The sequence below is a fragment of the Gallinula chloropus genome (genome assembly GCF_964237585.1).
Source record: "Gallinula chloropus genome assembly, chromosome: 1".
Lineage (NCBI taxonomy): Eukaryota > Metazoa > Chordata > Aves > Gruiformes > Rallidae > Gallinula > Gallinula chloropus.
Genome location: NC_140085.1, coordinates 189,189,441 through 189,258,294, shown reverse-complemented (window position 1 = coordinate 189,258,294; position 68,854 = coordinate 189,189,441). Strand labels below are relative to the sequence as shown.

The 68,854-nt window shown below is 56.1% G+C and overlaps 4 protein-coding genes across 4 annotated transcripts; all 4 read left to right on the top strand.

Annotated features, from left to right (window-relative positions):
• Positions 1-17,509: 17,509 nt before the first annotated feature.
• LOC311200974 (proteasomal ATPase-associated factor 1-like) lies at positions 17,510-30,742 on the top strand (the record flags this gene model as incomplete). Its single annotated transcript, XM_084275274.1, has 12 exons — positions 17,510-17,556; positions 17,647-17,687; positions 18,866-18,969; positions 19,848-19,937; positions 20,970-21,068; positions 22,306-22,456; positions 24,168-24,362; positions 25,948-26,039; positions 27,526-27,641; positions 28,281-28,363; positions 29,197-29,279; positions 30,296-30,742. The coding sequence occupies 12 exons, from the start codon at positions 17,510-17,512 to the stop codon at positions 30,371-30,373; spliced, it is 1,179 nt and encodes a 392-aa protein (XP_084131400.1). The 3' UTR covers positions 30,374-30,742.
• Positions 30,743-31,378: 636 nt separating this feature from the next.
• LOC311198580 (dnaJ homolog subfamily B member 13-like) lies at positions 31,379-35,642 on the top strand (the record flags this gene model as incomplete). The annotated part of the gene is made up of 8 exons (XM_084272558.1): positions 31,379-31,446; positions 31,734-31,837; positions 32,121-32,282; positions 32,787-32,944; positions 34,172-34,285; positions 34,469-34,582; positions 34,680-34,756; positions 35,489-35,642. 8 exons carry the CDS (start codon positions 31,379-31,381, stop codon positions 35,640-35,642), a joined length of 951 nt encoding a protein of 316 aa, XP_084128684.1.
• A 7,427-nt stretch (positions 35,643-43,069) lies between these two features.
• LOC311200985 (proteasomal ATPase-associated factor 1-like) lies at positions 43,070-56,268 on the top strand (the record flags this gene model as incomplete). The annotated part of the gene is made up of 12 exons (XM_084275284.1): positions 43,070-43,116; positions 43,208-43,248; positions 44,425-44,528; positions 45,407-45,496; positions 46,529-46,627; positions 47,866-48,016; positions 49,728-49,922; positions 51,504-51,595; positions 53,072-53,187; positions 53,828-53,910; positions 54,744-54,826; positions 55,833-56,268. 12 exons carry the CDS (start codon positions 43,070-43,072, stop codon positions 55,908-55,910), a joined length of 1,179 nt encoding a protein of 392 aa, XP_084131410.1. The 3' UTR covers positions 55,911-56,268.
• Positions 56,269-56,902: 634 nt separating this feature from the next.
• Positions 56,903-61,223, top strand: LOC311201243 (dnaJ homolog subfamily B member 13-like; the record flags this gene model as incomplete). The annotated part of the gene is made up of 8 exons (XM_084275594.1): positions 56,903-56,970; positions 57,258-57,361; positions 57,645-57,806; positions 58,311-58,468; positions 59,696-59,809; positions 59,993-60,106; positions 60,204-60,280; positions 61,013-61,223. The coding sequence occupies 8 exons, from the start codon at positions 56,903-56,905 to the stop codon at positions 61,164-61,166; spliced, it is 951 nt and encodes a 316-aa protein (XP_084131720.1). The 3' UTR covers positions 61,167-61,223.
• Between the last annotated feature and the right edge of the window lie 7,631 nt (positions 61,224-68,854).

Here is a 68,854-nt window from a genome sequence, read left to right as displayed (position 1 = left end):
ACCCCTGCGAGCACAAGCTGGCCTCAGGCACCGCTGGCACCCCCAGAAGTGGGGTGGAGGTGGCTGGTATCCCAGTGGGTGTGCTGGTGCCTGGGGATGTGGGTGGGCTCGGACCGGGGCCAGCAGCACCCACAGGGGACCCTCACCCAGGCCCCCGAATGCTGAGCAGCGTCTCAGGGGCTGCAGTGGAGATAGGCCCTGAAGCCCTGAGGCTCGACCCAGAGGCCCTGAAGCAAGGCTGACCTCTAGATGAGTCTCACACCCCAGCACCGTGTTCCCTCCACAGCGGTCGGGATGCCGCTGTCTCTCTCTTCACATCTCTCTCAGATGGGCTTTCACCAAGGCCCGCTACTCCTTCCCCGAGCCCTGGCCCGGTGCCATGGAGGAGCTGGAAGCTCTCAAGCCATCGCCAGCCCTCCAGACCCATCAAGATCCTGAGGGACTGGGGACAGAGCCAGGGCCAGCCCTTCACCAAGACTTCCCACTGGATCTGCCACTGGAGACTGACCAAGAGCAGGGCCATGGACAGGTCTGGGACAGGCCATGAGCAGCACGGACATGGAGCCTTCTCCTAGCAGACACCCAGCCATGGACATGGACAAGGAGTAGCTGGTCCTCGAGGTCATCCACACTCTGTGCAGCGTGGAGCGAGAGTGCTACAAGGAGCTACAGGCGTCTCTGGTCCTGTGGCAAGGGGCTACAAGGGGAGCCTGCAGTGTGATCCCACTTGGGGATCCCTCCCTCCAACCAATAGGAAGAAGGTGCTTGGCCAGATGAGTCTGCTGAAGCCCAGGCTGTGTCCCCGGTGTCTTGGAGAGGAGCAGCCAAGGCTGGACAAGGCTGCAGGGGAGGACTCAGTGAAGCAGGAAAACACATGTGATCCCCTGTGTGCCCAGCACCGCCATAAACAATACCTGCTGAACAGCCACCAAGGCTGGGGAGTTTTGATTCCTGCTTTTCAAGGCATCACCCTCAACTCGGAGTCCTGTGCCTGTTGTGATTTTTGGCTGGCAGCCCCTGTACCCAGCTCCCAAGGAGATGCCCTCAAAGTTTCTGCCCCCGGGGAGATGCCGTGGGCAGCCTGTCCTTTCCAGCCCCCCCAAATGCCTTTTTCTTTTCTTTTTCATAGCTTTGTTCCATGGAGGCAGCATCAGAGCAGCCTCTCACTCCTGAAGAGCACCTTCCCCACCCCCACGCGGCTTCTCACGAGAGAAATTCTGCCTTCCTCATTCCCCCCTCCCACCCCAATCCTCTCCTGTGGAACATGAGGTTATCACGCTGGAAGGACGGGATGCCATGCGGAGGGACCTGGAGAAGTGGGCCCAGGGGAACCTCATGAAGTTCCACAAGGACAAGTGCAGGGTCCTGCCTTTGGGTCAGGGAAATCCTCACTGTCAATCCAGGCTGGGAGAGGACGTGGTAGAGAGCTGGTGAGAGGTGTCCCTGCCCATGGCAGGGGGTGGGACTCAATGATCTTTGAGGTCCCTCCCAGCCCTGAGCAGTCTGTGACCATTGCTGGAAAAGCTTTGGGACAGCACAGGGAAGGACACAGAGTAGAAATCCGTGGTAGGGCTGTTGCAGAGCCGAGCCTCAGCTTGGGTACCCCAAGCGCTCCCAGTTTGGGCTATTTTGGACCAGAAACACCCATCTGTGCCCAGAAGCATCCCCTCCCCCTGGTGGCACAGACAGAAACGAGCCCTTTGGCCACCAACAGATTTAATTCCCCAGTGCTGCTGCCAGAAAATCGGGGTCAGGGGGGTGTGGCTGCCCCCCACACCTGGGCCACTGGGGGTGGGCTGGGTGACAGCACCAGCACCAAAGGTCCCCAGTGATTTCAGTTCCCAGGTGGTGAAACAGGGTGGGCTTGGTGTGAGCCAGGTGCTGCTCCACGGGGCTGGGTGTCACGCTGCCGGCGTGCCATGCACTCGCCGAAAGCACGGACCTGGGGCTGGCAATGGCGCCAGTCCTGCCGCGCCGCCATGCAGTCCTGCAGCTCCCGGTGCTGCGCGGCGCAGCCCGTGCGTGAGATCATGGCGTCCACTGGGTCCTCCTCCTCAGCCTTCTCCAACAATGGAGGGTTCCTGGCCTTCGCTGAGCCAGGCTGGAGCAAGGAAGCAGGGTTTGGGGTGCTACCTTCCCCTTCTTTGTGGGCACCAACCCGCCCTGCCCCTGTGGGTGTCCTCATGCAACCCCAGGAGGAGCTCAGCACCCCTCACACCCCATGCAGCCTACCGCCCACTCATGGGGGCCCAGAACCTTCCCAAACCCACGGGTGCCTATCTCTCCTACTCCCACCCATGGGTGCTCAGCGCCTCCCCCATGAATCCCATCCCTTAGTATTGGCTTTAGAAAACAGAGAAAAACAGAGAGAAAGAGAAACAACGGAAGAGGTGCTGCTCTGCTTGGAAAATCTGGGAGTGTGGTACACGGAAAGGGGCTTCTAGAAGAAAAGGGGGGATGAAATACCAGAATCTTGATGGGTCTGGAGGGCTCACGATGGGTTGAGAGCTTCCAGCTCCGCCATCGCACCAGCCAGGGCTCCAGGAAAGAGTAGAGAGACACAGATCTGGTGTCCAAGAGGGAGCCCAGGGAGCTCACGGAGGTTGATGATTGGCATCTCGATAATGATATCGAGTGTTGTTCTGGTTTGGATTTATCATCCAAAGAACTTGTGCAGGTGGGACTGAGACGTTCAAGTAAGCACCAAGTGAGTGTGGAGTGCTGCTGTGTCTGTCTGTAACCGCATCCTGCTCTGTGGGTCAGCAGGAGAACTCCTGCCTGTCATGCAGGAGTTTGATTCCCAACGGAGTGGCTGCTCTGCTGGCACTGATTGGTTGGTCTTGATTTTGGAGCTGAGTATTGAAAATTGATTTAGATTTGATGAACTGTTGGTGTGAGTGAAATGAGTCAACTCTGGTGGGAGTGGTGAGCAACTGAGTGGCAGCAAATCTGGGAGAGAGAGAAATACTGACCACTAGAAACTCCAGGTTTGTTGTTTTGGGTTTGTATATTTGATGTAAGCAATGGGGAACTGAGAATGGGTTAGAGAGATGGGAGTTGGGTTATAAACAAGAACAGGGATCAAGAGAAACTCTAACAATAGCGGGGCGGGGTGGGGGGGGTGGGGGAACAAAAGGAGTGAAATCTCCAAGAAAAAACCAGAAATGCCATAGAAGGGGTGAAGGGATGAACTGGCTCTGTCACCGGTCCTCAAAAGCTTGATGGGTCTGGAAGGCTCACAGTCAGTTGAGAGCTTCCAGCTCCACCAGGGCTGGACTCGGGGAAGGAATCCAGGCAGACGGATCCTCTGTCCAAGCATGAGCCCAGGTTGTTCAGTGAGGCATGCGGGGACAGGCCCTTCATGCTCAATGTCTCCTCGTTCTCCTGGCTGAGGAGGAGAGAGAAGAGACCCAGTTGCAGCCTGGGCCCTCCTCTGGGACCCCCGGGCAGCAGCCCCTGCTCGGGCAGCAAGCAGGGCTGCCCACTCTGGGCAAAGACAGGGCACAGGCAGAGAGTCTGGGACAGGAGCTGGGCATCTCCCCAGCACTCACCACATGCCCTGGGGTGACAGAGGCTTCTCTGCACCTCCGGTTGCTTGGGAAGAACCTGTCGAGGGACGAGACAGGAGTAAGAGGCTGGCAGCCCCCAGCACAGCCCGGTGGCAGGGCTGCATTGGGGTGTCAGCCCTGACACAGGTGCTCGGTGCCGGGGCCACTCACTGCTTGGCTGCTCCTGATGCACTCTGGCCTTGCTCTTCCCAAACATCATCTTCCACCACTTCTGCAAAAAACCCCAGAACATGGGTGAGTGTGGAGCAGCTCCCAGCACTATGCTACAGACCTCCATGCTCCCCCCACACCACTCCATATGAAGACATGGTGTGGCCCGGTGTTCTGCAGAGTAACAGTCACCTACCTTGGGTCTGCTGCGGGAAGGCTCCACATCCATGGGGCTCTGCGCCCTGTCTCTGAGCAGTCCAGGTGACTGCTCTTGGTCCGTCTCCAATGGCCGCTCTAGAGGGAGAACTTGGTCAAGGGCTGGCCCTGGCTCTGTCACTGGACCCTCAACAGTTTCAAGGTTCTGGAGGGCTGGGGATCGTCTCGGAGCTTCCAGCTCCGCCATCGTACCAGCACTGGACTCGGGGAAGGAGTTGGGAGATGAGGATGTACTGCTCAAATCCCAGTGCAGAGAGCCCGGGGAGGGCAGCTGAACACATGGGGACGGGCTGTTCAGGGTCATTGTGTCCTTGTTCTCCCTGCAGAGGAGGAGTAAAAAGAGACCCAGTTTCAGCTTAGACCCTCTGGTGGGACCCCTGGGCAGCAGCCCCTCCTTGGCCGGCAGGCAGAGATACCCGCACCGGCCAGGGCACAGGTGGAAAGTATGGGGCAGGATCTGGGCATCTCCCCAGCACTCACCACATGTCCTGGGCTGATGCAGGCTCCTCTGCACCTCCAGTTGCTTGGGAAGAACCTGATGAGGGAGGACACATGAGTAAGAGGCTGGCACCCCCCAGCACAGCCACTTGTCAGGGCTGCCGTGGGGTGTCAGCTCTTTGAAGGGGGCTCGGTGCCGGGGCCACTCACTGCTCGGCTTCTTTGAATAGACTCTCGCCTGGCGCTTCCCATACATCATCTTCCACCACTTCTGCAAGACCCCCAGAATGTGGGTGAGTGTGGAGCAGCTCCCAGCACTATGCTACAGACCTCCATGGTCCACAGCACTCCATGTCATGACATGGTGCAGGGCGGTGTGGTGCTGAGTAACGGTCACCTACCTTGAGTCTGCTGGGGGAAGGCTCCACATCCCTGGGCCACCGTGCCCTGCCCCTGACCTGTCCAGGGAACTGCTCTTGGTCGGTGTCCATCAGCAGCTCCAGAGGGGGGCAAAGGTCAAGGACTGGCCCTGGCTCTCTCACCGGCTCCTCAACGGTTTCCGGGATCTGGGGGGCTGGGGATCGGCTCAGAGCTTCCAGCTCCGCCATCGCACCAGCGCTGGACACGGGGAAAGACAAGAGATGCGGATGTGCTGCTCGAGACAGAGCCCAGGGAGCCCAGCCGAGCACACAGGGACAGGCTGTACAGGCTCATTGTCTCCTCGTTCTCCCGGGTTAGGAGGAGAGAGAAGAGACCTGGTTTCAGCTCGGCCATTCTGGTGGGACCCCCGGGCGGCAGCCCCTCCTTCGCCGGCAGGCAGGTGGGGATACCCGAAACAGGCAGGGCACAGGGCACCGGCAGAGAGTCTGAGGCAGGAGCTGGGAGTCTCCCCAGCACTCACCACGTGTCCTGGGGTGACAGAGGCTTGTTTGCATCTCCAGTTGATTGGGAAGAACCTGATGAGGAATGAGACATCAGTCAGAGGCTGGCAGCCACCAGCACAGACGTGTGCCTGCGCTGCAGTGGGGTATCACCCCTTTACAGGGTGCTCGGTGCCGGGGCCACTCACTGCTTGGCCGCTCCTCATGGACTCTGGCCTTGCTCTTCCCAAATATCTTCGTCCACCACTTCTGCAAAAACCCCCAGAACGTGGGTGAGTGTGGAGCAGCTCCCAGCCCTATCTACAGACACCCATGCTCCCCCCACACCACTCCATGTCATGAATGGTGCGGCGCAGTATGGTGCAGAGTAACGGTCACCTACCTGGGAACTGCTAGGGGAAGGCTGCACTTCCATGGGGCTCTGCGCCCTGTCTCTGAGCAGTGCAGGTGACTGCCCTTGGTCTGTCTCCAATGGCCGCTCTAGAGGGAGATCTTGGTCAAGGGCTGGCCCTGGCTCTCTCACCAGCCCCTCAACAGTTTCAGGGGTCTGGAGGGCTGGGGATCGGCTCGGAGCTTCCAGCTCCACCATCGTACCAGCACTGGACTCGGGGAAGGAGTTGGGAGATGAGGATGTACTGCTCACGTCCCAGTGCAGGGAGCCCGGGGAGGGCAGCTGAACACTCGGGGACGGGCTGTTCAGACTCATTGTGTCCTCCTCCTCCCTGCAGAGGAGGAGAGAGAATAGACCCAGTTTCAGGTTAGACCCTCTGGTGGGACCCCTGGGCAGCAGCCCCTCCTTGGCCGGCAGGCAGAGATACCCGCACCGGCCAGGGCACAGGTGGAAAGTATGGGGCAGGATCTGGGCATCTCCCCAGCACTCACCACATGTCCTGGGCTGATGCAGGCTCCTCTGCACTTCCAGTTGCTTGGGAAGAACCTGATGAGGGAGGACACATGAGTAAGAGGCTGGCAGCCCCCAGCACAGCCACTTCTCAGGGCTGCCGTGGGGTGTCAGCAATTTGAAGGGCGCTCGGTGCCAGGGCCACTCACTGCTCGGCTGCTCTGGATAGACTCTCGCCTGGCGCTTCCCATACATCATCTTCCACCACTTCTGCAAGACCCCCAGAATGTGGGTGAGTGTGGAGCAGCTCCCAGCACTATGCTACAGACCTCCATGGTCCACAGCACTCCATGTCATGACATGGTGCAGCGCAGTGTGGTGCTGAGTAACGGTCACCTACCTTGAGTCTGCTGGGGGAAGGCTCCACATCCCTGGGCCACCGTGCCCTGCCCCTGACCTGTCCAGGGAACTGCTCTTGGTCGGTGTCCATCAGCAGCTCCAGAGGGGGGCAAAGGTCAAGGACTGGCCCTGGCTCTGTCACCGGCTCCTCAACGGTTTCAGGTGTCTGGAGGGCTGGGGATTGGTTCAGAGCTTCCAGCTCCGCCATCGCACCAGCGCTGGACACGGGGAGAGAGTCAAGAGATGCCGATAGGCGTCCCGAGAGAGAGCCCGGGGAGCCCACAGATCCCAGCCGAGCACGCGGTGACAGGCTGTTCCGGCTCTTTGTGTCCTCGTTCTCCCTGCAGACGAGGAGAGAGAAGAGACTCAGTTTCAGCTTAGACCCTCTGGTGGGACCCCTGGGCAGCAGCCCCTCCTTGGCCAGCAGGTAGGCAGGGATATCTGAAATGGGCAGGGCACAGGTGGAGAGTCTGGGGCAGGAGCTGGGAGTCTCCCCAGCACTCACCACATGTCCTGGGGTGAGAGAGGCTTCTCTGCACCTCCGTTTGCTTGGGAAGAACCTGATGAGGGACGAGACATGAGTCAGAGGCTGGCAGCCCCCAGCACAGACGCGTGTCTGCGCTGCCATGGGGTATCGCCCCTTTACGGCTTGCTTGGTGCTGGGGCCACTCACTGCTCGGCTGCTCCTCATGGACCCTGGCCTTGCTCTTCCCAAATATCTTCGTCCACCACTTCTGCAAAAACCCCCAGAACGTGGGTGAGTGTGGAGCAGCTGCCAGCGCTATGCTACAGACCCACATGCTCCCCCCACACCACTCTATGTCATGACATGTTGTGGCACAGTGTGGTGCAGAGCAAGGGTCACCTACCTTGGGTCTGGTGGGGGAAGGCTGCACTTCCTTGGGGCTCTGCGCCGTGTCTCTGAGCAGTCCAGGTGACTGCTCTTGGTACGTCTCCAATGGCCGCTCTAGAGGGAGGTCTTGGTTAAGGACTGGCCCTGGCTCTGTCACCAGCCCCTCAGCAGTTTCAGGGGTCTGGAGGGCTGGGGATCGGTTCAGAGCTTCCAGCTCCACCATCGTACCAGCACTGGACTCGGGGAAGGAGTGGAGAGATGCCGATAGGTGTCTCGAGAGAGATCCCGGGGAGCCCAGGCGAGCACGCGGGGACAGGCTGTTCACGCTCTTTGTGTCCTCGATCTCCCTGCAGAGGAGGAGAGAGAAGGGACCATTTGCAGCCTGGGCCCTCCTCTGGGACCCCCGGGCAGCAGCCCCTCCTTGGCCGGCAGGCAGGCGGGGATGCCCGAAACGCGCAGGGCACAGGTGGAGAGTCTGGGGCAGGAGCTGAGCACTCACATGGCCTGGGGTGACGCAGGCTTCTTTGGATTTCCAGTTGCTTGGGAAGAACCTGATGAGGGACGAGACCAAGTGAGCGGCTGGCAGCCCCCAGCACAGCCCCGTGTCAGGGCTGCTGTGGGGTGTCAGTCCTTTCCAGGGCGCTCGATGCTGGGGCCACTCACAGCTTGGCTTCTCTGAAGACACTCTCGACCTGGTCTTCCCAAACCTCCTCCTCCACCTCTTCTGCAAAAACCCCCAGAACGTGGGTGAGTGTGGAGCAGCCCCCAGCCCTATGCTACAGGACTCCCCCATGCTCCACACTACTCCATGTCATGACATGGTGTGGCACAGTGTTCTGCGGAGCAAGAACCTTTGCCCTAAGAAATGCATAGAATACGTGTGATGTCACCCAATAAATGGCTTCACCTAAAATTCATATCGAATTGCTTGTTGCTCATCGCCGGTCTCCACAGCAAGACCCCCAGAACGTTGGTGAAATGGGAGCAGCTCCCAGCCACCCACACCCCCCGACACCACCCCATGTCAGGACTCGGCACGGCTCAGTGCGCTGCAACGTTCTCCTACCCGGCGCTTCCTGTCCCGTTGAAAGGTGGAGATGAACCGGAGATACATCGCCAGCATAATGAATGGCATCAGATCACCCACAGCCAGGGCGCCGAAGCAACCCATGGCTTGGGCTGAGCTACAGCTGTGTCCCTCCGGTCACCAATGAGTTCCAAGATCTCCAGTTATCTGCCAACCAAGACACTGACAAGCAATGGCTGAGGCTGCAGTCTGCAGTGACGCTGACAGACGACAGTGTCCAGTGCCAACTGCCCTGCGCCCCCTGACACCTGCCCGGCAGCCACACCCCCCTTTTGTGGCATCAGGGGCATGCTGAGCCCTCATTGGTGCTGAGCCCTCATTGGTGCCCTCAGAGGCAAGCAGAACTCTGATTGGATAAATCTGGTGGCACTCCAAGGCTCTTCCTCATGCCACTCCTGTCAGCCATACTTGGAAATGTGTCCCACCTGCGTAAGGAGAAGAGCAAGCACATCACGCCTTGCAAGAAACGTTTCAGGAGAGGGAAACTTCAGATTGCTCCTGACACCCCACAACCAGAACAAAATCGTTACCTTGAACACCCAAGATCCCACCTCTGGGTGCTTATTCCTTGGACCAAGCACCCTGCTTCCGAGATACAGAGTCACAGAACTGTAGGGGTTGGAAGGGACCTCCAGAGCTCATGGGGTCCAAGCGCCCTGCCAAAGCAGCTCCCTAGGACAGGTCGCACAGGTCGGCGTCCAGACGGGGCTGGAATATCTCCAGAGAAGGAGACTCCACACCCCCCTGGGCAGCCTGTCCCAGGGCTCCCTCACCCTCACCAGGAAGAAGCTCTTCCCCAGATTGGTGCAGAACTTCCTGTGCTCCTACAGTCTCCAGTCTGCCTTCATAATTCATCTCTGCCAGTCGCTCAGGGCTTTTTATCAGGCAACGAGATGTCTCATCTGTAGGCCAGGCTCCATCTAAGGTAACTTCAGCTCACCTGCTAACGACAGACAAAAGCATACGAGATGACAGGGCTTTGAGGCAAAGCTGCTCCATGCAGGAGCTGGGAGCTGAACACGTGGCTCAAACCAGCGTCTAAACCCAGTTCCAGGCTCAGAAACCTGCAAGGTTAACTGTGTAACCCTCAGGTTTGGGTTTGGGTAGCTGTCCCCTCTCCCACCGCAGACAGCCAGGACTGTAAAGCCCATCCTCACTCGCCGCCGTCCCCACACAGCGCAGATTTAACCATGACCTATTGAAACCTTCACCAACAGGTGGTTTTCTTTCACCATCGGGGTAAACAATCACTTCTTTCCTACAGATATCTCCAATGTCCTCCAGATTTGAGTTAGATCTACTTCTTCTTCAAAGTAAATCGACCTGTAGCCTGCAAAACAAGCCAATGCATCACAACTTGTCCATGAAAAGGCCTGCGTTCCCGCTATAGTCCTCCTCCTCCTTTCCCCACCTTGCCACCTAGCTCTGTCACATCTCCAGAACAGCACACTAGTGATGACCTTACTGGTGCCAGAGTGCAGAAGGCGTGTTACCAGCTTTGTTATACCCAGTTCTTTGGCACAGACCGATGGTTTTTGTTCTTGCTTCACACTGCCAACACAAACGCCAAGTGTGCCCTCAGCTATATAGCAGGTTTAGAAAAGGCTCTTTAAACCCAGTGTGCACCAGATGATTTTTCTTTCCTAAATAAAAGCAGGGAATAAGTCAGTTTGTGCTGAAGGTCCTTTGCTAGAGCTCAGCCAGCTCCAGCAGAGGCAGCAGCCGAATCAGAAGCAGCGATGATGGGTCCTGTGCCCATGCCCCACCAAGTCTGCACATCCCAATTTTCACATTTAAGGACAGAAAGTGTCTTAAAAAGCTACAGGCACCGGTGTTCTTCTCAAGCTTCTCAAGTCATCCCATACCACAGGCTGTGCGAGCTACCAATCCCAAAGATGATGAGCCTCAGATGCAAGCTGTTGGTGATGCCAGGGCACTGTTTGCAATCCTACTGAGTTCTGCGTGCTCAGACTTGGGTTGCAAAGCTCTGAAATCCCTGCTTCAACTTGAAGGAAGTAAGAAGCTGCAGGTCCCCCTGTGTCCCACACTTCAGGACCTATTGTGAAGTCCATCACAACACATTAGTTTCTGCCATTGGTAAATGTCTCCTGCTCCTCCATGGATGGGATGGTGTAATAGGACAGTTCTCAGGACAATTCCTGCCACAGAATCACAGACTCACAGAACCGTAGGGGTTGGAAGAGACCTCCAGAGCCCATCGGGTCCAACCCCCCTGCCAAAGCAGCTCCCTAGGACAGGTCGCACAGGTCGGCGTCCAGACAGGGCTGGAATATCTCCAGAGAAGGAGACTCCACACCCCCCTGGGCAGCCTGTCCCGGGGCTCCCTCACCCTCACCGGGAAGAAGCTCTATCCCAGATTGGTGTAGAACTTCCTGTGCTCCAACTTGAGGCCATCGCCCCTTGTCCTGTCCCCACAGACACTGAGAAGAGGCTGGCCATGTCCCCCTGCATCCCACCCTTCAGATACTGATAACCATTGATCAGATCCCCTCTCAGGCTTCTTTTCTCCAGGCTGAACAGCCCCAGTTCATTCAGCACTGAGAACTGGGGTGGCTCCCAGTGGCCAGCTTCAGTGTTCCAGAAGATTCACTCCATTTCTTTTGCAAGCCCCACGGACCCAAACGAGCCGAGAATCGGGGTAACAAAAGCAAGGGTGGAAATCAAAACACCTTAATTCCTTCATGGCAAATGTAAGACCGTTGCTCCAGCAGGATTTTCCCACCTAGCGACCTGTCCTCAGAGATCAGTGGAGGATGGGTGAGAAGAAAAATGCAAACACGTACGGCAACGCCTGACAGATACTCTCCCAGCTTTGATAGCCTGCAGGCTCAGGCGCCTGCTGACCAAGAGGCCTTTAATAGCCTCCGGTGTCTTTTCATCTACTAAATGGTCTAACAATCTTTAAAATCCACAAGAGCTTTCTACACCTTCAAGTTCTTGCCATTCGGACTTCCCAAGGCATTTCTTGTGGACATGTCATAGAATCATAGAATCATAGAATGGTCTGGGTTGGAAGGGACCCCAAGGATCAGAGAGCTCCAACCCCCCTGCCACAGGCAGGGACACCAACCTCCAGGCCTGGAGCTACACAAGGCTGCCCAGGGCCCCATCCAACCTGGCCTTGAACACCTCCAGGGACCGGGAATCCACCCCCTCTCTGGGCAGCCTGTTCCAGCACCTCACCACTCTTTCTGTAAAAAACTTCCCCCTAATATCTAATCTAAACCTTCCCTCCTTAAGCTTTAGTCCATTCCCCCTTGTCCTGCCATTATCTGCTCTTTTAAAAAGTCGAATCCCCTCCTGCCTATAAGCTCCCTTCACGTACTGGAAGGCTGCAATGAGGTCCCCCCGCAGCCTTCTCTTCTCCAGGCTGAACAAGCCCAGTTCCCTCAGCCTCTCTTTGTAGGGCAGGTGCTCCAGCCCTCTAATCATCCTTGTGGCCCTCCTCTGAACCCTCTCCAACAGTTCCACATCCTTCTTGTATTGAGGGCCCCAGATCTGGACACAGGACTCCACGTGGGGCCTCACGAGGGCAGAGTAGAGAGGGACAATCACCTCCCTGTCCCTGCTGGCCACTCCTCTTCTGATGGAGCCCAGGATACCATTGGCCCTACGAGCTGCAAGAGCACACAGCTGGCTCATGTCAAGCTTCTCATCCACCACAATCCCCAAGTCCTTCTCAGCAGGGCTACTCTCAAGAAGCTCTTCTCCCAGTCTGTATCTGTGTCTGGGATTCTTCCGGCCCAAGTGCAACACCTGACACTTGGCAGTGTTGAACCTCATTAGGTTCCCTCGGGCCCATCTTTCCAGCCTGTCAAGATCCCTCTGGATGGCTTCCTTTCCTTCTGGGGTGTCGACCACACCACTCAGCTTGGTGTCATCCGCAAACTTGCTGAGGGTGCACTCAATTCCATCATCCATGTCATTGATAAAGATGTTAAAGATCACCGGTCCCAAGACAGACCCTTAGGGGACCCCGCTTGTCACCAGCCTCCACCTGGACATAGACCCATTGACCACCACCCTTTGGCTACGGTCTGTTAACCAGTTTCTTATCCAGTGGACGGTCCACCCATCAAATCCACTTCTCTCCAATTCAGAGACAAGGATGTGGTGGGGGACTGTGTCAAAGGCCTTGCACAAGTCCAAGTAGATGACATCGGTCGCCTTCCCTCTATCTACCGATGCTGTCACTCCATCATAGAAAGTCACCAGATTGGTGAGGCACGACCTTCCCTTGGTGAAGCCGTGCTGGCTGTCCCGGATCACATGCTCTTCCCTCATGTGCTCCAACATGTCGTCCAGGAGGATCTGTTCCATGATCTTCCCAGGCACAGAGGTGAGGCTCACCGGCCTGTAATTCCCTGGGTCTTCCTTGTTCCCTTTTTTATAAATGGGAGTGACATGACCTTTTTTCCAATCCCCAGGGACCTCTCCTGACAGCCACGACTTTTCAAATATGATGGAGAGCGGCTCGGCAACCACATCAGCCAGCTCCTTCAGGACCCTGGGATGCATGTCATCCGGCCCCAGAGACTTGTAGACATTCAGTCTCATGAGGCGGTCTCGGACTTGCTCTGCTCTTACAGTGGGGGGGGATTTACTCCCCCATTTCCCACCTTGAGTTTTAGGGATGCAAGGTTCTGGGATTTGAGAATTATGAGAATCCTGGCTGCCAGAGAAGACCGAGGCAAAGAACTCATTCAGTACTTCAGCCTTCTCCTCATCAGTCGCAGCCAATTCTCCTTTCTCATTTACCAAGGGGGGTACGTTCTCTTTGGCCTGTCTCTTCTGGCCAATGTACCTGTAAAATCCCTTCTTGTGATTTTTAACATCCCTTGCCAAGTTCAGTTCCATCTGCGCCTTGGCTTTCCTGATCCCATCTCTGCAAGTCCGAACAGCATCCCTGTATTCTTTCCAGGCTACACACCCTTGCTTCCAGAGCTTGTATTTGCCTTTCTTTTCCCTCAGTTTGACCAGCAGGTCCTTGCTTAGCCATGCTGGCCTCCTGCCCCTCTTGCCCGCTTTCTTATTCAGGGGGATAGAGAGTCTTTTAGCTCTCAGAAAGGCATCCTTAAAGAGTAGCCAGCTGTCCTCAACATTTCTGTCTCTAAGGACCACCTCCCAGGAGATCTTGGCCAACAAGTCCTTAAACAGCCTAAAGTTTGCTCTCTTAAAGTTCAGTGTCCTGGTCCCACTTTTCGCCAGGCCCACATTCCTTGAGATTACAAACTCAACTAGGGCATGGTCACTGCAGCCCAGGCTGTCTCCAACCTTAAGACCTTTAATGATCTCCCCCACATTGGTGAGCACCAGGTCCAGCAGTGCATCGCCTCTGGTCAGTCTATCCACTATTTGAACCAGAAAGTTATCATCTACACACTCCAGGAGTCTCCTGGACCTCTTGCAGCTCGCCATGTGGTTTTCCCAGCAGATATCCGGGTGGTTAAAGTCCCCCATCAGGATGAGTGCCTGTGACCGTGATGCCTCCTGCAGATGAAGGAAGAAAGCCTCATCGGTAGTCTCTCCTTGATCAGGTGGCCTGTAGTAGACCCCTATCACCAGCTGCTCTTTATTAGCCCCATCCCTAATCCTGACCCACAGGCTTTCAACCTGCTCCTGGCCACCTTCCAGAGAGAGCTCCTCACAGTCTATCCACTTTTTAACATAGAGGGCAACCCTACCACCCTTCCTTCCTAGCCTATCCCTTCTAAAAAGGCGATACCCTTCTACGGGGGTATTCCAACTGTGGGAATCATCCCACCATGTTTCCGTGATTGCAACTAGATCATAATTCTCCAGTGACACCTGTAAATGTATTAGATGACACATTCTACCTGAAAGGAACAGCAAATCTTTTCCTCTTCACCTTCTGCAGATCACTCAGGAGTTTAAAAACCTAACACAGGCCCTCACCTCTTCACCAGCTACAAACTCGGTTAAGGGAAAGGTTCTCAAGACCTCTCCTCATGCTTTCACACTTCTTTATCTCTTCCAGCTTTTCTAAACCCTGAGACCAGCACTGAAGAGTGCTGAAAAGAGAGATCTACAGAGACTGCCATCTACGGTCCCTTCCCAGTAAATTCTACAGTGCAGTTTGCACGTTGGTAACTCCTGAGCATCACATTTCTAACTCTAAGGTCTTGCTCCTCAACAACAGACAGTTACAGCTTGGGTCCTCCTCTTTCTCTCCCTTGCACATCTCACCATCAGGCCAAGGGGGATGGAGTGAAGCTGAAGAAGGGAAGGGTTGGGTTGGATATTAGGGGGAAGTTTTTTACAGAGAAAGTGGTGAGGGGCTGGAACAGGCAGCCCAGAGAGGTGGTGGGTGCCCCATCCCTGGAAGTGTTCAAGGCCAGGTTGGGTGGGTCCTTGTAGATCCATGCCTGGAGGTTGGTGGGCCTGCCTGTGGCTTGCCTGTGGCCCCCAACCTTTCCCTCCCCTGGTTGGGTTGCGAGCCCCTTAGTGCCCGACTCCTGCGAGCACAAGCTGGCCCCAGGCACCGCTGGCACCCCCAAAAGTGGGGTGGAGGTGGCTGGTATCCCAGTGGGTTTGCTGGTGCCTGGGGGTGTGGGTGGGCTCGGAACGGGGCCAGCAGCACCCACAGGGGACCCTCACCCAGGCCCCCTCATGCTGAGCAGCGTCTCAGGGGCTGCAGTGGAGATAGGCCCTGAAGCCCTGAGGCTCGACCCAGAGGCCCTGAAGCAAGGCTGACCTCTAGATGAGTCTCACACCCCAGCACCGTGTTCCCTCCACAGCGGTCGGGATGCCGCTGTCTCTCTCTTCACATCTCTCTCAGATGGGCTTTCACCAAGGCCCGCTACTCCTTCCCCGAGCCCTGGCCCGGTGCCATGGAGGAGCTGGAAGCTCTCAAGCCATTGCCAGCCCTCCAGACCCATCAAGATCCTGAGGGACTGGGGACAGAGCCAGGGTCAGCACTTCACCAAGACTTCCCACTGGATCTGCCACTGGAGACTGACCAAGAGCAGGGCCATGGACAGGTCTGGGACAGGCCATGAGCAGCACGGACATGGAGCCTTCTCCTAGCAGACACCCAGCCATGGACATGGACAAGGAGTAGCTGGTCCTCGAGGTCATCCACACTCTGTGCAGCGTGGAGCGAGAGTGCTACAAGGAGCTACAGGCGTCTCTGGTCCTGTGGCAAGGGGCTATAAGGGGAGCCTGCAGTGTGATCCCACTTGGGGATCCCTCCCTCCAACCAATAGGAAGAAGGTGCTTGGCCAGATGAGTCTGCTGAAGCCCAGGCTGTGTCCCCGGTGTCTTGGAGAGGAGCAGCCAAGGCTGGACAAGGCTGCAGGGGAGGACTCAGTGAAGCATGAAAACACATGTGATCCCCTGTGTGCCCAGCACCGCCATAAACAATACCTGCTGAACAGCCACCAAGGCTGGGGAGTTTAGATTCCTGCTTTTCAAGGTATCACCCTCAACTCGGAGTCCTGTGCCTGTTGTGATTTTTGGCTGGCAGCCCCTGTACCCAGCTCCCAAGGAGATGCCCTCAAAGTTTCTGCCCCCCGGGAGATGCCGTGGGCAGCCTGTCCTTTCCAGCTCCCCCAAATGCCTTTCTCTTTTCTTTTTCATAGCTTTGTTCCATGGAGGCAGCATCAGAGCAGCCTCTCACTCCTGAAGAGCACCTTCCCCACCCCCACGCGGCTTCCCACGAGAGAAATTCTGCCTTCCCCATTCCCCCCTCCCACCCCAATCCTCTCCTGTGGAACATGAGGTTATCACGCTGGAAGGACGGGATGCCATGCGGAGGGACCTGGAGAAGTGGGCCCAGGGGAACCTCATGAAGTTCCACAAGGACAAGTGCAGGGTCCTGCCCTTGGGTCGGGGAAATCCTCACTGTCAATCCAGGCTGGGAGAGGACGTGGTAGAGAGCTGGTGAGAGGTGTCCCTGCCCATGGCAGGGGGTGGGACTCAATGATCTTTGAGGTCCCTCGCAGCCCTGAGCAGTCTGTGACCGTTGCTGGAAAAGCTTTGGGACAGCACAGGGAAGGACACAGAATAGAAATCCGTGGTAGGGCTGTTGCAGAGCCGAGCCTCAGCTTGGGTACCCCAAGCGCTCCCAGTTTGGGCTATTTTGGACCGGAAACACCCATCTGTCCCCAGAAGCATCCCCTCCCCCTGGTGGCACAGACAGAAAGGAGCCCTTTGGCCACCAACAGATTTAATTCCCCAGTGCTGCTGCCAGAAAATCGGGGTCAGGGGTGTGTGGCTGCCCCCCACACCTGGGCCACTGGGGGTGGGCTGGGTGACAGCACCAGCACCAAAGGTCCCCAGTGATTTCAGTTCCCAGGTGGTGAAGCAGGGTGGGCTTGGTGTGAGCCAGGTGCTGCTCCACGGGGCTGGGTGTCACGCTGCCGGCGTGCCATGCACTCGCCGAAAGCACGGACCTGGGGCTGGCAATGGCGCCAGTCCTGCCGCGCCGCCATGCAGTCCTGCAGCTCCCGGTGCTGCGCGGTGCAGCCCGTGCGTGAGATCATGGCGTCCACTGGGTCCTCCTCCTCCTCAGTCTTCTCCAACGACGGAGAGTTCCTGGCGTGCCCGGGTCTCGCCATCGCTGAGCCAGGCTGGAGCAAGGAAGCAGGGTTTGGGGTGCTACCTTCCCCTTCTTTGGGGGCACAAATTTCCGGGTGCCCAACACCCCACCCGTGGGTGCTCAGCACCCTCCTCACCCCCCACCTGCCCTTTCGCCCCAGCACGAGCCGTGCACTTTCTATGCCACTCCCGCGGGGGTCCAGCACCGGCCCCCACGGCCCCCCTTTCCCTTTCCCTTCCCCTTTCATTGCCTGCCCCCTCCCCCTCCATTGCCTTGCCCGCGCCCGCGCCCGCGCCCGCCCCCGCCCCCGCCCCCGCCCCCCCCATACCCCTCCCCGTGCCTACCCAGCGGCGCAGCGCGGCCCCTTTAAGCCCGGTGACGGGGCGGGGCGCGGCTGTGGAAGCGCCCGCTCACTGGCGGCGTCTTTCCCTTTGCGCTTGGCGGGGGGCGGCGGGCAGGCCGGAGGCGGCAGAGGCGGCGTTGGCCGCGCTGGGATGGCGGCGGCGCTGCGGGTGCAGAGCGACTGGAGCCGGGCGCTGAGGTGGGCGCGGCCCTCGCCGTCCCCTTCCCCCGCTCCCTTCTCTGCTCTCTTTCCTCCGGCTCCGCTCACAGCCGCTCTTCCTCTCCGCAGGAGGGACGAGGGTGAGGCCTGGCTGAGCTGCCGCAGCCCTGGTGAGTGCTGAGGCGGTGTGGGGGGGCTCAGGGGGTGGCGGGCTGGGGCGAGAGGAGGCACACGGGGACACAGCACGGGCAGTGCTGTCAGGGACCGCAGAGATGGTTGAGTCCCGCCCCCTGCCATGGGCAGGGACACCTCTCACCAGCCCCAGCTGCTCAAGGCCCCATCCAACCCAGCCTTGGACACCTCCAGGGAGGGGGCAGCCACCACTTCCCTGGGCACCCTGTGCCAGGGCCTCACCACCCTCAGAGGGAAGAATTTCTTCCCATTATCCAATCTAAATTTCCCCCCTTCCAGTTTAAACCCGTCCCCCCTCGTCCTGTGTCTCCCTGCCCTTCTGAAAAGTCCCTCCCCAGCTTTCCTGTAGCCCCTTCAGGGACTGGAAGGTGCTGTAAGATCTCCCCAGAGCCTTCTCTTCCCCAGGCTGACCCAGACCACCTCTCCCAGCCTGGCTTCACAGCAGAGGTGCTCCAGCCCTCTGATCATTTCCGTGGCCTCCTCTGGGCTTGTTCCACCAGTCCCATGTGCTGCTTACGTTGGGGACTCCAGAGCTGGATGCAGTATTCAAGAAATTAATTAGGTTTTTATCTAGTATAAACAGGGCAAGTGAATAGTTTTCAACTCTGTGCTCATGTTTTGTTCTAAAATCTGTCTCTAAGGGCTAAATTATATGAAATGCTCCAGGCTGGGTTGGTGTAAAGAATTGCAGCAAAATTCCTTTCAGGTCCAGCTGAATCCATAACTTTTCCTTGTGTTTGTCAGGTTAATCAAGATCTTACTCACTTTTACAGTGCTAAACCCGAGGTTGAAACTAATAGCATTTACAGGATCCTAGAATCCCCTGGGTTAGAAGAGACCCTTGAGTTCACCGAGTCCAATCAGGGCCTGGTCCACCTCTAGATCATGTCCTTAAGCTCTTCATCTACACCCCTTTTAAATACCTCAAGTCTGGGGCTTAAGGGGGTGGAGGGGTGCTGTGGGTTAGGAGAGATGAGGGCAGTTGGGGGGCTGTGTAAGAAGGAGTGAGGGCGGTTGGGAGTGTTTCCTGTGTCTCAGGGAGGGCTGAGGGTGGTTGGGAGGGGTGCCCTGTGGTTTGGGGCGGGCTGAGGGGAAGATAAGCTGGGGAGGGGGTGGGGTTGAGAGGTGGCTGAGCTGATGGCTGTTCTCCCCACAGGGAAGCCCACCCTGTACGGCAGCTTGACCCGCCGTGGGCTCAGCACTGAGGGCGTCCCTGACATCGCTGCTTCCGAGGGCTTCGTGGTTGGGGAAGTCACCGAGGTGCTGGGGTGGGCTGGGGGATCGGTAACTGCCTTCTGTGTGTGAAGGGGTGGTACTGTTATACCAGCCAAAATAAGAGCCTAAAACTGTTTCCCAGTTCCCTGCATGGATTATCCAGCTGTCCTTGGCACCTCGCCTGTGCTGGGTCCTGGAGCTGGTCCGTAGCATCCGCTCATGAGTCTCCCTCTCTGGAGGTATTCAAGACCCATCTTGAGTTCCCAAGGTGAACTCAACTACAAGCCCCAAGCTGCTGTTCCCAGACTGCCACTGGTCACACACAGCCAAACTGGTGAGGTGGAACAGGTCTGGAACGAGGTGTACAGGGAAGGCAACAGCTCCCAGCAAAACAAAGTATATGGAGCAGGAGATCACCAGTATCTTCTCATGGAAGAACTTTTCCTGGTGAGGGTGAGGGAGCCCTGGGACAGGCTGCCCAGGGGGGTGTGGAGTCTCCTTCTCTGGAGATATTCCAGCCCTGTCTGGATGCCGACCTGTGCGCCCTGTCCTAGGGAGCTGCTTTGGCAGGGGGTTGGACCTGATGATCTCCTGAGGTTCCTTCCAACCCCTGGGATTTTGTGATCATGCTGGGGTCGTGTGTCCCATAATCTTAGCATCTCCTGACTTAGAAGGGACCCACATGGATCATAGAGTTCAACTCCTGGCTCTACACAGGCCCAGCCAACTCCTGTGGCCATAATGGCCATCACTTCCCACCCCAGGCTTTGTGTCTTGCAGCAGTAGAACGAAGCAAGCCCAACACTCTGCTTCATCCCTCCTCAGGCTCTTGAGAGACCACAGCCAGGTCCAAACCACAGTTCCACCTCGACAGCCTGACGGCCCTTCTAACTCTTCTTCTTCCCTTTTCTTCCCTCCTCTAGAAAAGCATTCTCATTTCTTGTCCACATGAAAATGCATCCACAAAGTTTCTGGCTCCTTACACAACTTTTTCCAGGATTCATCAGAAAAGTGTAAGTAACCTTGTGAAATGAGGTGGGGGGGAAACACATGGGACTGACCCCGAGCTTTCGCAGCGTGTCTCAGGCGTGTTGCATGCTTGGTCTGAGGGTTGACCAGCAGTGTGACTTCATATTTGAACTGGGTCATTAAATGTTATAGGATCAGAGAAACTTGGGGAAGTTGCTTGTGATTGGGAAAGCTGGAGAGCTGGGCAGGGAGAAACCAGGTGAGGTTTGATAAAAGCAAGTGGAGAGTCTTGCACTTGGGAAAGAATTGTACAGGCTGGGGGTGAGCTGCTGGAGAGGAGCTCTTCAGAGAAGGACTTGGAGGTCCTGGTGGGTGACAGGGTGGCCATGAGCCAGCAGTGTGCCCAAGGAGGCCAATGGGATCCTGGGGTGCATGAAGAGGAGCGTGGCCAGCAGGTCAAAGGAGGGGATCATCCCCCTCTGCTCTGCCCCGGTCAGGTCACACTTGGAGTGTTGTGTTCAGTTCTGGGCTCCCTGGTATAAAAGGGACAGGGATCTCCTGGAGAGAGTCCAGAGGAGGGACACGGAGATGATGAAAGGCCTGGAGCATCTCCCCTGTGAGGAAAGGCTGAGTGAGCTGGGGCTGTTCAGCCTGGAGAGAAGCAGCCTGAGAGGGGATCTGATCAATGGTTATCAATATCTGAAGGGTGGGACACAGGGGGACATGGCCAGCCTCTTCTCAGTGTCTGTGGGGACAGGACAGGGGGCGATGGCTTCAAGTTGGAAGTTTCTTGGGGTCCCTTCCAACCCAGACCAGTCTGTGATTCGATGATTCTTGTCCTTGTGTAAGGGTGTTAAGTGTTAGAAGAGCGTTACCAGGCTGGAACTGTGAAGCCGTGGTGATGGAAACTCTGCGAGGTGCTTTAAATCCCCCCAGCAGTGTATGTCTGGGGGTGACAGTAGCACCCGGGGATGTACTTAGCAGGTCTCCCCCAGCAAGGAATTAGGCTCTGGAGCAGAAAACCCTTTGTAGGAGGTGACACAAAGCTAATGTTTGGTGTTTCCACCCTCCTGCAGGTTACCTGTCTCGACATTTCCAGCGGCGGTGGGCTCGGCGTGTCAACCAGCACAGATGGGACCATGAAAATCTGGCAGGCTGCAAATGGAGAAATAAGAGTAAGAGCATCTAGCTTTGATGTTGTGTGTTGGCTGTGACCTTAACAAAGTCCTTTGACCATGAATTCAGTCAGGCTACCCATACACTGTGGCCTAGGGAAGGTGGGAACCTGACTTTTGATTGCAGAGCTAATTGAAATTATCCACCTGGGAGGTTTGAAGTTCAATCTCTTGGAAAGCCTGACTGCTCCCAAGGGAAATGATGGCTGGCAATCCAGAGGGAAATCCCAGGTTGAAAACGAGAAAGGGTGGTTAGGAATGACAGCTCCTAACCTGTGTGCTGCAAGCCCTGAATTGGCTTCTGCAGTAGAGAAGAGGTGAGGAAAAAGACTCCTGCCTGTGATGAATTAACTGGGTCGTGGCTAGAAACACCGGTTACTGTGGTTCTTGTGCAGCTTGACCTGTCAGCTGCTTGTTTAGCAATGGATAAAGACATTTCACCCGTTCTTAGAACCAAATGTAGCATCCTTTGCTGTGTAATTAGCGACTCCAGCAGTGGAGGGAGGCACAAAGTGGACCTGCCAGCTCTGTGCCTGCCTCAAATTGAGATGAGTTCCCTTGCAAGAACCCAGACCCAGAGGATTTGAGCTTAATCCACTGCCCACGTGTGAACACCAAGTTTTAGAATCCCAGACTGATCTGGGTTGGAAGGGACCCCAAGGATCACAGAGTTCCAACCGCCCTGCCACAGGCAGGGCCACCAACCTCCAGGCCTGGAGCTACACAAGGGTGCCCAGGGCCCCATCCAACCTGGCCTTGAACACCCCCAGGTACAGGGCACCCACCCCCTCTCTGGGCAGCCCGTTCCAGCCCCTCACCACTCTTTCTGGAAAGAACTTCCCCCTAATATCTAATTTAAACCTCCCCTCTGTTAGCTTTAATCCACCCCCCTTGTCCTGCCATTAATTACCCTTTTAATAAGCCATTTCCCCTCCTGTTTATCTGCTTCCTTTAGGGAAGGGAAGGCTGCAGTGAGGTGCCCCCAGCTCCTTAAGTCTCTCTCCGTAGGGGAGGTGCTCCAGCCCTCTGATCATCTCCATGGCTCCTCTGACCCCTCTCCAACAGTCCCACATCTTTCTTGTGTTGGGGCCCCAGCTCTGGACACAGGACTCCAGCTGGGGCCTCCCGAGGGCAGAGCAGAGAGGGACAATCCCCTCTTCTCCAGTGTCACAGCTCAAGAGTCGCTCTGTGTAAGGGTGATAACAATGGAACTAGCACGTAGTTCTTTGTTTTCCAGAGACTGTTGGAAGGCCATGTGTATGATGTGAATTGTTGCAGGTTTTTTCCATCGGGCCTGGTGGTTCTGAGTGGAGGAATGGATGCCCAGCTAAAGATCTGGTCAGCAGAAGATGCCAGCTGCGTAGTAACATTTAAAGGTCACAAAGGAGGTACAGAGTGCTCAGGCTTTAAACACTGCTTCATCTGCCATGTGTATAACTGTTTTGTGCCTGAGGGGTAACGGTCAGTCACCAGCCTACTGGAACAGGCTGCCCAGGAGGGGAGAAGCCTCCCTTGTAAGGCAAGACAAGACAACCCCTTTTTCCTTTTTCTCCTTTGGGTTTTGGGGAAATATTTTGACTCCTCCAAGTCTCAGGATGTCACCATGTGAAGATGCCCTGGCTGCAGGGCTAACCAAGGGTCAATAAAAGCTGGGACTTGGCTACAGAAGCCCAGCCAGAGGTAGATTTTGAGTGGCATGTGGTCAGGGCTGTGGGCTTTGGCTTCTGCCCCCTCAGAAATCTGAAATGCGTTTAAAAGATGTGCCGGTTCTGAGGATAAACCTGGCTGGACCTGTGTGGAGCCAGGAGTTGGACTCGGTGATCCATATGGGTCCCTTCCAAGTCAGGAGATTCTGGGATAAACAGCTCTAGGGTGAGGCTGAAGGCCACTCTCTACAGGGCGATGACAGGAAGAGTTTCATCTAGTGCAGTCACTACAGATATTTCTATTTGAGTTCTGGGAGCTTGATAGAATCACAAGGCTGGAAAAGACCTTAAGATCATCAAGTCCAACCATTCCCATCCTAAGCACAACCATAACCCTAAGTACCTCATCTACCCTTTTTTTAAAACACCCCCAGGGGTGGAGACTCAGCCCCCTCCCTGGGCAGCCTGTTCCACAGCCCCACAACTCTTCCAGGGAAGAACTTTTCCCTCCCATCTGAGCTGACCCTGCCCTGGTGCAGCTTGAGCCCATTTCTCTTTGTCCCATCTCCTGTCCCCTGGCTGAAGAGACCATCACCCACCTCTCTGCACCCTCCTGGCAGGTCAGTGGAGACACTGAGAAGGTCTCCCCTCAGCCTCCTGTTCCCAAGGCTCAACACCCCCAGCTCCCTCAGCTGCTCCTCAGATGATTTGCAAAGCATCAATTAAATCCTCTAACCATCATTTTTCAGATCCAGACTCAACATCCCCATGGTTAACTCTTTTGGGGATGTTAGCAACTGGAATGAACTGTGCTTCTGATGTTGCTGTAGCTGGATGATGTGGATGCTTCTTGCCCCACACAAGCCTTAGCATGATCCAGAGTTGGGCTGGGCTTGGACTTCTGTCCAAGTTAGAGGCTGATTTTGGAGCTGGAAACTCAGCTGTGATATCAGCTCAGTCTGAGGCAAGGTGTTGCCAATTATTTTACTGGTGATTCATGAAGTCACAGAAGCATAGGGGTTGGAAGGCACCTCCAGAGCCCATTGGGTCCAACCCCCCTGCCAAAGCAGCTCCCTAGGACAGATCACACAGGTCGGTGTCCAGCCGGGGCTGGAATATCTCCAGAGAAGGAGACTCCACACCCCCCGAGCAGCCTGTCCCAGGGCTCCCTCACCCTGACCATGAAAAGTTCTTCCATGATACTGGTGATAATCTGCCTTTGTGCCAGGTGATGGCTCCTGCTCCATATGCTTTGCTTTGCTGGGGGCTGTTGCCTTCCCCGTACACCTCGTTCCAGACTTGTTCCAGCTCAGCCAGTTTGGCTGTGTGTGACCGGTGGCAGTCTGGGATCAGCACTTTGGGGCTTGTAGCGCAGTTCACCTTGGGCAATGAGCTGCTGCGTCTGTCCGTCTTCCATGCTGTCTGTCTGACTGTGGCCTTTGCCTTGACACAGGTATTTTGGACACTGCCATTGTGGATCGGGGAAGAAATGTCCTCTCCTGCTCTAGGGATGGCACCGTGCTTCTCTGGGACTGCGGGAAATCCTCCTGCCTGGGTGTCATCGCTGACTGTGGCTCTCCTGTCAACGGCATCGCTGTGGGTGCTGCTGACAGCTCCCTCAACCTGGGCTCGCCTGAAAAAGCTCCTAGTAAGGATCTTGCTCTTAAAAATTCATATTTCTTCTCCTAGCCCAAACTGCTTAGGTTTGTCACCAATAATGCTGAGTGTGGAGCTTGCTTCTGTGCCCCTCCTATCTGGGGAAGGGACCCTGGGTGACCAGACCAGAGCACTCTGGTCCTGTGGAGGAGTTGAGCGTTATCAAGCAGGTTAAGACCGACTGAGTCTCTCTAATTGCTCCTGGGGTGTCTCAGTTACTGTTACACAGCCAGGGAATTTGAGTATTATAAAGGAAAAGCTTTATGTGGAGTGAACTGGAGACACATGGCTCTTTCCTTGTGGTGGTGTGGCTCTGGCTGGAGGCCAGACATCCACCAAAGCTGCTCTGTCAGTGCCCTTCTCAGCTGGACAGGGGGAAAATAGATATTGAGGGGCTCAGGAGTGGAGATAAGGGCAGGGAGAGATCATTCCACAATCAGCGTCAGGGGCAGAACAGACTCAACAGGGAATAAAGGAGAGAGACTCTAATTGATGGCACTGCCCTGCACCCCCAGTGACACCAGAGTTGGGTGATGAGAAGTGTGGCCAGATCTTAAAGCACCTCCCCCCACCCCTCCCTTGTCAGCAGACTGAGCTTTAGCCAGGATTTCACTCCCTTCTTCCCCCCATTGTGGAACGGGGAGGGTCAGGGACTGGGGGAATGGGGATTTGGGTCAGTTTCTCACGAGCTGTTTTCCTTCCTTCTTAGCTGGGGAGGGAGGGATGGGGGCATTCCTCACCCCCTCTCCCTGCTGCACTGTGGGGTCCCACCCACAGCAGACAGTCCTCCAGGAACTTCTCCCGACATGAATCCTTTCCTGTGGGGCTTGAGCTCCTCACCAAGTGCCTCAGCGTGGGTCCTTCCATGGGGAGCCGACCTTCAGGCCCACCCAGACTCCTCCAGCCTGGTCCCCTACAGGGTCACAAGCTTCCCTCCCCCCTGCCCAGCAGACCTGCTTCGGTGTGGGTCTGTCTGTCCACAGGCTCCAGGTTTCACTGCCAGGAGCTTGCTCACACCTGGGATTCCTACGGGGTCACAGCGCCCTTCAGGTGTTCCCACCTGCTCCAGCACGGGATCGTCCATGGGCTGTAGATGGGATCTCTGCTCCCTGTCATCATCCATGGGCTGTGGGGGGACACCCAATCCACCATGGGTTTCTCCAGGGGCTGCAGGGGCATCTTTCTCTCCGGCACCTGGGGTGCCTCCTCCACCCTTCCCTGCCCTTGGTAGCTGCACAGCTCCTCACATCTTCACTCCCTTCTCTGGGGGCACAAAGCAGCTGCTTGAGGGTTTGTTTCTCCTCACTGTGGTTCCCAGAGATGCTGTGACCATCGCTGATGGGCTCGGCCTTGGTCAGCAACGAGTCCGGCCTTGAGCCATCTGGTGTTTGCTCTGTGGGGCCTGCAGAGAGCTTCTGGCTGCTTTTTGGCAGCCCCCCTTCTCCATGAGAACCCAGCCACCCAAAACTGTGAGACTCAGGGTACAGAGTTAACACCATTACGGGTTCAGCTGTCGGGTTTGGGTATCACCAAGGCTCATTCCGTCCCCCGCTGGAGTGAACTGATGTCTTTGTCAGGTGACCGTGAGGTTGGGACAGAAGGGAAAGTCCTGCTGCTGGCTCGAGAAGATAAGAAGCTTCAAGGAGTGGGACTGCAGAGCAGGCAGCCGGTAAGGGGACTCTCAGAGGTGTTTCCCTGGGGAAGGTGCTAGAAAATCCGCTCAGAGGCATCAGGCCTTTGGCTTCTGTTTCCTTGGGTTGGAAGCTGTGGGTTGTGTGGCTGCCCAGAGCACTGGGCTGAGGAATGAAACCAGGTTCAAAACAACCCAGATCAGTGAGGTGGTTAGTGTTAATCCTGTTCCTTTCCCCTGGTGAGGTCCCCCCCAGGCCACACAACGGGACAGAGCCAGGCCAGGTGGTGGTGGGGAGCTGATCCACCTGCCTTTGGGCTTGTGTGCTCCCCAGATATGCTCTAAACGAAACACCAGTACCACAAAGTGGTGCTGTCTGTGCTTCCCACTGGCCAGATTTATTTGAGAGGGGGGAGGTTAAGGATTAGGAATTGGCTCTGGAATTTAACCCAGGTACTGGGTTAAATGAAAGGCTCTTTAAACACTGGCCAGTAGATGTCACCGTGAGTGCAGGAACCGCAGGCTGCCTCCTGCATCCAGAGTGGAAAGCTGCTCTTGGTTCTGCCTGGTGTTTTAACCACGGTGTGAAGGGAACCTCAGGTGGTCAGCAGTCCATTGCTCTCCTTTTGGAGAGGGAAGATGGTGGTGAATGGAGTCACAAGTGGTGTTCCTCAGGGGTTGGTCCTCCAACCCACCCTCTTTAATATCTTCATTGATGATTTGGAGGAGGGAATTGTGTGCTCCTTCAGTAAGTTTGCAGATGACACCAAGTTAGGGGGAAGTGTGGATCTGGCAGAGGGTGGGAATGCCCTCCAGAGGGACCTGGGCAGCTTGGATCGATGGGGAGAGGCCAGTGGGATGGAGTTCAACACGGTGACACGACGGATCATGACGTGAGGAGGTCTCCCCTCAGCCTCCTCCAGGCTGAACACCCACAGCTCCCTCAGCCACTCCACGTAGGATCAAATCTCAGCCTTTTGGCTAAGAGTGTAGTGTCTCTTCTTATCAGTTTAATATCTGATACGTCCTTGATGAGAGGGTTTTATATTAAATGAATTTTTCGTCTTGGGAGTTGAACCCTGAATTTGCCTGTGGCAGGGGGGTGGGAACTTGGGGTCCCTTCCAACCCAGACCATTCTGTGATCCTGTGATTTGCCCTCCAGCCCCTTCCCCAGCCTGGTTGCCCTTCTCTGGACACATTCCAGGACCTCGGCGTCCTTCTTACGGTGAGGAGCCCAGAACTGGACCCAACAGTCGAGGTGCAGCCTCACCAGTGCCCAGTCCAGGGACACAGGATCATCGAGTCCAACCCCAGGATCCAGGAGCATTTCCTGACTGCGCCGTGTCTGCTGACTTGGCGAGACTGATCCTGGAGACCTGTTCTCCTGCCCATCTTGGAGCAGGGCTGAGGGGTTACTAACCTGGCTCTGGGTTTGCCAGTTTGTGCTGTGGCTCCTGGAACTTCTGGGTGTCCCGTGGCCTCATCTGTCAGTGTCTGACCCTTGCATTTGTTCTGTGTCCTCAGGTGTTCCTCTTCATCGGATCCGATGCGTTCAACTGCTGCACGTTCCTCTCTAGTACCTACATCCTAGCAGGGACTCAGGATGGGAACATCTATCAGCTGGATGTGAGAAATATTAGGTGAGTGTGTGCCAGGAGCTGGGAGTTAATGAACAACCAACATGATCTCCTACTGGAAGGCGACCTGCTCAGTAAAAGGATCATATAATCATAGACTGGTCTGGGTTGGAAGGGACCCCAAGGATCATAGAGTTCCCACCCCCTGCCACAGGCAGGGCCAACAACCTCCAGGCCTGGATCTACACAAGGTTGCCCAAGGCCCCAGACCAACCTGGCCTTGAACACACCCACGGATGGGCCACCCACCACCTCTCTGGGCAGCCTGTTCAAGAGGGCAAGGTGTGGATGTTGTCTACCTGGACTTAGTAAAGCCATTGATGCTGTTTGTTAGGGCACTCTCCTGGAGAACCTGGCTACTCAGGGCTTGGGTGGGCTTACGCTTCACTGGGTAAGAAAAAGAGCTGGATCCCCGGGCCCAAAGAGTTGTGGTGAATGGAGTTAAATCCAGTTGGTGGCCGGTCACAAGTGGTGTTCCCTGGGCTCAGTTCCCAGACACTCCTGGGTGATCACTGATCACACCCCCACGTCCTGCAGATGTTCCTCCTGTTATCTTCTAACCCTGAGCTCGTATTCACGCATTGGGGTGGGCTCCTGACTACAGCCTGTAACCACCTTCCTTGTTTCTTCTCCTCCTTCTAGTGCTCCAATCCAGGTGATCCATAGATCAGGAGCACCAGTGCTTTCGCTGCTCCCATACCGAGACGGATTTATCGCCAGCCAAGGTACCTCAAGTGTTCCCCTCTTCCAGTAGAAATTGTAGAAGCAAATTGAGGAGCTTTGTGCTCTTCGTTACCCTTTTACATATAAGCACAGTCTGTGTGGGCAGTGTGTCCCTGGCAATGAGTGAGGGGATGTAGCTGTGTTACATGGCTGCTGTTGGCATCATGAGTTCCGTTCCTCACCTTCCCTGTGTTCCTCCAGAATAGGGTCTGAGGGCGCCTCTCGGCTGCTAGAGCCTTTTCTCATCTCTCTGACATCTTCACAGCATGTTTCCCTCTGTACCCTGTGATCAGTGACCCTGTACTGGGCATTGGTGAGGCTGCTCCTCCAGTGCTGAGTCCAGTTCTGGGCTCCTCACCATCAGAAGGACATGGAGGTCCTGGAGCAAGTCCAGAGAAGGGCAGCCAGGCTGGGGAAGGGGCTGGAGGGCAAATCCTCTGAGGAGTGGGTGAGGGAGCTGGGGGTGTTGAGCCTGGAGAAGAGGAGGCTGAGGGGAGACCTTCTCAGCGCCTCCACTGACCTGCCAGGAGGGTGCAGAGAGGTGGGTGATGGTCTCTTCAGCCAGGGGACAGGAGATGGGACAAGGGGAAATGGGCTCAAGCTGCACCAGGGCAGGGTCAGCTCAGATGGGAGGGAAAAGTTCTTCCCTGGCAGAGTTGTGGGGCTGTGGAACAGGCTGCCCAGGAAGGGGGCTGCGTTGGACTTGATGAGCTTAAAGGTCTTTTCCAACCTCAGGATTCTGTGCCCAGGCCTTTTCACTGGGCCCACTGGAGCTGTCTGTAATTAAGAGCGTGGCTCACTTCACTAATCGCCCTGTTTTCCTTCCTCTGGCCAGGCGATGGAACCTGCTTCATCATTCAGCAAGACCTCGATTACATCCTGGATCTCACAGAAGCGGACTGTGACCCTGTGTACAAGGTGAGGGATGCTGTCTTATCACCCCAGGTAAGGGGTGTAGGGAAGCTTGATGCCAGGTAGCAGGCAGCTGCCCTTATCTCAGGACTTGGCAGCCTGCACCTCAGGTTCCTTCACACAGTTGCCTTTTAAGCTGGTTTCCCCCCCTCCCCCAAATAATCTAAATATTTGGCATAAACAAACCCTCTGGCCTCTTATCTGCATCATGCAGGAGCGATACCAAAGCAGCAGAGTAGCTTGGTTGTTGGAGCAGCTCTGGCAGAATTAACTGAGCTGTGAATTAATTGCTTGGAGGATCCTTGGGGGTAGAAGCAACAGCTGGCTGGGCACTGCTGCCTCTTCTCTTGCCCCCTGGTGACTCGGGACCCAAAAGCAGGCCTCTGGCTCCTGTGTTTCCGGACACCCCGCTGCCCTTGGGAGTGTGACACGGGTTCCCTCAGCTCTCAGCTTGGTGGTGCCAGTGGAAATGTGCTTTTGGTTTTAACCCACAGAATCACCAGGTTGGAAAAGTCCCTTAAGCTCAGGGAGTCCTGTCCTGTGCTGACCCAGATCTCTCAGTACCTCATCTCCCCATCTGTTAAACACCCCCTTGGGATGGGGACTCAGCCCCTTCCCTGGGCAGCCTGTTCCACAGCCCCACAACTCTGCCAGGGAAGAACTTTTCCCTCCCATCTGAGCTGACCCTGCCCTGGTGCAGCTTGAGCCCATTTCCCCTTGTCCCATCTCCTGTCCCCTGGCTGAAGAGACCATTGCCCACCTCTCTGCAGCCTCCTGTCAGGTAGCTGTAGGTGCTGAGAAGGTCTCCCCAACCCACTCCAGCTCTGCCAGCCAGTTTTCCCCCTTCTAAGTACCACTCCTGTGGAGGCTGAGATCTGACCCACACAACTCCTTGGTGTCTCACCCCCTTTTTGCATTTAACAGAAGAACCTCTGGAATCAATGCCAGAAACAGGCTGTTAGCTGTCACTTGAGCAGCAACTCTCCTTAAATCCCACTCACTTTCCCCTCCCTCTTTTTCAGGTAGCTGCTTGGGAGAAGCAAATTTACACGTGCTGCAGAGATGGCATAGTGAGGAGATACCAACTTTCTGACCTTTAGTTGCCTGGATCAGTGTGGAGTTGCACCAAAGTAACTCTTCCAAGCTTATTTTCTGGGGTGGTGTGTTTGAGGTGCGTGTGTAGAAGCTTCTGAGGCCTGTGGAATCTTCTGAGGCCGTTGGGATGAGCGGGCTCTGTACAGCTGTTTTTGGGGATGTTTCTTACTGTGGGACAACTTTGGATTTTTTTTTTTTTTTATTGAGTGGGAGAGAGGGGCTCTGAGGTGTCAGGGAGGGTCTTGTGCTGCCACACATCTTCTCACTGCTGGCATGGGGCGTGGGGGGTGTGTGTGTAAAATAATAAAATATATTGGATGTGGGGGTGACCTTATGGCAGAATGGCCTGAAATAAAGCAACTGCTTTAGTAACACCATGTGGGAAATACATTTTCACAGACTCACAGAACTGCAGGGGTTGGAAGGGACCTCCAGAGCCCATCGGGTCCAACCCCCCTGCCAAAGCAGCTCCCTAGGACAGGTCGCACAGGTCGGCGTCCAGACGGGGCTGGAATATCTCCAGAGAAGGAGACTCCACACCCCCCTGGGCAGCCTGTCCCAGGGCTCCCTCACCCTCACTGGGAAGAAGCTCTTCCCCAGATTGGTGTGGAACTCCCTGTGCTCCAACTTGAGGCCATCGCCCCTTGTCCTGTCCCCACAGACAATGAGAAGAGGCTGGCCATGTCCCCCTGTGTCCCACCCTTCAGATATTGATACCCATTGATCAGATCCCCTCTCAGGCTGCTTCTCTCCAGGCTGAACAGCCCCAGCTCACTCAGCCTTTCCTCGAGGGGAGATGCTCCAGGCCTTTCATCCTCTCCGTGTGCCTCCCTCCTCTGGACTCTCTCCAGGAGCTCCAGGAAAACTCATTTTAAAAAGCCAAAGTGTTTTTAAAAGGAAATAGAAAGAACCCGCGGGCGAGGCGGGGCCCGGGGCGGGAGGGCAGAACTGCCCCTGCCGTGCTGCCCTGCGCGGCCCGGAAGCGCCGGGCTCCATGGCAACGGGACGCCATGGGGCAGAACTACTACGCCGTGCTGGGCCTGGAGCGGGGGGCCGCGGACGCCGACATCAAGAAGGCGTGAGGGGCTGCGGCCTGGCGGAGAGGGGAGCCCCAAGGCCGGCCGGCGCTGGGGGGGTGCGGGACGGGGGTGTTGGGGATGGGGGAAGCCCCGTGTGTCTCCGCAGCAGGGCCCTGAAGTGGGAGGTGGGGAGGAGGGAGGGGCCTGGGAGAAGCGGCAGGGCCACAAATCCTGGGAGAAGGAGGGAGGGAGCAGCCGGGGCTGGGGGTGTCCTGTCCCCGCGTCCCCGCCCCCCCAGGGCTGGCTGGCTGCAAGGCTGGCTTTTCCCTTCTTTTCCCCTCCATAGCTATCGGAAACTGGCCTTAGAGAATCATCCATTCAAATGCAAGGAGCCCTGGGCACCGGAGAGGTTCAGGCAGCTGGCAGAGGCCTATGATGTGCTCAGCGACCGTAAGTGTGGGGACAGTCCCTGCCCCTGGGTCTGGGGGGGGGGGTGGGCCTGGCAGTGAGACGCCTCTGCTCCGGCCAGAGGTCTAAGCCCCCTGTCATTAGCACCCTATGGAGGTGGCATCAGCCCTTGAGCCCCAGCAGCTGGCAGCTCTTCCTGCTGCCATCCCACTTGGAGAGGGATGGAAGCCCTTCTCCAGCCTCTTCCCGATCACAGCCTGGATCTCAGGCTCTTCCCCTGCTGTGGGAGACCATGGCCGGTGCTGACTCCTCCTTGTTCCCTAAGCCATGAAGAAAGGGATCTACGACAAGTATGGAGAAGAGGGTCTCAAAGGTGGCATCCCCTTGGAGTTTGGGGACGAGAACCCCTGGAGCGTGGGCTACGTGTTTCACAACAACCCTGACAAAGTCTTCAGGGAGTTCTTTGGTGGAGACAACCCCTTTGCAGGTAGGTGGGGGTGACACTCTCCTAACACATGAGCATGTGGCTGTGAAGTTTAACAGGGGCAAGTGCTGCATTCTGCCCCTGGGAAGGGGTGACTCTGGCTGCACACCCAGGCTGGGGGATGAGACACTGGAGGCCAGTCGTGCTGAGAGGGGTTTGGGGGAGTCTTGGTTGATAGCAAGTTACCCTTGAACCAGCAGCATGTGCAAGCAGCCAGGAGGGGCAACCACATCCTGGGGTGCTCTGACTTGACCTGTGTGGAGCCAGGGGTTGGACTCGATGGGCCTTATGGGTCCCTTCCAGCTCAGGAGGTCCTGGGATTCAAAATAAACACACTCCTAGGGAAAGACCACTTCAGCTGGAGCGGGAATGTGGTCACAAGCAGAAGGAGATGAGAGGTTCCTGTTTGCCTGGCATCCTTGGGGTGCTCCGTGATAAGGAGACCCCAGGGGACTCCCCGACCTCTGGTCAGAGTGAGGTGACCCCCTGCTCTGCTCACTCACCCAGAGTTCTTTGACAAGGATGGCTCGGAGCTGATCCTGCCCTTCGGAGGGCTGCGAGGAAGAGGAGCGATGAAGCAAGACCCCCCGATCGTGCGGGATCTCTACCTCTCCCTTGAAGACCTTTTCCATGGCTGCACCAAGAAGATTAAGATCTCCCGTAGGGTGGGTGGAGGTGGGGAGCTCAGCAGGGGGAGGAATTTGGGTCTGGACTCTGGCTGTAGGATGTTTTGGTGGCAGAACCTGAGGTTTTAGAGCTGGTCCTGCTCAGGGGGCTTGGCAGACCCCGGCACTCCGCATCTGTGCTGTGCCACAGAGAGGAATCTGAACCAGACTGAGCACAGATGCTGGAAGGATCTGAGCTGGTACCCTCCTCCTCTGGCTGGAGATGGGGAAATCAGCAGGAGGGGATGATGTAAAAGCTGATGGGAACAAGGGGCTTATTTTGGAGAGGGGACACAGCATTTCCTGGGCAACCACAGACTCATTTTCCCTTGGGGCTGCATCTCCTTCATGCTGTCAGCAATCTGTATCCCTCTTCCTGCTGTCACCATCTCCTGGTTCCAGCCCTGAGTGTCTCCTGCTCAGTCTGACTCCATTTGTCCCTGCCATGCTGTGGAGTTGGAGCCACCCTCACTCTCCTCTGCACCGGCTTGAACGCAGCTGGATGAGCAGAGCAGCTGTGACCCCCTCTCCGTGCTGTCCCTCAGGGTGTCACAGCCCTGAGGAGCAGGACTTGGGGGTACCAGTGGGTGAGAAACTGGCCATGACCTGTCACTGTGCGCTGGCAGCCCAGAAAGCCCCCCCTGTCCTGTGCTGCATCCCCAGCAGCAGGACCAGCAGGGCTGGGAAAGGGGGATTCTGCCCCTGTGTTTGGGGGTCCGCAGGACAAGGAGGACATGGAGCTGTGGGAGCCAGTCCCCAGGAGCCCCAGAGATGATGGGAGAGCTTGAGCCCCTCTGCTCTGGAGCCAGGCTGGGAGAGCTGGGCTGGCTGAGCCTGGAGGAGAGAAGGCTGCTTCTGGGGAGAGCTCCCAGCCCCTTCCCATCCCTCAAGGAGAGCTGGAGAGGGGCTGGTGCCCAGGGCAGGGAGGGCCGGGCCCAGGGAAATGGCCTTGAGCTGCAAGAGGGCAGCTGGAGAGGGGCTGGGGGGCAGAAATCCTTCCCAGGGAGGGGGGAGGCCCTGGCACAGGGTACCTGGAGAAGCTGGGGCTGCCCCTGGCTGCGTCTCAGGGTTCAAGGCCAGGTTGGATGGGGCCTGGGGCACGCTGTGCTGGTGGGGGTGTCCCTGCCCGTGGCAGGGAGGCACTGGGGGGGAATTGGAGGTCCCTTCCAAGCCAACCCAGTCTGTGATTCTCTGAGCCAGCTCTTCTGATCCCCTCATCTCCCCCAGGTGATGAATGAAGATGGTCAGACAAGCACCATGAGAGAGAAAATCCTGACGATCGAGGTGCAGCCGGGGTGGAAGCGGGGCACTCGCATCACCTTTGAGAAGGAAGGAGACCAGGTAATGGTCATGGTGGGAAGTTCTGGGCCGGGTTTCCTCAGGACCAACCATCTCTCCAGGCCATGGGCACTTTGTCACATGGCTCCCAGCACAATTCCCTGGTCCTGATAGAAAACCATTTGGTTTCTAGCAAACCATCCCCAGGTGTCTTTTCAGTTTGGGTTTTTCTCCCCTTAATTTTAGGGCCCAAACATCATCCCATCTGACATCACCTTTGTTGTCCAAGAGAAACTCCACCCGAGGTTTCAAAGAGTCAACGACAACCTCACCTATGTCAGCACCATCACCTTGGGAAAGGTAAAGAGCCAAGGGAGGCAACGGGGCCAAGCCCAAACCTCTGCTTTCCCTCTGGGGCTGCAGATGCAGCTCTGAGTCCCACTCCCGTGCCTTGCAGGCCCTCATCGGCTGCACGGTGGACGTGAAGACGCTGGGCGGGCGGCTGCTCAACATCCCCATCAACGACATTGTGGAGTAAGTGCTGCTGGGCAGATGGATGGCTGGGCTGGGTGGCCAGATGGGGCCTTTCTGCAGAGCTCGGTGGCCAAGGAGATGAACAGGCGCTCGGGAAGAATCACAGAGTCACAGAGTCACAGGGTTGGAAAAGCCCTTAAAGCCTCAGCCTCCTCTTCTCCAGGCTGAACACCCCCAGCTCTCTCAGCCGCTCCTCAGAGGATTTGCCCTCCAGCCCCTTCCCCAGCCTGGTTGCCTATTTCTGACACAAGCCAGGATGCCATTGGCCTTCCTGGTCACCCGGGCACACTGCTGGCTCATGGTCAGTCACCCACCACCCCCAGGCCCTTCTCTGCCTGACAGCTCTCCAGCCAGTCTCCCCCAGCCTGTAGCACTGCTCGGGGTTGTTCTGTCCCATGTGCAGCACTCCAGCCTGTTCAGATCCCTCTGAAGAGCCTCCCTACCCTAAGGCTGATCAACACTTCCTCCCAGCTTAGTGTCATGACCTCAGGATTGACCTGGAAAAAGGTGGGAAAGGCAGTGAGGTGAAGGCTGGGTGGTAGAGCCCACAGGGCACGGGACGTGGGGATGTGAGGCTGGAGGAGGACGGGCTGTCAGTTGAAGCTGGAGGAGCAAAGTGACCTCCAGAAACCCCCTGAGAAGCGTGCATGGGGCTCTGTGCCGTGACACGTGGCTGTGGGCTCCAGGCCAGGATTGTCCTGTGGCTCCTCAGCCCCTTCCTTTGCTTTGCAGCCCCAAGTACTGCAAGGTGGTGCCAGGGGAGGGGATGCCGCTGCTCCACGACCCCAGGCGCAAGGGCGACCTCCTCATCTACTTCAACATCTGCTTTCCCAAGAACCTTACAGCTGAGCAGAAACTGCTCTTACAAAGGGCTCTCCTCTCCTAGGGGACAATGTCCTTCCCCTTCCCCTCTCACCAATAAAGTGCTGGAGCCAGCACTGTCACAGGCCAGAGCTGGGTGCAGCCCTGGGATCCTTGAGGCTGTTTCTCCCGTCTCTCAGCTCCACCTTGTTTTCCCAACATGGTGCCAGCCTGCAGCAACCCAGAGGGTGATGGAGGATTCTTGTGGGGAGGGGGGGAGCAGGGGGGCTTGCAGTACTCCCAGCACAGCTTATGCATGAGGACAGGGAGGGTTTGGGCGTGCGGGGGTGGCAAGGGGAGTACTGGGGGGTAGCAGAAAAGATTTACTCCAAGCCTCGCTGTAGCCATGACAACGGTTGGGCTCTGGCAGATGTGATCCCTGAGGTGCCTCCAGGATGGTGGCGATGGCCTCAGGCGTTGGGCTCAGGAGGGGACCCCCTGCCCATGGCCATTGGGCCCCATTTCAGCTGCTCATAGGTGAGGAATGTCACAAGGCTCCAGGACCTGAGCAGCAGGAACCTTCCAGAGTGTCTGGGCTCAGGATGTCCTGTCCCATCTTCCTCCACTCCAGCAGCAGCTGCGTTTTGGAAGAGGATGGACAAGGGTGGCAAACCCCTTGTAGAAAGCCTCAGGGTCCGCCCCCTCCCCCCTCCCCCATGTTGGAGCAGGGCCAAGGCGCTGCAGCTGCCACCGTCCCCATCCTGCCCTGAGCTCAACTTAACCACCTCCATGGGGGGAGGAGGCAGCAATGGTTTTTGGGGTGCCTGCTCCCTGGTTCTCCCTGTCCATGGACACGGCGGGGGGTGACAACTCAGTCTTGGGGTGGAGAGAGGGGTGGGGGCTGTCTGCTGCAGGTGCCACGGCCCCCACAGGAGGCAGGGATGGAGGTTGGGGTGCCCACCTGAAGGGATGAGGGGTGTGGGTGAGGCCTGGAAACCCCTAGAACCCCACTTGGGGCTGGCGGGGCAGGGCAGTTAGGAGAGAATTGGGGGACTCCCCAAGGCAGCTGGAGGGGACAGGGTGCTCCACAGGGAGAGTGGAGGGCTGGGGCGGGGGGTCTGACACAGGATTGGGGTGTCCCAGGAGCAGACACAGAGCAGACCCTGTGCAAGGACACAGAGAGGCAGGGGGCTGGGCTGGGTGTGGCCATCGCTGTGGCATCAAGGCTGCACAGCCCACTTCAGGTGACTGGTCTCTTCTAAGGGCAGTGGGGGTGCCTCCCACCTGGAGTGGGGGGCAGTCGCTCTTTGCGCCCACATGTGGCAAGTCTGGCCAGGGACTTGCACCTCTGGCTGCAATGTTTTTCCTTTTTCCCTTCCCCTTCCCTCTTCCCCTTCCCTCTTCCCTTCCCCTTCCCCTTCCCCTTCCCCTTCCCCTTCCCCTTCCCCTTCCCCTTCCCCTTCCCTCCCCTTCCCTCACCTCCCTGCCTCTCCCCTCCCCGCCTCTCCCCAGTCATCCCCTTTCCCTTGGCCATTCCCAGGGGCACACCCAGGGTTGGGAGAACACCTCTAAACCCCCATGAGAGGCACAGGAGCCCCAAGCTCTGCTGTGACCAGGCCCCATAGGGGCAGTTTATTGGAAGCAGCAGGCAGGAATAACAGGAATCACTGTGGAAAACGCTGGGAAATGTTGCTTTTGCAAATTGAAAAGGGTTATTGTATTTTCTGCAGAAGAATTTAGGATATATAGAAACTCTTGGTAACTGAACAAAACTGAACTTTATTGGTGTACACAGCTGTAACAACAATAGAAACCAGCCACAACCAAAACCAAAACCAAAACAACAAGAGCTCCTCACAGTGCATAGAATTTTATCGTGCGGCATCGTTCACACATCGCCACGGCATCTGCAACCCTGCGACAAGAAGCATGGGGCCTCTGCCTAGAAGGAAAGCGATAACAGAACAGGAAAACCTTGATTCTTTCTAAACCAATTATCTGAGTTTGAAGAGACCTCTCAGTCTCAGCAACACCCACCTCTCTGGTTGCTGCGGGAGGTGAAACCGCACATGTTGGGTAGGCTGTGATGACCTGAAAGTCTAATAGCAGGGGAACAACACACCACTATAGCCATAGCAAGGACATTGTCCCTGCTGCCTGGCTAGAGTGCTGTAGAAAGGAAGCTCACGCATACGTGAATCCAGTGAACCCAGTATTTCCACCATGATGATGGTGCATGACAAAAAAAAGAAGACTCCAGCCGGTTTTGACCAGGCCTGGAGACCCACCTAAAGCTTAATTTGCTAAGTAATGGGTGATGGGGTGGGAAAGCTGTGGACTTATGTCTCCACATTGCTGAAATGTTGCATTAAGACACTTGTAAAGGGTTAAGGAATAGCTTGAAGTGCCACAGTGGTGACCTCCTATAAACAATGCCTCCCTTGAACGACTCTGCCTCACTGATAAAGAAGAAACACCAAGTAGGACATAAGTTTGAGCCTAATACCATATTTTAAGTAACTTACACACTCAAGGACTATGTGCTCTGTGGAAATAAAATGACTTCTTTGACAAGTTCCAGTACCCCCCTCCTCCTTATCTGTTCATGAATTCCGTGCTTGTCTCTAATGGGTCACAAATGCAGGCAAAGCATTTCATTGTAACTAGTTCAAGCTCCCCCTTGTCCTTGAAGGTACACAAAACCTGCTGAAACCCAACTTGGAGTTGGGATCAGAGTCAAGGGGTAACTGAGTCTGCGCAAGACCGAAGGTTACTTGCGGTGAGGAAGAGGAGCCATCTGACTTCGTGCCCACGACCCTCAACAACCACCATCAAACAGCAGTGCGCAGGCGCAGTGGGGAGGAGTTGATGGAAATCACTTCTTGGAACTCATTTTAATACAAAGCAGGACAGGTTATGAATATGTATACGTGTATCAGGTAACCTAATGATATTTGAATAAGGATGTGGTATAAAAGTGCTACAAACTGACCACAGCTGTGCCTACTTCGTTAGGTCACCTGCTCTTGCAAGAATGTATAATAAATTACTGTTTCACTAATGTGTCTACCTCAAGTCCTTTCTTTAGGACCATTGGCATTTCCCCACTCTCCCAAGCCTGGGGAGTTTTGATTCCTGCTTCTCAAGGCATCACCATCAGGACGAGCCGACAATCGGGGTAACAAAAGCAAGGGTGGAAATCAAAGCACCTTCATTCCTTCATGGCAAATGTAAGACCGTTGCTCCAGCAGGATTTTCCCACCTAGTGACCTGTCCTCAGAGATCAGTGGAGGATGGGTGAGAAGAAAAATGCAAACACGTACGGCAACGCCTGACAGATACTCTCCCAGCTTTGATAGCCTGCAGGCTCAGGCACCTGCTGACCAAGAGACCTTTAACAGCCTCCGGTGTCTTTTCATCTACTAAATGGTCTAACAATCTTTAAAATCCACAAGAGCTTTCTACACCTTCAAGTTCTTGCCATTAGGACTTCCCAAGGCATTTCTTGTGGACATGTCACCTGAAAATGTATTAGATGACACATTCTACCTGAAAGGAACAGCAAACCTTTTCCTCTTCACCTTCTGCAGATCACTCAGGAGTTTAAAAACCTAACACAGGCCCTCACCTCTTCACCAGCTACAAACTCGGTTAAGGGAAAGGTTCTCAAGACCTCTCCTCATGCTTTCACACTTCTCTATCTTTTCCAGCTTTTCTAAACCCTGAGACCAGCACTGAAGAGTGCTGAAAAGAGAGATCTACAGAGACTGCCATCTACGGTCCCTTCCCTTCCCAGTAAATTCTACAGTACAGTTTGCACGTTGGTAACTCCTGAGCATCACATTTCTAACTCTAAGGTCTTGCTCCTCAACAACAGACAGTTACAGCTTGGGTCCTCCTCTTTCTCTCCCTTGCACATCTCACCATCAGGCCAAGGGGGATGGAGTGAAGCTGAAGAAGGGAAGGGTTAGGTTGGATATTAGGGGGAAGTTTTTTACAGAGAAAGTGGTGAGGGGCTGGAACAGGCAGCCCAGAGAGGTGGTGGGTGCCCCATCCCTGGAAGTGTTCAAGGCCAGGTTGGGTGGGGCCTTGTAGATCCAGTCCTGGAGGTTGGTGGGCCTGCCTGTGGCAGGGGGTTGGAACTTCATGATCCGTGGTGAAGTGCTTCCCACTCTTGGTCCTTTCCAACCCAGACCATTCTATCATTTGATGAGTCTATGATTCTACTTTAAGAGGACTTGAACCTTAGGAGGTCAACCTGCTTCCACCAAACAGCTAAGACATCCCTGAAATCAGCTATGTATTCTACTAGCAATAATTGAGAGACTGGCATAACCAGTGTGCATGTCATGTAAGCAGAACCACCTGAGCTGCTGCCAGCCTCTCTACGTGTGCTTCACAAGGCCTGGGGGTGACACTGCGAAGAACAAGGCGAAGAACACGTTTCCCAGCTCCTGATCTGCCGCTGGCTTTGTGGCTGGGAATCCCCTGGGTCACCCCCCATCTGCAATGTTGGAGCAATAAATATTTTTCTGTTCCTAATGCTGTGGTCCATCCATCCATCCATCCATCCATCCATCCATCCATCCATCCATCCATCCATCCCCCAACCTTTCCCTCTATCCCTTCCTCCCTCCCTCCCCTGGTTTGGGTGCGAGCCCCTTAGTGCCCGACCCCTGCGAGCACAAGCTGGCCTCAGGCACCGCTGGCACCCCAAAAAGTGGGGTGGAGGTGGCTGGTATCCCAGTGGGTGTGCTGGTGCCTGGGGATGTGGGTGGGCTCGGAACGGGGCCAGCAGCACCCACAGGGGACCCTCACCCAGGCCCCCGAATGCTGAGCAGCGTCTCAGGGGCTGCAGTGGAGATAGGCCCTGAAGCCCCGAGGCTCGACCCAGAGGCCCTGAAGCAAGGCTGACCTCTAGATGAGTCTCACACCCCAGCACCGTGTTCCCTCCACAGCGGTCGGGATGCCGCTGTCTCTCTCTTCACATCTCTCTCAGATGGGCTTTCACCAAGGCCCGCTACTCCTTCCCCGAGCCCTGGCCCGGTGCCATGGAGGAGCTGGAAGCTCTCAAGCCATTGCCAGCCCTCCAGACCCATCAAGATCCTGAGGGACTGGGGACAGAGCCAGGGCCAGCCCTTCACCAAGACTTCCCACTGGATCTGCCACTGGAGACTGACCAAGAGCAGGGCCATGGACAGGTCTGGGACAGGCCATGAGCAGCACGGACATGGAGCCTTCTCCTAGCAGACACCCAGCCATGGACATGGACAAGGAGTAGCTGGTCCTCGAGGTCATCCACACTCTGTGCAGCGTGGAGCGAGAGTGCTACAAGGAGCTACAGGCGTCTCTGGTCCTGTGGCAAGGGGCTGCAAGGGGAGCCTGCAGTGTGATCCCACTTGGGGATCCCTCCCTCCAACCAATAGGAAGAAGGTGCTTGGCCAGATGAGTCTGCTGAAGCCCAGGCTGTGTCCCCGGTGTCTTGGAGAGGAGCAGCCAAGGCTGGACAAGGCTGCAGGGGAGGACTCAGTGAAGCAGGAAAACACATGTGATCCCCTGTGCGCCCAGCACCACCATAAACAATACCTGCTGAACAGCCACCAAGGCTGGGGAGTTTTGATTCCTGCTTTTCAAGGCATCACCCTCAACTCGGAGTCCTGTGCCAGTTGTGATTTTTGGCTGGCAGCCCCTGTACCCAGCTCCCAAGGAGATGCCCTCAAAGTTTCTGCCCCCCGGGAGATGCCGTGGGCAGCCTGTCCTTTCCAGCTCCCCCAAATGCCTTTTTCTTTTCTTTTTCATAGCTTTGTTCCATGGAGGCAGCATCAGAGCAGCCTCTCACTCCTGAAGAGCACCTTCCCCACCCCCACGCGGCTTCTCACGAGAGAAATTCTGCCTTCCCCGTTCCCCCCTCCCACCCCAATCCTCTCCTGTGGAACATGAGGTTATCACGCTGGAAGGACGGGATGCCATGCGGAGGGACCTGGAGAAGTGGGCCCAGGGGAACCTCATGAAGTTCCACAAGGACAAGTGCAGGGTCCTGCCCTTGGGTCGGGGAAATCCTCACTGTCAATCCAGGCTGGGAGAGGACGTGGTAGAGAGCTGGTGAGAGGTGTCCCTGCCCATGGCAGGGGGTGGGACTCAATGATCTTTGAGGTCCCTCGCAGCCCTGAGCAGTCTGTGACCATTGCTGGAAAAGCTTTGGGACAGCACAGGGAAGGACACAGAGTAGAAATCCGTGGTAGGGCTGTTGCAGAGCCGAGCCTCAGCTTGGGTACCCCAAGCGCTCCCAGTTTGGGCTATTTTGGACCGGAAACACCCATCTGTGCCCAGAAGCATCCCCTCCCCCTGGTGGCACAGACAGAAAGGAGCCCTTTGGCCACCAACAGATTTAATTCCCCAGTGCTGCTGCCAGAAAATCGGGGTCAGGGGTGTGTGGCTGCCCCCCACACCTGGGCCACTGGGGGTGGGCTGGGTGACAGCACCAGCACCAAAGGTCCCCAGTGATTTCAGTTCCCAGGTGGTGAAGCAGGGTGGGCTTGGTGTGAGCCAGGTGCTGCTCCACGGGGCTGGGTGTCACGCTGCCGGCGTGCCATGCACTCGCCGAAAGCACGGACCTGGGGCTGGCAATGGCGCCAGTCCTGCCGCGCCGCCATGCAGTCCTGCAGCTCCCGGTGCTGCGCGGCGCAGCCCGTGCGTGAGATCATGGCGTCCACTGGGTCCTCCTCCTCCTCCTCAGCCTTCTCCAACGATGGAGGGTTCCTGGCGTGCCCGGGTCTCGCCATCGCTGAGCCAGGCTGGAGCAAGGAAGCAGGGTTTGGGGTGCTACCTCCCCCTTTTTTGGGGGCACCCTCCCACCCTGCCCCTGTGGGTGTCCTCATGCAACCCCAGGAGGAGCTCAGCACCCCTCACACCCCATGCACCCTACCGCCCACTCATGGGGGCCCAGAACCTTCCCAAACCCACGGGTGCCTATCTCCCCTACTCCCACCCACGGGTGCCCAGCAACCTCCCAAATCTAGGTGTGCCTGTCTCCCCTGCCCCTGTGCCCCCTACACAAATTTCCGGGTGCCCAACACCCCACCCGTGGGTGCTCAGCACCCTCCTCACCCCCCACCCGCCCTTTCGCCCAGGCACGTGCTGTGCACTTTCTATGCCACTCCCGCGGGGGTCCAGCACCGCCCCCCACGGCCCCCGCATACCTCTCCCTCTCCCTCTCCCTCTCCCTCTCCCTCTCCCTCTCCCTCTCCCTCTCCCTCTCCCTCTCCCTCCCCCTCCCCCTCCCCCTCCCCCTCCCCCTCCCCCTCCCCCTCCCCCTCCCCCTCCCCCTCCCCCTCCCCCCCCCATACCCCTCCCCGTGCCTACCCAGCGGCGCAGCGCGGCCCCTTTAAGCCCGGTGACGGGGCGGGGCGCGGCCGCGGAAGCGCCCGCTCACTGGCGGCGTCTTTCCCTTTGCGCTTGGTGGGGGGCGGCGGGCAGGCCGCAGGCGGCAGAGGCGGCGTCGGCCGCGCTGGGATGGCGGCGGCGCTCCGGGTGCAGAGCGACTGGAGCCGGGCGCTGAGGTGGGCGCCGCCCTCGCGGTCCCCTTCCCCCCGCTCCCTTCTCTGCTCTCTTTCCTCCGGCTCCGCTCACAGCCGCTCTTCCTCTCCGCAGGAGGGACGAGGGTGAGGCCTGGCTGAGCTGCCGCAGCCCTGGTGAGTGCTGAGGCGGTGTGGGGGGGCTCAGGGGGTGGCAGGCTGGGGCGAGAGGAGGCACACGGGGACACAGCACGGGCAGTGCTGTCAGGGACCGCAGAGATGGTTGAGTCCCGCCCCCTGCCATGGGCAGGGACACCTCTCACCAGCCCCAGCTGCTCAAGGCCCCATCCAACCCAGCCTTGGACACCTCCAGGGAGGGGGCAGCCACCACTTCCCTGGGCACCCTGTGCCAGGGCCTCACCACCCTCAGAGGGAAGAATTTCTTCCCATTATCCAATCTAAATCTCCCCCCTTCCGGTTTAAACCCATCCCCCCTCGTTCTGTGTCTCCCTGCCCTTCTGAAAAGTCCCTTCCCAGCTTTCCTGTAGCCCCTTCAGGGACTGGAAGGTGCTGTAAGATCTCCCCAGAGCCTTCTCTTCCCCAGGCTGACCCAGACCACCTCTCCCAGCCTGGCTTCACAGCAGAGGTGCTTCAGCCCTCTGATCATTTCCGTGGCCTCCTCTGGGCTTGTTCCTCCAGTCCCATGTGCTGCTTACGTTGTGGACTCCAGAGCTGGATGCAGTACTTAAGAAATTAATTAGGTTTTTATCTAGTATAAACAGGGCAAGTGAATAGTTTTCAACTCTGTGCTCATGTTTTGTTCTAAAATCTGTCTCTAAGGGCTAAATTATATGAAAATGCTCCAGGCTGGGTTGGTGTAAAGAATTGCAGCAAAATTCCTTTCAGGTCCAGCTGAATCCATAACTTTTCCTTGTGTTTGTCAGGTTAATCAAGATCTTACTCACTTTTACAGTGCTAAACCTGAGGTTGAAACTAATAGCATTTACAGGATCCTAGAATCCCCTGGGTTAGAAGAGACCCTTGAGTTCACCGAGTCCAATCAGGGCCTGGTCCACCTCTAGATCATGTCCTTAAGCTCTTCATCTACACCCCTTTTAAATACCTCAAGTCTGGGGCTTAAGGGGGTGGAGGGTTGCTGTGGGTTAGGAGAGGTGAGGGCAGTTGGGGGGCTGTGTAAGGAGTGAGGGCGGTTGGGAGTGTTTCCTGTGTCTCAGGGAGGGCTGAGGGTGGTTGGGAGGGGTGCCCTGTGGTTTGGGGCGGGCTGAGGGGAAGATAAGCTGGGGAGCGGGTGGGGTTGAGAGGTGGCTGAGCTGATGGCTGTTCTCCCCACAGGGAAGCCCACCCTGTACGGCAGCTTGACCCGCCGTGGGCTCAGCAATGAGGGCGTCCCTGACATCGCTGCTTCCGAGGGCTTCGTGGTTGGGGAAGTCACCGAGGTGCTGGGGTGGGCTGGGGGATCGGTAACTGCCTTCTGTGTGTGAAGGGGTGGTACTGTTATACCAGCCAAAATAAGAGCCTAAAACTGTTTCCCAGTTCCCTGCATGGATTATCCAGCTGTCCTTGGCACCTCGCCTGTGCTGGGTCCTGGAGCTGGTCCGTAGCATCCGCTCATGAGTCTCCCTCTCTGGAGGTATTCAAGACCCATCTTGAGTTCCCAAGGTGAACTCAACTACAAGCCCCAAGCTGCTGTTCCCAGACTGCCACTGGTCACACACAGCCAAACTGGTGAGGTGGAACAGGTCTGGAACGAGGTGTACAGGGAAGGCAACAGCTCCCAGCAAAACAAAGTATATGGAGCAGGAGATCACCAGTATCTTCTCATGGAAGAACTTTTCCTGGTGAGGGTGAGGGAGCCCTGGGACAGGCTGCCCAGGGGGGTGTGGAGTCTCCTTCCCTGGAGATATTCCAGCCCTGTCTGGATGCCGACCTGTGCGCCCTGTCCTAGGGAGCTGCTTTGGCAGGGGGTTGGACCTGATGATCTCCTGAGGTTCCTTCCAACCCCTGGGATTTTGTGATCATGCTGGGGTCGTGTGTCCCATAATCTTAGCATCTCCTGACTTAGAAGGGACCCACATGGATCATAGAGTTCAACTCCTGGCTCTACACAGGCCCAGCCAACTCCTGTGGCCATAATGGCCATCACTTCCCACCCCAGGCTTTGTGTCTTGCAGCAGTAGAACGAAGCAAGCCCAACACTCTGCTTCATCCCTCCTCAGGCTCTTGAGAGACCACAGCCAGGTCCAAACCACAGTTCCACCTCGACAGCCTGACGGCCCTTCTAACTCTTCTTCTTCCCTTTTCTTCCCTCCTCTAGAAAAGCATTCTCATTTCTTGTCCACATGAAAATGCATCCACAAAGTTTCTGGCTCCTTACACAACTTTTTCCAGGATTCATCAGAAAAGTGTAAGTAACCTTGTGAAATGAGGTGGGGGGGAAACACATGGGACTGACCCCGAGCTTTCGCAGCGTGTCTCAGGCGTGTTGCATGCTTGGTCTGAGGGTTGACCAGCAGTGTGACTTCATATTTGAACTGGGTCATTAAATGTTATAGGATCAGAGAAACTTGGGGAAGTTGCTTGTGATTGGGAAAGCTGGAGAGCTGGGCAGGGAGAAACCAGGTGAGGTTTGATAAAAGCAAGTGGAGAGTCTTGCACTTGGGAAAGAATTGTACAGGCTGGGGGTGAGCTGCTGGAGAGGAGCTCTTCAGAGAAGGACTTGGAGGTCCTGGTGGGTGACAGGGTGGCCATGAGCCAGCAGTGTGCCCAAGGAGGCCAATGGGATCCTGGGGTGCATGAAGAGGAGCGTGGCCAGCAGGTCAAAGGAGGGGATCATCCCCCTCTGCTCTGCCCCGGTCAGGTCACACTTGGAGTGTTGTGTTCAGTTCTGGGCTCCCTGGTATAAAAGGGACAGGGATCTCCTGGAGAGAGTCCAGAGGAGGGACACGGAGATGATGAAAGGCCTGGAGCATCTCCCCTGTGAGGAAAGGCTGAGTGAGCTGGGGCTGTTCAGCCTGGAGAGAAGCAGCCTGAGAGGGGATCTGATCAATGGTTATCAATATCTGAAGGGTGGGACACAGGGGGACATGGCCAGCCTCTTCTCAGTGTCTGTGGGGACAGGACAGGGGGCGATGGCTTCAAGTTGGAAGTTTCTTGGGGTCCCTTCCAACCCAGACCAGTCTGTGATTCGATGATTCTTGTCCTTGTGTAAGGGTGTTAAGTGTTAGAAGAGCGTTACCAGGCTGGAACTGTGAAGCCGTGGTGATGGAAACTCTGCGAGGTGCTTTAAATCCCCCCAGCAGTGTATGTCTGGGGGTGACAGTAGCACCCGGGGATGTACTTAGCAGGTCTCCCCCAGCAAGGAATTAGGCTCTGGAGCAGAAAACCCTATGTAGGAGGTGACACAAAGCTAATGTTTGGTGTTTCCACCCTCCTGCAGGTTACCTGTCTCGACATTTCCAGCGGCGGTGGGCTCGGCGTGTCAACCAGCACAGATGGGACCATGAAAATCTGGCAGGCTGCAAATGGAGAAATAAGAGTAAGAGCATCTAGCTTTGATGTTGTGTGTTGGCTGTGACCTTAACAAAGTCCTTTGACCATGAATTCAGTCAGGCTACCCATACACTGTGGCCTAGGGAAGGTGGGAACCTGACTTTTGGTTGCAGAGCTAATTGAAATTATCCACCTGGGAGGTTTGAAGTTCAATCTCTTGGAAAGCCTGACTGCTCCCAAGGGAAATGATGGCTGGCAATCCAGAGGGAAATCCCAGGTTGAAAACGAGAAAGGGTGGTTAGGAATGACAGCTCCTAACCTGTGTGCTGCAAGCCCTGAATTGGCTTCTGCAGTAGAGAAGAGGTGAGGAAAAAGACTCCTGCCTGTGATGAATTAACTGGGTCGTGGCTAGAAACACCGGTTACTGTGGTTCTTGTGCAGCTTGACCTGTCAGCTGCTTGTTTAGCAATGGATAAAGACATTTCACCCGTTCTTAGAACCAAATGTAGCATCCTTTGCTGTGTAATTAGCGACTCCAGCAGTGGAGGGAGGCACAAAGTGGACCTGCCAGCTCTGTGCCTGCCTCAAATTGAGATGAGTTCCCTTGCAAGAACCCAGACCCAGAGGATTTGAGCTTAATCCACTGCCCACGTGTGAACACCAAGTTTTAGAATCCCAGACTGATCTGGGTTGGAAGGGACCCCAAGGATCACAGAGTTCCAACCGCCCTGCCACAGGCAGGGCCACCAACCTCCAGGCCTGGAGCTACACAAGGGTGCCCAGGGCCCCATCCAACCTGGCCTTGAACACCCCCAGGTACAGGGCACCCACCCCCTCTCTGGGCAGCCCGTTCCAGCCCCTCACCACTCTTTCTGGAAAGAACTTCCCCCTAATATCTAATTTAAACCTCCCCTCTGTTAGCTTTAATCCATCCCACTTGTCCTGCCATTAATTACCCTTTTAATAAGCCATTTCCCCTCCTGTTTATCTGCTCCCTTTAGGGAAGGGAAGGCTGCAGTGAGGTGCCCCCAGCTCCTTAAGCCTTTCTCCGTAGGGGAGGTGCTCCAGCCCTCTAATCATCTTTGTGGCCTCCTCTGACCCCTCTCCAACAGTCCCACATCTTTCTTGTGTTGGGGCCCCAGCTCTGGACACAGGACTCCAGCTGGGGCCTCCCGAGGGCAGAGCAGAGAGGGACAATCCCCTCTTCTCCAGTGTCACAGCTCAAGAGTCGCTCTGTGTAAGGGTGATAACAATGGAACTAGCACGTAGTTCTTTGTTTTCCAGAGACTGTTGGAAGGCCATGTGTATGATGTGAATTGTTGCAGGTTTTTTCCATCGGGCCTGGTGGTTCTGAGTGGAGGAATGGATGCCCAGCTAAAGATCTGGTCAGCAGAAGATGCCAGCTGCGTAGTAACATTTAAAGGTCACAAAGGAGGTACAGAGTGCTCAGGCTTTAAATACTGCTTCATCTGCCATGTGTATAACTGTTTTGTGCCTGAGGGGTAACGGTCAGTCACCAGCCTACTGGAACAGGCTGCCCAGGAGGGGAGAAGCCTCCCTTGTAAGGCAAGATAAGACAACCCCTTTTTCCTTTTTCTCCTTTGGGTTTTGGGGAAATACTTTGACTCCTCCAAGTCTCAGGATGTCACCATGTGAAGATGCCCTGGCTGCAGGGCTAACCAAGGGTCAATAAAAGCTGGGACTTGGCTACAGAAGCCCAGCCAGAGGTAGATTTTGAGTGGCACGTGGCCAGGGCTGTGGGCTTTGGCTTCTGCCCCCTCAGAAATCTGAAATGCGTTTAAAAGATGTGCCGGTTCTGAGGATAAACCTGGCTGGAGCTGTGTGGAGCCAGGAGTTGGACTCGGTGATCCATATGGGTCCCTTCCAAGTCAGGAGATTCTGGGATAAACAGCTCTAGGGTGAGGCTGAAGGCCACTCTCTACAGGGCGATGACAGGAAGAGTTTCATCTAGTGCAGTCACTACAGATATTTCTATTTGAGTTCTGGGAGCTTGATAGAATCACAAGGCTGGAAAAGACCTTAAGATCATCAAGTCCAACCATTCCCATCCTAAGCACAACCATAACCCTAAGTACCTCATCTACCCTTTTTTTAAAACACCCCCAGGGGTGGGGACTCAGCCCCCTCCCTGGGCAGCCTGTTCCACAGCCCCACAACTCTGCCAGGGAAGAACTTTTCCCTCCCATCTGAGCTGACCCTGCCCTGGTGCAGCTTGAGCCAATTTCTCTTTGTCCCATCTCCTGTCCCCTGGCTGAAGAGACCATCACCCACCTCTCTGCACCCTCCTGGCAGGTCAGTGGAGGTGCTGAGAAGGTCTCCCCTCAGCCTCCTGTTCCCCAGGCTCAACACCCCCAGCTCCCTCAGCTGCTCCTCAGATGATTTGCAAAGCATCAATTAAATCCTCTAACCATCATTTTTCAGATCCAGACTCAACATCCCCATGGTTAACTCTTTTGGGGATGTTAGCAACTGGAATGAACTGTGCTTCTGATGTTGCTGTAGCTGGATGATGTGGATGCTTCTTGCCCCACACAAGCCTTAGCATGATCCAGAGTTGGGCTGGGCTTGGACTTCTGTCCAAGTTAGAGGCTGATTTTGGAGCTGGAAACTCAGCTGTGGTATCAGCTCAGTCTGAGGCAAGGTGTTGCCAATTATTTTACTGGTGATTCATGAAGTCACAGAAGCATAGGGGTTGGAAGGCACCTCCAGAGCCCATTGGGTCCAACCCCCCTGCCAAAGCAGCTCCCTAGGACAGGTCACACAGGTCGGTGTCCAGCCGGGGCTGGAATATCTCCAGAGAAGGAGACTCCACACCCCCCGAGCAGCCTGTCCCAGGGCTCCGGCACCCTGACCATGAAAAGTTCTTCCACGATACTGGTGATAATCTGCCTTTGTGCCAGGTGATGGCTCCTGCTCCATATGCTTTGCTTTGCTGGGAGCTGTTGCCTTCCCCGTACACCTCGTTCCAGACTTGTTCCAGCTCAGCCAGTTTGGCTGCGTGTGACCGGTGGCAGTCTGGGATCAGCACTTTGGGGCTTGTAGCGGAGTTCACCTTGGGCAATGAGCTGCGGCGTCTGTCTGTCTTCCATGCTGTCTGTCTGACTGTGGCCTTTGCCTTGACACAGGTATTTTGGACACTGCCATTGTGGATCGGGGAAGAAATGTCCTCTCCTGCTCTAGGGATGGCACCGTGCTTCTCTGGGACTGCGGGAAATCCTCCTGCCTGGGTGTCATCGCTGACTGTGGCTCTCCTGTCAACGGCATCGCTGTGGGTGCTGCTGACAGCTCCCTCAACCTGGGCTCACCTGAAAAAGCTCCTAGTAAGGATCTTGCTCTTAAAAATTCGTATTTCTTCTCCTAGCCCAAACTGCTTAGGTTTGTCACCAATAATGCTGAGTGTGGGGCTTGCTTCTGTGCCCCTCCTATCTGGGGAAGGGACCCTGGGTGACCAGACCAGAGCACTCTGGTCCTGTGGAGGAGTTGAGCGTTATCAAGCAGGTTAAGACCGATTGAGTCTCTCTAATTGCTCCTGGGGTGTCTCAGTTACTGTTACACAGCCAGGGAATTTGAGTATTATAAAGGAAAAGCTTTATGTGGAGTGAACTGGAGACACATGGCTCTTTCCTTGTGGTGGTGTGGCTCTGGCTGGAGGCCAGACACCCACCAAAGCTGCTCTGTCAGTGCCCTTCTCAGCTGGACAGGGGGAAAATAGATATTGAGGGGCTCAGGAGTGGAGATAAGGGCAGGGAGAGATCATTCCACAATCAGCGTCACGGGCAGAACAGACTCAACAGGGAATAAAGGAGAGAGACTCTGGTTGATGGCACTGCCCTGCACCCCCAGTGACACCAGAGTCGGGTGATGAGAAGTGTGGCCAGATCTTAAAGCACCTCCCCCCACCCCTCCCTTGTCAGCAGACTGAGCTTTAGCCAGGATTTCGCTCCCTTCTTCCCCAGATTGTGGCACGGGGAGGGTCAGGGACTGGGGGAATGGGGATTTGGGTCAGTTTCTCACGAGCTGTTTTCCTTCCTTCTTAGCTGGGGAGGGAGGGATGGGGGCATTCCTCACCCCCTCCCCCTGCTGCACTGTGGGGTCCCACCCACAGCAGACAGTCCTCCAGGAACTTCTCCCAACATGAATCCTTTCCTGTGGGGCTTGAGCTCCTCACCAAGTGCCTCAGCGTGGGTCCTTCCATGGGGAGCCGACCTTCAGGCCCAGACTCCTCCAGCCTGGTCCCCTACAGGGTCACAAGCTTCCCTCCCCCCCGCCCAGCAGACCTGCTTCGGTGTGGGTCTGTCTGTCCACAGGCTCCAGGTTTCACTGCCAGGAGCTTGCTCACACCTGGGATTCCTACGGGGTCACAGCGCCCTTCAGGTGTTCCCACCTGCTCCAGCACGGGATCGTCCATGGGCTGTAGATGGGATCTCTGCTCCCTGTCATCATCCATGGGCTGTGGGGGGACACCCAATCCACCATGGGTTTCTCCAGGGGCTGCAGGGGCATCTTTCTCTCCGGCACCTGGGGTGCCTCCTCCACCCTTCCCTGCCCTTGGTAGCTGCACAGCTCCTCACATCTTCACTCCCTTCTCTGGGGGCACAAAGCAGCTGCTTGAGGGTTTGTTTCTCCTCACTGTGGTTCCCAGAGGTGCTGTGACCATCGCTGATGGGCTCAGCCTTGGTCAGCAACGACTCCGGCCTTGAGCCATCTGGTGTTTGCTCTGTGGGGCCTGCAGAGAGCTTCTGGCTGCTTTTTTGCAGCCCCCCTTCTCCATGAGAACCCAGCCACCCAAAACTGTGAGACTCAGGGTACAGAGTTAACACCATTACGGGTTCAGCTGTCGGGTTTGGGTATCACCAAGGCTCATTCCGTCCCCCGCTGGAGTGAACTGATGTCTTTGTCAGGTGACCGTGAGGTTGGGACAGAAGGGAAAGTCCTGCTGCTGGCTCGAGAAGATAAGAAGCTTCAAGCAGTGGGACTGCAGAGCAGGCAGCCGGTAAGGGGACTCTCAGAGGTGTTTCCCTGGGGAAGGTGCTAGAAAATCCGCTCAGAGGCATCAGGCCTTTGGCTTCTGTTTCCTTGGGTTGGAAGCTGTGGGTTGTGTGGCTGTGCAGAGCACTGGGCAGAGGAATGAAACCAGGTTCAAAACAACCCAGATCAGTGAGGTGGTTAGTGTTAATCCTGTTCCTTTCCCCTGGTGAGGTCCCCCCCAGGCCACACAACGGGACAGAGCCAGGCCAGGTGGTGGTGGGGAGCTGATCCACCTGCCTTTGGGCTTGTGTGCTCCCCAGATACGCTCTAAACGAAACCCCAGTACCACAAAGTACTTCCTACTGTGCCAGATTTATTTGAGAGCGGGGAGGTTAAGGATTAAGAATTGGCTCTGGAATTTAACCCAGGTACTGGGTTAAATGAAAGGCTCTTTAAACACTGGCCAGTAGATGTCATTGTGAGTGCAGGAACCACAGGCTGCCTCCTGCATCCAGAGTGGAAAGCTGCTCTTGGTTCTGCCTGGTGTTTTAACCACGGTGTGAAGGGAACCTCAGGTGGTCAGCAGTCCATTGCTCTCCTTTTGGAGAGGGAAGATGGTGGTGAATGGAGTCACAAGTGGTGTTCCTCAGGGGTTGGTCCTCCAACCCACCCTCTTTAATATCTTCATTGATGATTTGGAGGAGGGAATTGTGTGCTCCTTCAGTAAGTTTGCAGATGACACCAAGTTAGGGGGAAGTGTGGATCTGGCAGAGGATCGGAATGCCCTCCAGAGGGACCTGGGCAGCTTGGATCGATGGGGAGAGGCCAGTGGGATGGAGTTCAACACGGTGACACGACGGATCATGACGTGAGGAGGTCTCCCCTCAGCCTCCTCCAAGCTGAACACCCCCAGCTCCCTCAGCCACTCCACGCAGGATCAAATCTCGGCCTTTTGGCTAAGAGTGTAGTGTCTCTTCTTATCAGTTTAATATCTGATACGTCCTTGATGAGAGGGTTTTATATTAAATGAATTTTTGGTCCTGGGAGTTGAACCCTGAATTTGCCTGTGGCAAGGGGGTGGGAACTTGGGGTCCCTTCCAACCCAGACCATTCTGTGATCCTGTGATTTGCCCTCCAGCCCCTTCCCCAGCCTGGTTGCCCTTCTCTGGACACATTCCAGGACCTCGACGTCCTTCTTACGGTGAGGAGCCCAGAACTGGACCCAACAGTCGAGGTGCAGCCTCACCAGTGCCCAGTCCAGGGACACAGGATCATTGAGTCCAACCCCAGGATCCAGGAGCATTTCCTGACTGCGCCGTGTCTGCTGACTTGGCGAGACTGATCCTGGAGACCTGTTCTCCTGCCCATCTTGGAGCAGGGCTGAGGGGTTACTCACCTGGCTCTGGGTTTGCCAGTTTGTGCTGTGGCTCCTGGAACTTCTGGGTGTCCCGTGGCCTCATCTGTCAGTGTCTGACCCTTGCATTTGTTCCTGTGTCCTCAGGTGTTCCTCTTCATCGGATCCGATGCGTTCAACTGCTGCACGTTCCTCTCTAGTACCTACATCCTAGCAGGGACTCAGGATGGGAACATCTATCAGCTGGATGTGAGAAATATTAAGTGAGTGTGTGCCAGGAGCTGTGAGTTATTGAACAACCAACATGATCTCCTACTGGAAGGCGACCTGCTCAGTAAAAGGATCATATAATCATAGACTGGTCTGGGTTGGAAGGGACCCCAAGGATCATAGAGTTCCCACCCCCTGCCACAGGCAGGGCCACCAACCTCCAGGCCTGGATCTACACAAGGTTGCCCAAGGCCCCAGACCATCCTGGCCTTGAACACCCCCAGGGACGGGGCACCCACCACCTCTCTGGGCAGCCTGTTCAAGAGGGAAAGGTGTGGATGTTGTCTACCTGGACTTCAGTAAAGCCATTGATGCTGTTTGTTAGGGCATTCTCCTGGAGAACCTGGCTACTCAGGGCTTGGGTGGGCTTACGCTTCACTGGGTAAGAAAAAGAGCTGGATCCCCGGGCCCAAAGAGTTGTGGTGAATGGAGTTAAATCCAGTTGGTGGCCGGTCACAAGTGGTGTTCCCTGGGCTCAGTTCCCAGACACTCCTGGGTGATCACTGATCACACCCCCACGTCCTGCAGATGTTCCTCCTGTTATCTTCTAACCCTGAGCTCGTATTCACGCATTGGGGTGGGCTCCTGACTACAGCCTGTAACCACCTTCCTTGTTTCTTCTCCTCCTTCTAGTGCTCCAATCCAGGTGATCCATAGATCAGGAGCACCAGTGCTTTCGCTGCTCCCATACCGAGACGGATTTATCGCCAGCCAAGGTACCTCAAGTGTTCCCCTCTTCCAGTAGAAATTGTAGAAGCAAATTGAGGAGCTTTGTGCTCTTCGTTACCCTTTTACATATAAGCACAGTCTGTGTGGGCAGTGTGTCCCTGGCAATGAGTGAGGGGATGTAGCTGTGTTACATGGCTGCTGTTGGCATCGTGAGTTCCGTTCCTCACCTTCCCTGTGTTCCTCCAGAATAGGGTCTGAGGGCGCCTCTCGGCTGCTAGAGCCTTTTCTCATCTCTCTGACATCTTCACAGCATGTTTCCCTCTGTACCCTGTGATCAGTGACCCTGTACTGGGCATTGGTGAGGCTGCTCCTCCAGTGCTGAGTCCAGTTCTGGGCTCTTCACCATAAGAAGGACATGGAGGTCCTGGAGCGAGTCCAGAGAAGGGCAGCCAGGCTGTGGAAGGGGCTGGAGGGCAAATCCTCTGAGGAGCGGCTGAGGGAGCTGGGGGTGTTGAGTCTGGAGAAGAGGAGGCTGAGGGGAGACCTTCTCAGCACCTCCACTGACCTGCCAGGAGGGTGCAGAGAGGTGGGCGATGGTCTCTTCAGCCGGGGGACAGGAGATGGAACAAAGTGAAATGGGCTCAAGCTGCGCCAGGGCAGGGTCAGCTCAGATGGGAGGGAAAAGTTCTTTCCTGGCAGAGTTGTGGGGCTGTGGAACAGGCTGCCCAGGAAGGGGACTGCGTTGGACTTGATGAGCTTAAAGGTCTTTTCCAACCTCAGGATTCTGTGCCCAGGCCTTTTCACTGGGCCCACTGGAGCTGTCTGTAATTAAGAGCGTGGCTCACTTCACTAATCGCCCTGTTTTCCTTCCTCTGGCCAGGCGATGGAACCTGCTTCATCATTCAGCAAGACCTCGATTACATCCTGGATCTCACAGAAGCGGACTGTGACCCTGTGTACAAGGTGAGGGATGCTGTCTTATCACCCCAGGTAAGGGGTGTAGGGAAGCTTGATGCCAGGTAGCAGGCAGCTGCCCTTATCTCAGGACTTGGCAGCCTGCACCTCAGGTTCCTTCACACAGTTGCCTTTTAAGCTGGTTTCCCCCCCTCCCCCAAATAATCTAAATATTTGGCATAAACAAACCCTCTGGCCTTTTATCTGCATCATGCAGGAGCGATACCAAAGCAGCAGAGTAGCTTGGGTGTTGTAGCAGCTCTGGCAGAATTAACTGAACTGTGAATTAATTGCTTGGAGGATCCTTGGGGGTAGAAGCAACAGCTGGCTGGGCACTGCTGCCTCTTCTCTTGCCCCCTGGTGACTCGGGACCCAAAAGCAGGCCTCTGGCTCCTGTGTTTCCAGACACTCCGCTGCCCTTGGGAGTGTGACATGGGTTCCCTCAGCTCTCAGCTTGGTGGTGCCAGTGGAAATGTGCTTTTGGTTTTAACCCACAGAATCACCAGGTTGGAAAAGTCCTTTAAGCTCAGGGAGTCCTGTCCTGTGCTGACCCAGATCTCTCAGTCCCTCATCTCCCCATCTGTTAAACACAGCCAGGGGTGGGGACTCTCTGCCCTCCCTGGGCAGCCTGTTCCACAGCCCCACAACTCTGCCAGGGAAGAACATTTCCCTCCCATCTGAGCTGACCCTGCCCTGGTGCAGCTTGAGCCCATTTCCCCTTGTCCCCTGGCTGAAGAGACCATCGCCCACCTCTCTGCAGCCTCCTGTCAGGTAGCTGTAGGTGCTGAGAAGGTCTCCCCAACCCACTCCAGCTCTGCCAGCCGGTTTTCCCCCTTCTAAGTACCACTGCTGTGGAGGCTGAGATCTGACCCACACAAGTCCTTGGTGTCTCAGCCCCTTTTTGCATTTAACAGAAGAACCTCTGTTTGAGGGAATCAATGCCAGAAACAGGCTGTTAGCTGTCACTTGAGCAGCAACTCTCCTTAAATCCCACTTTCCCCTCCCTCTTTTGCAGGTAGCTGCTTGGGAGAAGCAAATTTACACGTGCTGCAGAGATGGCATAGTGAGGAGATACCAACTTTCTGACCTTTAGTTGCCTGGATCAGTGTGGAGTTGCACCAAAGTAACTCTTCCAAGCTTATTTTCTGGGGTGGTATGTTTGAGGTGCGTGTGTAGAAGCTTCTGAGGCCTGTGGAATCTTCTGAGGCTGTTGGGATGAGCGGGCTCTGTACAGCTGGTTTTGGGGATGTTTCTTACTGTGGGACAACTTTGGATTTTATTTTTTTAAATTTGGAGAGAGGGGCTCTGAGGTGTCAGGGAGGGTCTTGTGCTGCCACACATCTTCTCACTGCTGGCATGGGGCGTGGGGCGTGTGTGCAAACTAATAAAATATATTGGATGTGGGGGTGACCTTATGGCAGAATGGCCTGAAATAAAGCAACACAACACCATGTGGGAAATACATTTTCACAGACTCACAGAACTGCAGGGGTTGGAAGGGACCTCCAGAGCCCATCGGGTCCACCCCCCCTGCCAAAGCAGCTCCCTAGGACAGGTCGCACAGGTCGGTGTCCAGACGGGGCTGGAATATCTCCAGAGAAGGAGACTCCACACCCCCCTGGGCAGCCTGTCCCAGGGCTCCCTCACCCTCACTGGGAAGAAGCTCTTCCCCAGATTGGTGTGGAACTCCCTGTGCTCCAACTTGAGGCCATCGCCCCTTGTCCTGTCCCCACACACACTGAGAAGAGGCTGGCCATGTCCCCCTGTGTCCCACCCTTCAGATATTGATACCCATTGATCAGATCCCCTCTCAGGCTGCTTCTCTCCAGGCTGAACAGCCCCAGCTCACTCAGCCTTTCCTCGGAGGGGAGATGCTCCAGGCCTTTCATCCTCTCTGTGTGCCTCCCTCCTCTGGACTCTCTCCAGGAGCTCCAAGAAAACTCATTTTAAAAAGCCAAAGTGTTTTTAAAAGGAAATAGAAGGAACCCGCGGGCGAGGCGGGGCCCGGGGCGGGAGGGCAGAACTGCCCCTGCCGTGCTGCCCTGCGCGGCCCGGAAGCGCCGGGCTCCATGGCAACGGGACGCCATGGGGCAGAACTACTACGCCGTGCTGGGCCTGGAGCGGGGGGCCGCGGACGCCGACATCAGGAAGGCGTGAGGGGCTGCGGCCTGGCGGAGAGGGGAGCCCCAAGGCCGGCCGGCCCTGGGGGTGTGCGGGACGGGGGTGTTGGGGATGGGGGAAGCCCCGTGTGTCTCCGCAGCAGGGCCCTGAAGTGGGAGGTGGGGAGGAGGGAGGGGCCTGGGAGAAGCGGCAGGGCCACAAATCCTGGGAGAAGGAGGGAGGGAGCAGCCGGGGCTGGGGGTGTCCTGTCCCCGCGTCCCCGCCCCCCCAGGGCTGGCTGGCTGCAAGGCTGGCTTTTCCCTTCTTTTCCCCTCCATAGCTATCGGAAACTGGCCTTAGAGAATCATCCATTCAAATGCAAGGAGCCCTGGGCACCGGAGAGGTTCAGGCAGCTGGCAGAGGCCTATGATGTGCTCAGCGACCGTAAGTGTGGGGACAGTCCCTGCCCCTGGGTCTGGGGGGGGGGGTGGGCCTGGCAGTGAGACGCCTCTGCTCCGGCCAGAGGTCTAAGCCCCCTGTCATTAGCACCCTATGGAGGTGGCATCAGCCCTTGAGCCCCAGCAGCTGGCAGCTCTTCCTGCTGCCATCCCACTTGGAGAGGGATGGAAGCCCTTCTCCAGTCTCTTCCCGATCGCAGCCTGGATCTCAGGCTCTTCCCCTGCTGTGGGAGACCATGGCCGGTGCTGACTCCTCCTTGTTCCCTAAGCCATGAAGAAAGGGATCTACGACAAGTATGGAGAAGAGGGTCTCAAAGGTGGCATCCCCTTGGAGTTTGGGGACGAGAACCCCTGGAGCGTGGGCTACGTGTTTCACAACAACCCTGACAAAGTCTTCAGGGAGTTCTTTGGTGGAGACAACCCCTTTGCAGGTAGGTGGGGGTGACACTCTCCTAACACATGAGCATGTGGCTGTGAAGTTTAACAGGGGCAAGTGCTGCATTCTGCCCCTGGGAAGGGGTGACTCTGGCTGCACACCCAGGCTGGGGGATGAGACACTGGAGGCCAGTCGTGCTGAGAGGGGTTTGGGGGAGTCTTGGTTGATAGCAAGTTACCCTTGAACCAGCAGCATGTGCAAGCAGCCAGGAGGGGCAACCACATCCTGGGGTGCTCTGACTTGACCTGTGTGGAGCCAGGGGTTGGACTCGATGGGCCTTAGGGGTCCCTTCCAGCTCAGGAGGTCCTGGGATTCAAAATAAACACACTCCTAGGGAAAGACCACTTCAGCTGGAGCGGGAATGTGGTCACAAGCAGAAGGAGATGAGAGGTTCCTGTTTGCCTGGCATCCTTGGGGTGCTCCGTGATAAGGAGACCCCAGGGGACTCCCCGACCTCTGGTCAGAGTGAGGTGACCCCCTGCTCTGCTCACTCACCCAGAGTTCTTTGACAAGGATGGCTCGGAGCTGATCCTGCCCTTCGGAGGGCTGCGAGGAAGAGGAGCGATGAAGCAAGACCCCCCGATCGTGCGGGATCTCTACCTCTCCCTTGAAGACCTTTTCCATGGCTGCACCAAGAAGATTAAGATCTCCCGTAGGGTGGGTGGAGGTGGGGAGCTCAGCAGGGGGAGGAATTTGGGTCTGGACTCTGGCTGTAGGATGTTTTGGTGGCAGAACCTGAGGTTTTAGAGCTGGTCCTGCTCAGGGGGCTTGGCAGACCCCGGCACTCCGCATCTGTGCTGTGCCACAGAGAGGAATCTGAACCAGACTGAGCACAGATGCTGGAAGGATCTGAGCTGGTACCCTCCTCCTCTGGCTGGAGATGGGGAAATCAGCAGGAGGGGATGATGTAAAAGCTGATGGGAACAAGGGGCTTATTTTGGAGAGGGGACACAGCATTACCTGGGCAACCACAGACTCATTTTCCCTTGGGGCTGCATCTCCTTCGTGCTGTCAGCAATCTGTATCCCTCTTCCTGCTGTCACCATCTCCTGGTTCCAGCCCTGAGTGTCTCCTGCTCAGTCTGACTCCATTTGTCCCTGCCATGCTGTGGAGTTGGAGCCACCCTCACTCTCCTCTGCACCGGCTTGAACGCAGCTGGATGAGCAGAGCAGCTGTGACCCCCTCTCCGTGCTGTCCCTCAGGGTGTCACAACCCTGAGGAGCAGGACTTGGGGGTACCAGTGGGTGAGAAACTGGCCATGACCTGTCACTGTGCGCTGGCAGCCCAGAAAGCCCCCCCTGTCCTGTGCTGCATCCCCAGCAGCAGGACCAGCAGGGCTGGGAAAGGGGGATTCTGCCCCTGTGTTTGGGGGTCCGCAGGACAAGGAGGACATGGAGCTGTGGGAGCCAGTCCCCAGGAGCCCCAGAGATGATGGGAGAGCTTGAGCCCCTCTGCTCTGGAGCCAGGCTGGGAGAGCTGGGCTGGCTGAGCCTGGAGGAGAGAAGGCTGCTTCTGGGGAGAGCTCCCAGCCCCTTCCCATCCCTCAAGGAGAGCTGGAGAGGGGCTGGTGCCCAGGGCAGGGAGGGCCGGGCCCAGGGAAATGGCCTTGAGCTGCAAGAGGGCAGCTGGAGAGGGGCTGGGGGGCAGAAATCCTTCCCAGGGAGGGGGGAGGCCCTGGCACAGGGTACCTGGAGAAGCTGGGGCTGCCCCTGGCTGCGTCTCAGGGTTCAAGGCCAGGTTGGATGGGGCCTGGGGCACGCTGTGCTGGTGGGGGTGTCCCTGCCCGTGGCAGGGAGGCACTGGGGGGGAATTGGAGGTCCCTTCCAAGCCAACCCAGTCTGTGATTCTCTGAGCCAGCTCTTCTGATCCCCTCATCTCCCCCAGGTGATGAATGAAGATGGTCAGACAAGCACCATGAGAGAGAAAATCCTGACGATCGAGGTGCAGCCGGGGTGGAAGCGGGGCACTCGCATCACCTTTGAGAAGGAAGGAGACCAGGTAATGGTCATGGTGGGAAGTTCTGGGCCGGGTTTCCTCAGGACCAACCATCTCTCCAGGCCATGGGCACTTTGTCACATGGCTCCCAGCACAATTCCCTGGTCCTGATAGAAAACCATTTGGTTTCTAGCAAACCATCCCCAGGTGTCTTTTCAGTTTGGGTTTTTCTCCCCTTAATTTTAGGGCCCAAACATCATCCCATCTGACATCACCTTTGTTGTCCAAGAGAAACTCCACCCGAGGTTTCAAAGAGTCAACGACAACCTCACCTATGTCAGCACCATCACCTTGGGAAAGGTAAAGAGCCAAGGGAGGCAACGGGGCCAAGCCCAAACCTCTGCTTTCCCTCTGGGGCTGCAGATGCAGCTCTGAGTCCCACTCCCGTGCCTTGCAGGCCCTCATCGGCTGCACGGTGGACGTGAAGACGCTGGACGGGCGGCTCCTCAACATCCCCATCAACGACATTGTGGAGTAAGTGCTGCTGGGCAGATGGATGGTTGGGCTGGGTGGCCAGATGGGGCCTTTCTGCAGAGCTCGGTGGCCAAGGAGATGAACAGGCGCTCGGGAAGAATCTCAGAGTCACAGAGTCACAGGGTTGGAAAAGCCCTTAAAGCCTCAGCCTCCTCTTCTCCAGGCTGAACACCCCCAGCTCTCTCAGCCGCTCCCCAGAGGATTTGCCCTCCAGCCCCTTCCCCAGCCTGGTTGCCTATTTCTGACACAAGCCAGGATGCCATTGGCCTTCCTGGTCACCCGGGCACACTGCTGGCTCATGGTCAGTCACCCACCACCCCCAGGCCCTTCTCTGCCTGACAGCTCTCCAGCCAGTCTCCCCCAGCCTGTAGCACTGCTCGGGGTTGTTCTGTCCCATGTGCAGCACTCCAGCCTGTTCAGATCCCTCTGAAGAGCCTCCCTACCCTAAGGCTGATCAACACTTCCTCCCAGCTTAGTGTCATGACCTCAGGATTGACCTGGAAAAAGGTGGGAAAGGCAGTGAGGTGAAGGCTGGGTGGTAGAGCCCACAGGGCACGGGACGTGGGGATGTGAGGCTGGAGGAGGACGGGCTGTCAGTTGAAGCTGGAGGAGCAAAGTGACCTCCAGAAACCCCCTGAGAAGCGTGCATGGGGCTCTGTGCCGTGACACGTGGCTGTGGGCTCCAGGCCAGGATTGTCCTGTGGCTCCTCAGCCCCTTCCTTTGCTTTGCAGCCCCAAGTACTGCAAGGTGGTGCCAGGGGAGGGGATGCCGCTGCTCCACGACCCCAGGCGCAAGGGCGACCTCCTCATCTACTTCAACATCTGCTTTCCCAAGAACCTTACAGCTGAGCAGAAACTGCTCTTGCAAAGGGCTCTCCTCTCCTAGGGGACAATGTCCTTCCCCTTCCCCTCTCACCAATAAAGTGCTGGAGCCAGCACTGTCACAGGCCAGAGCTGGGTGCAGCCCTGGGATCCTTGAGGCTGTTTCTCCTGTCTCTCAGCTCCACCTTGTTTTCCCAACATGGTGCCAGCCTGCAGCAACCCAGAGGGTGATGGAGGATTCTTGTGGGGAGGGGGGGAGCAGGGGGGCTTGCAGTACTCCCAGCACAGCTCATGCATGAGGACAGGGAGGGTTTGGGCGTGCGGGGATGGCAAGGGGAGTACTGGGAGGTAGGGGAAAAGATTTACTCCAAGCCTCGCTGTAGCCATGACAACGGTTGGGCTCTGGCAGATGTGATCCCTGAGGTGCCTCCAGGATGGTGGCGATGGCCTCAGGCGTTGGGCTCAGGAGGGGACCCCCTGCCCATGGCCATTGGGCCCCATTTCAGCTGCTCATAGGTGAGGAATGTCACAAGGCTCCAGGACCTGAGCAGCAGGAACCTTCCAGAGTGTCTGGGCTCAGGATGTCCTGTCCCATCTTCCTCCACTCCAGCAGCAGCTGCGTTTTGGAAGAGGATGGACAAGGGTGGCAAACCCCTTGTAGAAAGCCTCAGGGTCCGCCCCCTCCCCCCTCCCCCATGTTGGAGCAGGGCCAAGGCGCTGCAGCTGCCACCGTCCCCATCCTGCCCTGAGCTCAACTTAACCACCTCCATGGGGGGAGGAGGCAGCAATGGTTTTTGGGGTGCCTGCTCCCTGGTTCTCCCTGTCCATGGACACGGCGGGGGGTGACAACTCAGTCTTGGGGTGGAGAGAGGGGTGGGGGCTGTCTGCTGCAGGTGCCACGGCCCCCACAGGAGGCAGGGATGGAGGTTGGGGTGCCCACCTGAAGGGATGAGGGGTGTGGGTGAGGCCTGGAAACCCCTAGAACCCCACTTGGGGCTGGCGGGGCAGGGCAGTTAGGAGAGAATTGGGGGACTCCCCAAGGCAGCTGGAGGGGACAGGGTGCTCCACAGGGAGAGTGGAGGGCTGGGGCGGGGGGTCTGACACAGGATTGGGGTGTCCCAGGAGCAGACACAGAGCAGACCCTGTGCAAGGACACAGAGAGGCAGGGGGCTGGGGGGTGGGCTGGGTGTGGCCATCGCTGTGGCATCAAGGCTGCACAGCCCACTTCAGGTGACTGGTCTCTTCTAAGGGCAGTGGGGGTGCCTCCCACCTGGAGTGGGGGGCAGTCGCTCTTTGCGCCCACATGTGGCAAGTCTGGCCAGGGACTTGCACCTCTGGCTGCAATGTTTTTCCTTTTTCCCTTCCCCTTCCCTCTTCCCCTTCCCTCTTCCCTTCCCCTTCCCCTTCCCCTTCCCCTTCCCTCCCCTTCCCTCACCTCCCTGCCTCTCCCCTCCCCGCCTCTCCCCAGTCATCCCCTTTCCCTTGGCCATTCCCAGGGGCACACCCAGGGTTGGGAGAACACCTCTAAACCCCCATGAGAGGCACAGGAGCCCCAAGCTCTGCTGTGACCAGGCCCCATAGGGGCAGTTTATTGGAAGCAGCAGGCAGGAATAACAGGAATCACTGTGGAAAACGCTGGGAAATGTTGCTTTTGCAAATTGAAAAGGGTTATTGTATTTTCTGCAGAAGAATTTAGGATATATAGAAACTCTTGGTAACTGAACAAAACTGAACTTTATTGGTGTACACAGCTGTAACAACAATAGAAACCAGCCACAACCAAAACCAAAACCAAAACAACAAGAGCTCCTCACAGTGCATAGAATTCTATCATGCGGCATCGTTCACACATCGCCACGGCATCTGCAACCCTGCGACAAGAAGCATGGGGCCTCTGCCTAGAAGGAAAGCGATAACAGAACAGGAAAACCTTGATTCTTTCTAAACCAACTATCTGAGTTTGAAGAGACCTCTCAGTCTCAGCAACACCCACCTCTCTGGTTGCTGCGGGAGGTGAAACCGCACATGTTGGGTAGGCTGTGATGACCTGAAAGTCTAATAGCAGGGGAACAATACACCACTATAGCCATAGCAAGGACATTGTCCCTGCTGCCTGGCTAGAGTGCTGTAGAAAGGAAGCTCACGCATACGTGAATCCAGTGAACCCAGTATTTCCACCATGATGATGGTGCATGACAAAAAAAAGAAGACTCCAGCCGGTTTTGACCAGGCCTGGAGACCCACCTAAAGCTTAATTTGCTAAGTAATGGGTGATGGGGTGGGAAAGCTGTGGACTTATATCTCCACATTGCTGAAATGTTGCATTAAGACACTTGTAAAGGGTTAAGGAAGACTTGCTAACAGGATAGCTTGAAGTGCCACAGTGGTGACCTCCTATAAACAATGCCTCCCTTGAACGACTCTGCCTCACTGATAAAGAAGAAACACCAAGTGGGACATAAGTTTGAGCCTAACACCATATTTTAAGTAACTTACACACTCAAGGACTATGTGCTCTGTGGAAATAAAATGACTTGTTTGACAAGTTCCAGTACCCCCCTCCTCCTTATCTGTTCATGAATTCCGTGCTTGTCTCTAATGGGTCACAAATGCAGGCAAAGCATTTCATTGTAACTAGTTCAAGCTCCCCCTTGTCCTTGAAGGTACACAAAACCTGCTGAAACCCAACTTGGAGTTGGGATCAGAGTCAAGGGGTAACTGAGTCTGCGCAAGACCGAAGGTTACTTGCGGTGAGGAAGAGGAGCCATCTGACTTCATCTCCACGACCCTCAACAACCACCATCAAACAGCAGTGCGCAGGCGCAGTGGGGAGGAGTTGATGGAAATCACTTCTTGGAACTCATTTTAATACAAAGCAGGACAGGTTATGAATATGTATACGTGTATCAGGTAACCTAATGATATTTGAATAAGGATGTGGTATAAAAGTGCTACAAACTGACCACAGCTGTGCCTACTTCGTTAGGTCACCTGCTCTTGCAAGAATGTATAATAAATTACTGTTTCACTAATGTGTCTACCTCAAGTCCTTTCTTTAGGACCATTGGCATTTCCCCACTCTCCCAAGCCTGGGGAGTTTTGATTCCTGCTTCTCAAGGCATCACCATCAGGACGAGCCGACAATCGGGGTAACAAAAGCAAGGGTGGAAATCAAAGCACCTTCATTCCTTCATGGCAAATGTAAGACCGTTGCTCCAGCAGGATTTTCCCACCTAGCGACCTGTCCTCAGAGATCAGTGGAGGATGGGTGAGAAGAAAAATGCAAACACGTACGGCAACGCCTGACAGATACTCTCCCAGCTTTGATAGCCTGCAGGCTCAGGCGCCTGCTGACCAAGAGGCCTTTAACAGCCTCCGGTGTCTTTTCATCTACTAAATGGTCTAACAATCTTTAAAATCCACAAGAGCTTTCTACACCTTCAAGTTCTTGCCATTAGGACTTCCCAAGGCATTTCTTGTGGACATGTCACCTGAAAATGTATTAGATGACACATTCTACCTGAAAGGAACAGCAAATCTTTTCCTCTTCACCTTCTGCAGATCACTCAGGAGTTTAAAAACCTAACACAGGCCCTCACCTCTTCACCAGCTACAAACTCGGTTAAGGGAAACGTTCTCAAGACCTCTCATCGTGTTTTCACACTTCTCTATCTTTTCCAGCTTTCCTAAACCCTGAGACCAGCACTGAAGAGTGCTGAAAAGAGAGATCTACAGAGACTACCATCTACGGTCCCTTCCCTTCCCAGTAAATTCTACAGTGCAGTTTGCACGTTGGTAACTCCTGAGCATCACATTTCTAACTCTAAGGTCTTGCTCCTCAACAACAGACAGTTACAGCTTGGGTCCTCCTCTTTCTCTCCCTTGCACATCTCACCATCAGGCCAAGGGGGATGGAGTGAAGCTGAAGAAGGGAAGGGTTAGGTTGGATATTAGGGGGAAGTTTTTTACAGAGAAAGTGGTGAGGAGCAGGAACAGGCAGCCCAGAGAGGTGGTGGGTGCCCCATCCCTGGAAGTGTTCAAGGCCAGGTTGGGTGGGGCCTTGTAGAGCCAGTCCTGGAGGTTGGTGGGCCTGCCTGTGGCAGGGGGTTGGAACTTCATGATCCGTGGTGAAGTGCTTCCCACTCTTGGTCCCTTCCAACCCAGACCATTCTATCATTTGATGAGTCTATGATTCTACTTTAAGAGGACTTGAACCTTAGGAGGTCAACCTGCTTCCACCAAACAGCTAAGACATCCCTGAAATCAGCTATGTATTCTACTAGCAATAATTGAGAGACTGGCATAACCAGTGTGCATGTCTTGTAAGCATAACCACCTGAGCTGCTGCCAGCCTCTCTACGTGTGCTTCACAAGGCCTGGGGGTGACACTGCGAAGAACAAGGCGAAGAACACGTTTCCCAGCTCCTGATCTGCCGCTGGCTTTGTGGCTGGGAATCCCCTGGGTCACCCCCCATCTGCAATGTTGGAGCAATAAATATTTTTCTGTTCCTAATGCTGTGGTCCATCCATCCATCCATCCATCCATCCATCCATCCATCCATCCATCCATCCATCCCCCAACCTTTCCCTCTATCCCTTCCTCCCTCCCTCCCCTGGTTGGGGTGCGAGCACCTTAGTGCCCGACCCCTGCGAGCACAAGCTGGCCTCAGGCACCGCTGGCACCCCCAGAAGTGGGGTGGAGGTGGCTGGTATCCCAGTGGGTGTGCTGGTGCCTGGGGATGTGGGTGGGCTCGGACCGGGGCCAGCAGCACCCACAGGGGACCCTCACCCAGGCCCCCGAATGCTGAGCAGCGTCTCAGGGGCTGCAGTGGAGATAGGCCCTGAAGCCCTGAGGCTCGACCCAGAGGCCCTGAAGCAAGGCTGACCTCTAGATGAGTCTCACACCCCAGCACCGTGTTCCCTCCACAGCGGTCGGGATGCCGCTGTCTCTCTCTTCACATCTCTCTCAGATGGGCTTTCACCAAGGCCCGCTACTCCTTCCCCGAGCCCTGGCCCGGTGCCATGGAGGAGCTGGAAGCTCTCAAGCCATCGCCAGCCCTCCAGACCCATCAAGATCCTGAGGGACTGGGGACAGAGCCAGGGCCAGCCCTTCACCAAGACTTCCCACTGGATCTGCCACTGGAGACTGACCAAGAGCAGGGCCATGGACAGGTCTGGGACAGGCCATGAGCAGCACGGACATGGAGCCTTCTCCTAGCAGACACCCAGCCATGGACATGGACAAGGAGTAGCTGGTCCTCGAGGTCATCCACACTCTGTGCAGCGTGGAGCGAGAGTGCTACAAGGAGCTACAGGCGTCTCTGGTCCTGTGGCAAGGGGCTACAAGGGGAGCCTGCAGTGTGATCCCACTTGGGGATCCCTCCCTCCAACCAATAGGAAGAAGGTGCTTGGCCAGATGAGTCTGCTGAAGCCCAGGCTGTGTCCCCGGTGTCTTGGAGAGGAGCAGCCAAGGCTGGACAAGGCTGCAGGGGAGGACTCAGTGAAGCAGGAAAACACATGTGATCCCCTGTGTGCCCAGCACCGCCATAAAGAATACCTGCTGAACAGCCACCAAGCCTGGGGAGTTTTGATTCCTGCTTTTCAAGGCATCACCCTCAACTCGGAGTCCTGTGCCTGTTGTGATTTTTGGCTGGCAGCCCCTGTACCCAGCTCCCAAGGAGATGCCCTCAAAGTTTCTGCCCCCCGGGAGATGCCGTGGGCAGCCTGTCCTTTCCAGCCCCCCCAAATGCCTTTTTCTTTTCTTTTTCATAGCTTTGTTCCATGGAGGCAGCATCAGAGCAGCCTCTCACTCCTGAAGAGCACCTTCCCCACCCCCACGCGGCTTCTCACGAGAGAAATTCTGACTTCCCCGTTCCCCCCTCCCACCCCAATCCTCTCCTGTGGAACATGAGGTTATCACGCTGGAAGGACGGGATGCCATGCGGAGGGACCTGGAGAAGTGGGCCCAGGGGAACCTCATGAAGTTCCACAAGGACAAGTGCAGGGTCCTGGCCTTGGGTCGGGGAAATCCTCACTGTCAATCCAGGCTGGGAGAGGACGTGGTAGAGAGCTGGTGAGAGGTGTCCCTGCCCATGGCAGGGGGTGGGACTCAATGATCTTTGAGGTCCCTCCCAGCCCTGAGCAGTCTGTGACCATTGCTGGAAAAGCTTTGGGACAGCACAGGGAAGGACACAGAGTAGAAATCCGTGGTAGGGCTGTTGCAGAGCCGAGCCTCAGCTTGGGTACCCCAAGCGCTCCCAGTTTGGGCTATTTTGGACCAGAAACACCCATCTGTGCCCAGAAGCATCCCCTCCCCCTGGTGGCACAGACAGAAACGAGCCCTTTGGCCACCAACAGATTTAATTCCCCAGTGCTGCTGCCAGAAAATCGGGGTCAGGGGGGTGTGGCTGCCCCCCACACCTGGGCCACTGGGGGTGGGCTGGGTGACAGCACCAGCACCAAAGGTCCCCAGTGATTTCAGTTCCCAGGTGGTGAAACAGGGTGGGCTTGGTGTGAGCCAGGTGCTGCTCCACGGGGCTGGGTGTCACGCTGCCGGCGTGCCATGCACTCGCCGAAAGCACGGACCTGGGGCTGGCAATGGCGCCAGTCCTGCCGCGCCGCCATGCGGTCCTGCAGCTCCCGGTGCTGCGCGGCGCAGCCCGTGCGTGAGATCAGGGCGTCCACTGGGTCCTCCTCCTCAGCCTTCTCCAACGATGGAGGGTTCCTGGCCTTCGCTGAGCCAGGCTGGAGCAAGGAAGCAGGGTTTGGGGTGCTACCTTCCCCTTCTTTGTGGGCACCAACCCGCCCTGCCCCTGTGGGTGTCCTCATGCAACCCCAGGAGGAGCTCAGCACCCCTCACACCCCATGCAGCCTACCGCCCACTCATGGGGGCCCAGAACCTTCCCAAACCCACGGGTGCCTATCTCTCCTACTCCCACCCATGGGTGCTCAGTGCCTCCCCCATGAATCCCATCCCTTAGTATTGGCTTTAGAAAACAGAGAAAAACAGAGAGAAAGAGAAACAACGGAAGAGGTGCTGCTCTGCTTGGAAAATCTGGGAGTGTGGTACACGGAAAGGGGCTTCTAGAAGAAAAGGGGGGATGAAATACCAGAATCTTGATGGGTCTGGAGGGCTCACGATGGGTTGAGAGCTTCCAGCTCCGCCATCGCACCAGCCAGGGCTCCAGGAAAGAGTAGAGAGACACAGATCTGGTGTCCAAGAGGGAGCCCAGGGAGCTCACGGAGGTTGATGATTGGCATCTCGATAATGATATCGAGTGTTGTTCTGGTTTGGATTTATCATCCAAAGAACTTGTGCAGGTGGGACTGAGACGTTCAAGTAAGCACCAAGTGAGTGTGGAGTGCTGCTGTGTCTGTCTGTAACCGCATCCTGCTCTGTGGGTCAGCAGGAGAACTCCTGCCTGTCATGCAGGAGTTTGATTCCCAACGGAGTGGCTGCTCTGCTGGCACTGATTGGTTGGTCTTGATTTTGGAGCTGAGTATTGAAAATTGATTTAGATTTGATGAACTGTTGGTGTGAGTGAAATGAGTCAACTCTGGTGGGAGTGGTGAGCAACTGAGTGGCAGCAAATCTGGGAGAGAGAGAAATACTGACCACTAGAAACTCCAGGTTTGTTGTTTTGGGTTTGTATATTTGATGTAAGCAATGGGGAACTGAGAATGGGTTAGAGAGATGGGAGTTGGGTTATAAACAAGAACAGGGATCAAGAGAAACTCTAACAATAGCGGGGC